We start from the raw sequence: 72,089 nt of genomic DNA, 5'->3' as shown, positions 1-72,089 counted from the left end.
AGTTACCAAAAATACCCATAAAAATTTAACAAGCAATTTGTACCCCCTCTTAAGCAACCATAAAGAAAATGTTTATGATGTGGACGATGAGCCTATTGTAATGTCTGCCATTTCCCATGCTGTGCAAATGAAAGATGCTGCATCACCACAATCACGGGTGGTGTCGCCATCTCCATCGGTAACAGCAAAGGAAGTGTTAACACACTCTGCACCCGTAGAGGAAGTTGTTAATACCATATGTAGCAGCAGCAGATTAAACCCCCAGCCAGGTAACCAGGTCAGAGGTAGCAATGCTACCGGTCTGCATCCCATTCGGAAGATAACTGTTCCGAATGGAAATGCGGATGCAAACAGTGTAGTGCCCACAAGGGAAGTAGTAATGCATTGTCCATGGACAAGAGCAGAACTAAATTCCATCATAAATGATTTACCCGATCCCAAAAAGGAACTAGCCAAATGTCAAAGATTTTTGAGAAATTTGGGTAGTTCTCATGAGCCCACTAATAAAGATTGGTGTGTGGTGTTAAGGGCCTGTCTGCCACGCAATACCGACGTGACAAAATTTATCACGGATTGTGTATTGGATGGCGATGTTCCCTTAACAGACCAAGTAAACCAAGGTAACATTTCCTGCATTGTGACTCAATTGGGTATATATTTTCCAGTAGTAGTTAACTGGAACAAAATTTTCACAATCAAACAAAAGGAGAGTGAAACTGCAGAAGACTATTGCGACCGGGCTCTGCAGGCTATCACCAAGTACACTGGGATAGAAGATATTAAAGATAGCACTCACCACAGGGGAATGATAGTCACGATACTAATGGACGGTCTGAAAGAGAATTTAAAGACTCGGGTTTAGAAAAAGTAATGGCTGTCAGTATACAAGCTCTGGAAGGAAAGACTGTAACATCACAGCCAACAGACACACTCGCACCTGCACACACACTCACACCTGCCCTCACTAACCCCACACAAAAACAATTACAGCTCTACTCCACTAACCAAATACAACCACAGGTCCCATTTTCATATCCCCCACAATACCCTTACCCTCCCTATCCTTACCCATATCCACCACCTTTACCCTCTGCTCAAACTTCACAACAACACATGTTTTCACCTGAATCACGGACATGTTTCAATTGTAAACAAACAGGACACTTAAGTAGAAATTGTACAGTAAAACGAGTAGGAATCCCAAATCAGGGGAGATCTGGATATCCCCATAAGGGGTATGCACAGAGACCAGCAAATGTTCAACAGGCACCAGCTCCAATTGTGGCCGTAAATGCCTTATTGGAGAATGGTAGCCAACGCTAGGGGTCAGGTCATGCCTGTAGTCAACAGATAGTCAGGTTAACGGGAAGTACTGGGGAAGAACCGGTCTTGATGGTTGATGTAGCTGGTACTGAATATCCTTTTCTGGTAGACACAGGGGCGACCAGGTCAGTGATGAAATCTCCCGTTAATTTACAGGTGACCAACGAGACAGTACCAACAATGGGTGTAACAGGTAAAGTGGAACGTTATCCTTTAACAAAGTCCACAGAGGTTACTATTGGGCCGTTGCATACCAGACATTCTTTCCTTCTGGCTGCTGCGACTCCTACTAACCTACTGGGAAGAGACTTGTTATGTAAAATGGGATGTGTTATATATTGCACCCCTGATGGTGTATTTTTAGATATCCCAGAGAGAATGGTATACGAGGTGCGGGATATGTTAAACACTCCTCAAAGGATGATGTATCACTCTACTGTTGTAAAAGAAAATCCATCACAGGTAGATGAAATGTTATCCCAAATTCCAAATTCACTTTGGACTAAGGATGGACAGGACACTGGATTAATGGCAAATGTAAGCCCTGTAATGGTAAACTTAAAAAGTGGTAGGCAAGCTCCAAAAATTCCCCAGTACCCACTAAAACAGGAGGTAGAATTAGGGGTGTTTCCAATAATTGAGCGATTATTGCAACAGGGAATTTTAGTTCGTACAGCTAGTGTAGCCAACAGTCCCATCTTTCCAGTAAAGAAGAGTGGTGGGAGGGGTTATAGGCTGGTACAAGACCTTAGAGGTGTTAATAAGGTAGTAGTGAGCCAATTCCCTGTAGTGCCAAATCCAGCTGTCATCCTGATGCATATCCAACCAAATGCAACCCATTTCACTGTCATTGACCTCTGTTCTGCTTTCTTCTCTGTGCCTCACCACCCTGACTGTCAGTACTTATTCGCATTCACATACAGAGGTGTGCAAAATACATGGACACGATTTCCCCAAGGTTTCATAACCAGCCCCAGTATCTTCTCCCAGGCATTGCACAACTGTTTACAATCTTTTCAACCTGCCTATGGATCTGTTCTAATTCAATATGTGGATGATTTATTGCTATGTTCTGACTCATTTATGTCATGTTTGAATGATACTAAACTTTTGTTACTTCCTCAAAGCCCGATCGTGTCATACACAGAGAGGAATCAGAGCAAGCTTTCCTTAATCTTAAGGATAGCCTGACAAAAGCTCCTGCATTGGGAAAACCCGATTATGAAAAACATTTTGATTTGTATTGTACGGTAGCCGATGGTTGTGCTGCAGGTGTCCTTACACAAAAACATGGTGATGCCAGTAGGCCCGTTGCATACTACAGTGCCCAATTGGACACGGTAGCAAGATCACTCCCCACTTGTTTGAGAAGTGTAGCAGCTACCGCTCTATTGGTGAGTAAAAGTGAGGATGTAGTATTGGGCCATGATATGATTGTCTACACTCCCCATGCTGTATCTGCTCTGTTGAACTCAGCTCCAACCAGACACGTCTCTTCAGCTAGGTTTACCAAATGGGAATTAGCCCTAGTTGCACCTGCAAACATCACTGTTAAACGTTGCAGCACGCTGAATCCAGCAACGTATCAACCATATGTACAACATGATGTACAAAGGGTGGAGGGAGATGAGTTGCTGGCGGGAGGTGAGTTCAGCGGACATAATGATATGCACGATTGTATGACATATCTGAATCAGACCTTTACTGCTAGACCTGACATACATGACACACCTTTAGAGAATGTGGATGTGACTTTTTATACAGATGGGAGTTGTCATAGACAAACAGACACAGGTGAATTATGTACAGGTTATGCTGTTGTAAATGACACAGACATCATGGAAGCTAAACCTCTTGGTCCTCCTCACTCAGCCCGGGTGGCAGAGTTAGTAGCACTAACTAGAGCATGTGAACTGGCAGCAGGCAAATCTGCTAACATTTACACTGACTCGAGGTATGCGTTCGGGGTGGTGCACGATTTTGGGGCTCTATGGCGTCTGAGAAATTTTATGACAGCAGCAGGCACACCAGTTGCACACTACCGACACATAAAACACCTTTTAGAATCAATCCAACTGCCCAAAACAGTGGCAGTAATTAAGTGTAAAGCCCATACATGTGAGGATGACCCGGTGTCATTGGGCAACAACAGGGCTGATATAGCTGCAAAATGGGCAGCAGGGTTGAAAATGTTTTTTCCAACTGAAAAACTTATGTCTTTCCAAACAATTGACATGCTGAAATTAATTGAGATGCAAAATTTGTGTTCAATTCAGGAAAAATCCATGTGGAAGTCCAAGGGATGTGGGCAAGGGTCCTCCAGGCTCTGGAGGGATGGACAAGGTAAACCAGTTGCCCCCAAGGCATATTACCCCAGCCTGGCTGAGGCAGCACATGGTCTGACTCATCTAGGAAAACAAGGTATGTGCAAGTTGGTGACGGCATACTGGTGCGCACCAGGATTTTCTTCACAAGCAGAAAATATAGCATTGTCCTGTCTGACCTGCTTAAGGAAGAACGTAGGGAAAGCGATCCCTACCGAACCGGCCCACATTCCACCGACTGATGGACCTTTCCAGGTGATACAAATTGATTTCATCCAATTACCACCCTGCAGGAACCTTAAGAATGTATTAGTGTGCACTGATGTATTTTCTAACTGGGTTGAGGCCTACCCAGCAGCCACTAATACTGCTGCGTTTACTGCCAAGAAAATAGTCCAGGAATTTGTATGCAGGTACGGTATCCCTAAAATCATCGAGAGTGACAGGGGTACTCATTTCACAGGTGATGTTTTCCAAAATATGTGTAAGCTGATGGGTATTAATAGCCGACTTCATACCCCCTACTGACCGCAAGCCAGTGCCAAGGTAGATAGGATGAACGGGACTATTAAAAATAAATAAAATAAAATTATGGCAGACACTGGACTAGGATGGCCAGAAGCGTTACCTTTGGTCCTACAGAGCATAAGGACCACTCCTAGACCCCCTCTAAATCTGTCCCAATTTCAAATACTGTTCGGTAGACAACCTCATTTGATTATAAGTCCTCAGGAAGACTTGAAGGGCAACAACGAGGTAACTGTAAAGTATCTTATATCAATGAGTAAGCAGTTAAAGCAACAGCAGCAGAAACTGAAATTGTTGTCTAATGATATGCCTGAAACTAACTGTCATGATGTTGAACCAGGAGAATAAGTTACGATCAGAAATTTCTTGCGTTCAGGTTGTTTGACTGATCGGTGGGAAGGTCCATACCAGGTGCTGCTGACGAGTACTACATCTTTGAAGGTGGCCAAGAGAGATACCTGGGTCCATTCCACTCACTGCAAAAAGGTCAACCAACCGGTGGAGAAACAAGTCGGAGACAAGGCTGATAGTGTGGACCTGTCGCTCGCAAGCTTGTTCCGGGAGGATTGAAAAGGTCGTAGTGAGATACCTGAACTGAGAGAAATTTTGCTGCTGTGTTCATTTTCATATTCTCTTTTGGAGTGTTCACCATCCTGTTCAGTTCGGGGATACCCAGTGTCTGTGATGGGGGACCGATTGAGGAAATGGGAGCTGGTGGCAGTGCTGATGGAGTGGAGTCAGGAGGAGTGCAATGCCAATCAGGGGAGTGTCTGACCAATCTTAGTACTGTTATTGTTAAGAGAGCTGTCACTCCGGATACTCGGGGAAGGTGTGGAGGTTTATCGTCTGAAGATTCCTGTATTTGTGAGCTTTGTGGGTCCTTAGTTGATGAAAACTGTATCCAATGGTGCCAACCTAAATATAATCCGTACTGGGGTGGGTATCCTCTAGAGGATTATCATAGCATGGTAGGCAAAGTGTTAAATCAAACTGATTGCTGGGTGTGTTCACATGTGCCACAGGGACAGCATAACGTAGGGTTGGTGCCATTTCCGCTGAATACCACGGAAATTTTAGAATTGCAAAAAGGGAAAACCTTGGATTGAAAATTTCTCTCATCCAAACCACCTCATTTCAAACTCTATCAATTGCAAGTAGATAGATCACTTTTGTGTTTAAACATAACCAACCCCAAAAAACCCGGAGGTTGGGAAGTGACGGGGAATAATCAGACGATGACCTTCTCACAAAGAGCTGATAATGAGTCCATAAACCATGATCTGTTACGCTAAATTAAATCTAGTGGGAAACATTTTAGGTATCGGTATACACTGAGCTCCACCAATGAGATTATTGGTAAGGTGCCAGATAGTTATTGTGCTAAAATAATACAGCCAGAGACTTGCATGAACCAGATGAAAGACCCAGAAATAGGATTGTTTGCAAGAGATATGTGCTTAATGATAATGATGCATACCATCCCTTATGTTCTCCCTGATAATGTATTTTTTGTATGTGGAAGAAAAGCGTATAAATGGCTCTCCCCGAGTTACGAAAATTTGTGTTACCTGGGAAGAGTAGTCCCAGAAGTTATGACCCTCACACGTGTTGAAATGCTTGGTATACATAAAAACACACCATCACCATATCTTCACATGCAATATGAACACAGAGGCAAGAGAAATATGATACCTGGTGATGTGCATAAAGCCGCTCAGTTAATTAGTGAGACAACTGGCATATGCATCCGGTATGTTCCTATTGTGTTGAAGTGTGGAAAATGTAAAAATAGAGTGAAATGAAAGAATGAAATAATGATGGTAGCCAGTATGAATACCAAGGTAAATACAGTACTGCATTACAATCCTGAGCTAGGAAGTACCATCATTTAATGTATTATATTTGGACATGCATAGAATATATTATTGAAATGTTATTTTTAAAACACCTCAGGTAATGTCAAGTCTCAATTCCCCTTCAAGACTGCTTTTATAAGACTGGTGCATCCCCACACCTTTCACATGATCTTCCAAGATCCGCGGTGTGCATATAATAGTAGTTTTATGTCCCCACTCAGAGACACATTATTGATGGAGTAAGAACCACCTTGTGCCATCCCATAATAACACTAAATAATATGTAAATGTAGGCCTAAGTTAAAATTCCAAGAACAGATTGTGATAGCAGGTTGTTTGCTATCAAAGGGTGGACTGTCGAAGCTGGATAATTGGCTGAGACCAGATCAATTTAAAATTAAATCGCAGCGACGCCATCTTGCGAATGGCCGCAAGACTCCATTTTTGGAAATGAGATCGCAAGACGCCATTTTGCGAATGGCCGCCTAAGCTCCATTTTAGATAAACTTACCCTTTAGTACATGTGGCGATATTACTATTAGCAACATGCGATTGCATCTTTCATCATTTCTCATACACACATTAATACGCACAATTGCGCTGTTAACTAGTCGCATGTTAGCGAATGCATAGGACTTTGTATGGAACCGCTGTATTATTAGCTTTATGCGCATGCATCTGCCCCAAGTAAGCTAGCGTCCTTATATCAAACCCCGAAAACTCACAAATTACATATTCACACATAAGGTTTAGTAAGTTTTAAAGTATATGATTTAAGTTGGTTCAGTAAGTTCAAATGCTGTGAAATAAAGATATTTGATAACTTAGGTTCTGTACATGCTAAGAAAGCAGTGTTTGGGTTCATACTGATGCGTACTCTTTCAAAAGAATTCCGGTACTATTGGTGTGGAGATCGCATCATGCATTCGCAACTTATGGACCGCAGAAACTACAAGCAACAAAATGTATATTTTATGAACAACTGTTAGGATGCAGCATTGGGGGTGGGAAGGGAAGACCCCCAGCTGTTAGAGGCAGGGAGAGTCTATTTGAACCAGCCTGTTAAATGCTCTGTAACAGATGCTTCTACCCAGGGAACCAATGACATCAGCAACAAACTTCTCTATTGTCCGTTCTATTCTGGGGGGGTATAAATATGTGTGCTCAAACGCTGGGTTCTTAGTCTTCTTGCTGAATGACGATGGGATTTCTTGCTGATACCTATCACTGGGTCCGGAAGCGCTGCGTATGTATACTGTACTTGGGTCTGTATATTTCCTTTGCATCTAATTGTGTCTGGATCAATAGCGTGTAACTGACTGTACTTTTACTTGAATAATACTTTGTGCTTTGCAACCACATGTTCTAAGTCTGGAGTCTCTATTTACTGTATGATTGCGTACGCAAATAAGCATCATCCATAGAGGTTTATAGGAAGGATTTTAGAAGGTATAGACAGGGGTATATAGAGGTTCTGATCCAGTATCGTTACCAGTGTGTGTCAGCCTCAAAACCCAAAGCCTGTGTGTGTCTCAGCCCTTGTGTCCTGGCTCCAATATGTATCAGCCTCATTTCCCCCAGACCCAGTGTGTGTATAAACCCCATTCCCCCGCCCCAGTGTGTGTCTCAGCACCAATGTGTGTCTGCCTCATTCCCTCCAGCCCCAGTGTGTGTCTCAACCCCATTCCCCAGCCCCAGTGTGTGTCTCAGCCCCAGTGTTTGTGTGAGCCTCATTCCTCCAAGCCCCAGTGTGTCTCTCAACCCCACTCCTCAGCCCCAGTGTGTGTCTCAGCCCCAGTGTGTGTCAGCCTCATTCCTCCCAGCACAGTGTGTGTCTCAGCCCCAGTGTCTGAAAGCCACATGCCTCCCAGTCCCAGTGTGTGTCTCAACCCCATTCCCCAGCCCCAGTATGTGTCAGCCTTATTCCTCCCAGCACAGTGTGTGTCTCAGCCCCAGTGTCTGACAGCCACATTCCTCCCAGTCCTCAGTGTGTGTCAGCCTCATTACCCAAAGCCTGTGTGTGTCTCAGCCCTTGTGTCCTGGCTCCAATATGTGTCAGCATCATTCCCCTCAGCCCCAGTGTGTGCCTCAACCCCATTCCCCATCCCCAGTGTGTGTCAGCCTCATTCCCCAAAGTCTGTGTGTGCCTCATCCCTTGTGTCCAGGCTCCAATGTGTGTCAGCCTAATTCCTCCAGCCGCAGTGTGTGTCTCAGCCCCATTCCCAAGCAACAGTGTGTGTCAGCCTCATTCCCCTCAGCCCCAGTGTGTGTCTCAACCCCATTCCCAGCCCCACTGTGTGTCTCAACCCCATTCCTAAGCAACAGTGTGTGTCAGCCTAATTCCCCTCAGCCCCAGTGTGTGCCTTGTCAAAGCTGGATTATTGGCTGAGACAAGATCAGTTTAAAATTGAATCGCAGCGACACCATTTTGCGACTGGCTGCAAGGCGCCATTTTGCGAATGGACGCCTAAGCGGCATTTTAGATAAACTCACACTTTAGTACATGTGGCGATATTACTATTAGCATCATGCGATTGCATCTGTGAACATCACCTTAAGTTATGGCGATTCAACAAAAGCCCATTTCATGACTTTACGTAGTTTGGGTGCTCTGGATAAAGTGTATATTATTATAATTCCCCTAAAGGATATCTTTTGGATTGCATTAGCTAAACAGAGCAAATGGACACGTGACAACTAGCCTGTGTAGACAAGCTTCCTGGATATAGCGTCTCTCACTCCAGGTGGCCCTGCTCGAATACACACCTTACATTAGCAGGCTTCCTGCAATAAATACCTTCAAAGCCAAGAGTGTTATCTTAGGTTTGGGTCTTGTAGCTGTGCTAATTTGCATTTACACAAGAGCCTGGGAGAACAAAGGACTTTACTTTTGAGCCTGGGAAGGGTGGGGGCTGCTGAGAGAGAGGGGGAGAGTGGAACTATAAGGCTCAGCATTCCACACTGCTAGGTTTTCACTTAGTTGAAGTGAGATTTAAGTGCACCATTTTTCATACACACATTAATACGCACAATTGCGCTGTTAACTAGTCGCATATTAGAGAATGCATAAGACCTTGTATGAAAACGCTGTTTATTAGCTTCATACGCCCGCATTTGTTCAAAGTTAACTAGCGTCTTTACATCACACCCCGCATACTTACACATTACATATTCACCTAAAAGGTTTAATAAGCTTTAAGGTATAAGATTTAAGTTTGTTCATTTAGTATAAATGCTGTGAAATAAAGATTATTTGGTAATTAAGGTTTTATACATGATAAGTGAGCCGTGTTTGGTATTGTACTGATGCGTACTCTTTCAACAGAATTCCAGTATTATCGGTGTGGAGATCGTATCATGCATTCTCAACTTATGGACCGCAGAGACTTCAAGCAACAAAATGTATATTATATGAACAACTGTTAGGATGTTGCATGGGGTGGGAAACCAGAGACCCCCAGTTGTTGGAGGCTGGGTAGTGTCTATTTGAACCAGCCTGTTAAATGCTCTGTAACAGATGCATCCCCCTTGAGGACCTATGGCATCAGCAACAAACTTCTCTATTGTGTTGTCTATTTCTGGGGGGTATAAATATGTGTGCTCCAACAATGGGTCTTAGTCTTCTTGCTGAATGCTGATTGACGAGGGGTCTGGACCCAAAGCGCTGCGTATGTATACTGTACTTGGGTCTGTATAATTCCTTTGCGACAAATTGTGTCTGGATCAATAGCGTGTAACTGACTGTACTTTTACTTGAATAATACTTTGTGCTTTGGAACCACATGTTCTATGTCTGGAGTCTCTATTTATTGTATGACTGCGTACGCAAATTAGCATCATCCTTAGAGGTTTATAGGTAGGATATTATAAGGTATAGACAGGGGTATAAAGAGGTTCAATTTAAGTATCTTTAGCCTCAACCCCATTCCTCCAGCCCCAGTGTGTGTCTCAACCCCATTCCCAGCCCCATTGTGTGTCTCAACCCCATTCCCAAGCAGCAGTGTGTGATAGCCTCATTCCCCTTAGCCCCAGTGTGTGCCTCAACCCCATTCCCCACCCCCAGTGTGTGTCAGCCTCATTCCCCAAAGTCTGTGTGTGTCTCATCCCTTGTATCCAGGCTCCAATGTGTGTCAGCCTAATTCCTCCAGCCCCAGTGTGTGCCTCAGCCCCATTCCCAAGCAACAGTGTGTGTCAGCCTCATTCCCCTCAGCCCCAGAGTGTGTCAACCCCATTCCCAGCCCCACTGTGTGTCTCAACCCCATTCCTAAGCAACAGTGTGTGTCAGCCTAATTCCCCTCAGCCCCAGTGTGTGCCTTGTCGAAGCTGGATTATTGGCTGAGACAAGATCAGTTTAAAATTGAATCGCAGCGACACCATCTTGCGACTGGCTGCAAGATGCCATTTTGCGAATGGCCGCCTAAGCGGCATTTTAGATAAACTCACACTTTAGTACATGTGGCGATATTACTATTAGCATCATGCGATTGCATCTGTAAACATCGCCATAAGTTACGGCGATTCACCAAAAGCCCATTTCATGACTTTACGTAGTTTGGGTGCTCTGGATAAAGTGTATATTATTATAATTCCCCTAAAGGATATCTTTTGGATTGCATTAGCTAAACAGAGCAAATGGCCACATGACAACTAGCCTGTGTAGACAAGCTTCCTGGATATAACGTCTCTCACTCCAGGTGGCCCTGCTCGAATACACACCTTACATTAGCAGGCTTCCTGCAATAAATACCTTCAAAGCCAAGAGTGTTATCTTAGGTTTGGGTCTTGTAGCTGTGCTAATTTGCATTTACACAAGAGCCTTGGAGAACAAAGGACTTTACTTTTGAGCCTGGGAAGGGTGGGGGCTGCTGAGAGAGAGGGGGAGTGTGGAACTATAAGGCTCAGCATTCCACACTGCTAGGTTTTCACTTAGTTTAAGTGAGATTTAAGTGCACCATTTTTCATACACACATTAATATGCACAATTGCGCTGTTAACTAGTCGCATATTAGAGAATGCATAAGATCTTTTATGAAAATGCTGTTTATTAGCTTCATACGCCCGCATTTGTTCCGTGTTAACTAGCGTCTTTACATCACACCCCGCATACTTACACATTACATATTCACATAAAAGGTTTAATAAGCTTTAATGTATAAGATTTAAGTTTGTTCATTTAGTATAAATGCTGTGAAATAAAGCTTATTTGGTAATTAAGGTTTTATACATGATAAGTGAGCCGTGTTTGGTATTGTACTGATGCATACTCTTTCAACAGAATTCCAGTATTATCGGTGTGGAGATCGCATCATGCATTCTCAACTTATGGACCGCAGAGACTTCAAGCAACAAAATGTATATTATATGAACAACTGTTAGGATGTTGCATGGGGCGGGAAACCAGAGACCCTCAGTTGTTGGAGGCTGGGTAGTGTCTTTTTGAACCAGCCTGTTAAATGCTCTGTAACAGATGCATCCCCCTTGAGGACCAATGGCATCAGCAACAAACTTCTCTATTGTGTTGTCTATTTCTGGGGGTATAAATATGTGTGCTCCAACAATGGGTCTTAGTCTTCTTGCTGAATGCTGATTGACGAGGGGTCTGGACCCAAAGCGCTGCGTATGTATACTGTACTTGGGTCTGTATAATTCCTTTGCGCCAAATTGTGTCTGGATCAATAGCGTGTAACTGACTGTACTTTTACTTGAATAATACTTTGTGCTTTGGAACATCATGTTCTAAGTCTGGAGTCTCTATTTATTGTATGACTGCGTACTCAAATTAGCATCATCCTTAGAGGTTTATAGGTAGGATATTATAAGGTATAGACAGGGGTATATAGAGGTTCAATTTCAGTAACATTAGCCTCAACCCCATTCCTCCAGCCCCAGTGTGTGTTTCAACCCCATTCCCAGCCCCATTGTGTGTCTCAGCCCCATTCCCAAGCAACAGTGTGTGTCAACCTCATTCCCCTCAGCCCCAGTGTGTGTCTCAACCCCATTACCAGCCCCATTGTGTGTCTCAACCCCATTCCTAAGCAACATTGTGTGTGTCAGCCTCGCTCCCCTCAGCCCTAGTGTGTGCCTCAACCAAAATCCCCATCCCCAGTGTGTGTCAGCCTCATTCCCCAAAGCCTGTGTGTGTCTCATCCACAGTGTGTATCAGCCTCTTTCCTCCCAGCCCCAGTGTGTGTCTCAGCCCCAGTGTCTATTAGCCTCATTCCTCCTAGTTCCATTGTGTGTCTCAACCCCATTCCGCAGCCCCATTGTGTGTCTCAACCCCATTCCCAAGACGTAGTGTGTGTCAGCCTCATTCTCCTCAGCACCAGTGTGTGCCTCAACCCCATTCCCCATCCCCAGTGAGTGTCAGCCTCATTCCCCCCAGCCCGTGTGTGTCTCAGCCCGTGTGTCCCACCTCCAATGTGTGTCAGCCTAATTCCCCCTTCCCCAGTGTGTGTGTAAGCCCCATTCCCCAGGACCAGTGTGTGTTTCAGCTCCAGTGTGTGTCAGCCTCATTCCTCCCACACCAAGTGTGTGTCTGAGCATCAATGTCTGTCAGCCTCATTACTTCCAGTCCCAGTGTGTGTATCAACCTCATTCCCCAGCCCCAGTGTGTTTTTCAACCCCATTCCCCAACCCCTGTGTGTGTCAGTCTCATTCCTCCCAGCCCAATGTGTGTCTCAGACCCAGTATCTATCTGCCTCATTCCTCCCAGTTCCATTGTGTGTCTCAACACCATTACCCACCCCTAGTGTGTGTCTCAACCCCAATCCCCAGCCTCAGTGCTTGTCTCAGCCCCAGTGTGTGTATCAGCCCAAGTGTCTATTAGCCTCATTGCTCCCAGTCCCAGTGTGTGTCTCAACCCCATTCCCAAGCCCCAGTATGTTTCAGCCTCATGCCCCCCAGCCCCAGTGTGTGTCTCAGCCCCAGTGTATTTCAGACTCTTTCCCCCCAGCCCCAGTGTTTGTCTCAGCCCCAGTGTCTGTTACCTCATTACTCCTAGTCCCAGTGTGTGTCTCAACCCAATTCCCCAGCTCCAGTGTGTGTCTCAACAATATTCCCCAGCCACAGTGTGTGTCAGCCTCACTCACCTCAGCCCCAGTGTGTTTCTTTGCCCCAGTGTCTGTCAGCCTCATTCATCTGAGTCCCAGTGTGTGTATCAAACCCATCCCCCAGTCCCTGTGTGTGTCAGCCTAATTTCCCTCAGCCCCAGTGTGTGTCACAGCCCCAGTGTGTGTCAGCCTCAATCCTCCCACTCCCAATGTGTGTCTCAGCACCAATTTATGTCAGCCTCATTATTCCAAGTTCCAGTGTGTGCATCAACCCCATTCCCCAGCCAAAGTGTGTGTCTCAACGACATTCCCCAGCCCCAGTGTGTGTCTCAGGCCCAGTATATGTCAGCCTCATTCCTCCTAGTCCCATTGTGTGTCTCAACCCCATTCCCCAGCCCCATTGTGTGTCTCAACCCAATTCCCAAGACCTAGTGTGTGTCAGCCTCATTCCCCTCAGCCCCAGTGTGTGCCTCAACCCCATTCCCCATCCCCAGTGTGTGTCAGCCTCATTCCCCAAAGCTTGTTTGTGTCTCAGCCCATGTGTCCCAGCTCCAATGTGTGCCAGCAAATTTACTCCAGCACCAGTGTGTGCCAGCCTCATTCCCCCCATATCCAGTGTGTGTCTCAACCCCAGTGTGTTTCAGACTCTTTCCCCCCAGCCCCAGTGTGTGTCTCATCCCATTCCTCAGCCCCAGTGTATGCATCAACCCCATTCCCCATTACCCAGCCGCAGTGTGTGTCAGCCTTATTCCCACCTAGCCCGTGTGTGTCTCAGCCCATGAGCCCCACCTCCAATGTGTGTCAGCTTATTTCCCCATTCCCCAGTGTGTGTCTAAGCCCCATTCCCCAACCTCAGTGTGTGTCTCAGCAACAGTGTGTGTTAGCCTCATTCCTCCCAGTCCCAGTGTGTGTATCAACCCCATTCCCCAGCCCCTGTGTGTGTTATTTCATTCTCCCCAGCCCAGTGTGTGTCTCAACACCATTACACACCCCTAGTGTGTGTCTCAACCCCAATCCCCAGCCTCAGTGCTTGTCTCAACCCCAATGTGCGTCTCAGCCACAGTGTCTATTAGCCTATTAGCAGTGTCAAAATGGCCCAAAATATCGTGTGAATGTAGCTCTGAAAAAGCTCTTTCCAGCCATACTGGTCCAATAATTGTAGACCACATGGATCGATAACTGCAAGTTTTTAAAGCAAATAAAAATCTCCATTGACTTAAAGTGGACCGAAGGAGCCTTGGAAACCATTCCTTGACATGCTGTTTCTCCACCACCTTCTGATCAAAATGGCCCGAGATTTTGTGTGAATGTAGCTCAGAACATGTTCTTTCCAGCCATACTGGTCCAATAATTGTAGACCACATGGATCGATAACTGCAAACATTTAAAGCAAATAAAAATCTCCATTGACTTAAAGTGGACCGAAGGAGCCTAGGAATCCTTTCCTTGACCTGCTGTTTCTCCACCACCTTCTGATCAAAATGGCCCGAAATTTCGTGTGAATGTAGCTTAGAACAAGCTCTTTCCAGCCATACTGGTCCAATAATTGTAGACCACATGGATCGATAACTGCAAGCATTTAAAGCAAATAAAAATCTCCATTGACTTAAAGTGGACCGAAGGAGCCTAGGAACCCTTTCTTTGACCTGCTGTTTCTACACCACCTTACTGTCAAAATGGCCCGAAATATCGTGTGAATGTAGCTCTGAACAAGCTCTTTCCAGTCATACTGGTCCAATAATTGTAGACCACATGGATTGATAAATGCAAGCATTTAAAGCAAATAAAAATCTCCATTGACTTATAGTGGACCGAAGGAGCCTAGGAACCCTTTCTTTGACCTGCTGTTTCTACACCACCTTACTGTCAAAATGGCCCGAAATATTGTGTGAATGTAGCTCTGAATAAGCTCTTTCAAGCCATACTGGTCCAATAATTGTAGACCACATGGATCGATAACTGCAAGCATTAAAAGCAAATAAAAATCTCCATTGGCTTAAAGTGGACCGAAGGAGCCTAGGAAACCTTTCCTTGACCTGCTGTTTCTCCACCACCATCTGATCAAAATGGCCCGACATATTGTGTGAATGTAGCTCTGAACAAGCTCTTTCCAGCAATGATGGTCCCATAATTGTAGACCACATGGATCGATAACTGCAAGCATTTAAAGCAAATAAAAATCTCCATAGACTTAAAGTGGACCGAAGGAGCATAGGAATAATTTCTATTACCTGCTGTTTCTCCACCACCTTTTGATCAAAATAGCCTGATATTTAGTGTGAATATAGCTCTGAATAAGCTCTTTCCAACCATACTGGTCCAATAATTGTAGACCACATGGATCGATAACTGCAAGCATTTAAAGCAAATAAAACTCTCCATTGGCTTAAAGTGGACCGAAGGAGCCTAGGAAACCTTTCTTTGACCTGCTGTTTCTACACCACCTTCTGATCAAAATGGCCCGAAATTTCGTGTGAATGTAGCTCAGAACAAGCTCTTTCCAGCCATACTGGTCCAATAATTGTAGACCACATGGATCAATAACTGCAAGCATTTAAAGCAAATAAAAATCTCCATTGACTTAAAGTGGACCAAAGGAGCCTAGGAACCCTTTCTTTGACTTGCTGTTTCTACACCACCTTACTGTCAAAATGGCCCGAAATATCGTGTGAATGTAGCTCTGGACAAGCTCTTTCCAGCCATACTGGTCCAATAAATGTAGACCACATGGATCGATAACTGCAAGCATTTAAAAGCAAATAAAAATCTCCCTTGACTTAAAGTGGACCGAAGGAGCCTAGGAAACCTTTCCTTGACCTGTTGTTTCTCCACCACCTTCTGATCAAAATGGCCCGAAATTTTGTGTGAATGTAGCTGAGAACAAGCTCTTTCCAGCCATACTGGTCCAAAAATTGTAGACCACATGGATCGATAACTGCAAGCATTTAAAGCAAATAAAAATCTCCATTGACTTAAAGTGGACCGAAGGAGCCTAGGAACCCTTTCTTTGACCTGCTGTTTCTACACCACCTTACTGTCAAAATGGCCCGAAATATCATGTGAATGTTGCTCTGAACAAGCTCTTTCCAGCCATACTGGTCCAATAATTGTAAACCACATGGATTGATAATTGTAAGCATTTAAAGCAAACAAAAATCTCCATTGTCTTAAAGTGGACCGAAGGAGCCTAGGAAACCTTTCCTTGACCTGCTGTTTCTCCACCACCTTCTGATCAAAATGGCCCGAAATTTCGTGTGAATGTAGCTCAGAACAAGCTCTTTCCAGCCATACTGGTCCAATAATTGTAGACCACATGGATCGATAACTGCAAGCATTTAAAGCAAATAAAAATCTCCATTGACTTAAAGTGGACCAAAGGAGCCTAGGAACCCTGTCTTTGACTTGCTGTTTCTACACCACCTTACTGTCAAAATGGCCCGAAATATCGTGTGAATGTAGCTCTGGACATGCTCTTTCCAGCCATACTGGTCCAATAATTGTAGACCACATGGATCAATAACTGCAAGCATTTAAAAGCAAATAAAAATCTCACTTGACTTAAAGTGGACCGAAGGAGCCTAGGAAACCTTTCCTTGACCTGTTGTTTCTCCACCACCTTCTGATCAAAATGGCCCGAAATTTCGTGTGAATGTAGCTCAGAACAAGGTCTTTCCAGCCATACTGGTCCAAAAATTGTAGACCACATGGATCGATAACTGCAAGCATTTAAAGCAAATAAAAATCTCCATTGACTTAAAGTGGACCGAAGGAGCCTAGGAACCCTTTCTTTGACCTGCTGTTTCTACACCACCTTACTGTCAAAATGGCCCGAAATATCATGTGAATGTTGCTCTGAACAAGCTCTTTCCAGCCATACTGGTCCAATAATTGTAAACCACATGGATTGATAATTGTAAGCATTTAAAGCAAACAAAAATCTCCAATGACTTAAAGTGGACCGAAGGAGCCTAGGAAACCTTTCCTTGACCTGCTGTTTCTCCAACACCTTCTGATCAAAATGGCCGGAAATTTCGTGTGAATGTAGCTCTGAACAAGCTCTTTCCAGCCATACTGGTCCAATAATTGTAGACCACATGGATCGATAACTGCAAGCATTTAAAGCAAATAAAATTCTCCATTGACTTAAAGTGGACCAAAGGAGCCTAGGAACCCTTTCTTTGACTTGCTGTTTCTACACCACCTTACTGTCAAAATGGCCCGAAATATCGTGTGAATGTAGCTCTGGACAAGCTCTTTCCAGGAATACTGGTCCAATAATTGTAGACCACATGGATCGATAACTGCAAGCATTTAAAAGCAAATAAAAATCTCACTTGACTTAAAGTGGACCGAAGGAGCCTAGGAAACCTTTCCTTGACCTGTTGTTTCTCCACCACCTTCTGATCAAAATGGCCCGAAATTTCGTGTGAATGTAGCTCAGAACAAGCTCTTTCCAGCCATACTGGTCCAAAAATTGTAGACCACATGGATCGATAACTGCAAGCATTTAAAGCAAATAAAAATCTCCATTGACTTAAAGTGGACCGAAGGAGCCTAGGAACCCTTTCTTTGACCTGCTGTTTCTACACCTCCTTACTGTCAAAATGGCCTGAAATATTGTGTGAATGTAGCTCTGAACAAGCTCTTTCCAGCCATACTGGTCCAATAATTGTAGACCACATGGATTGATAATTGCAAGCATTTAATGCAAATAAAAATCTCCATTGACTTAAAGTGGACCGAAGGAGCCTAGGAACCCTTTCTTTGACCTGCTGTTTCTACACCACCTTACTGTCAAAATGGCCCGAAATATCGTGTGAATGTAGCTCTGAATAAGCTCTTTCCAGCCATACTGGTCCAATAATTGTAGACCACATGGATCGATAACTGCAAGCATTTAAAGCAAATAAAAATCTCCATTGGCTTAAAGTGGACCGAAGGAGCCTAGGAAACCTTTCCTTGACCTGCTGTTTCTCCACCACCTTCTGATCAAAATGGCCCGACATATTGGGTGAATGTAGCTCTGAACAAGCTCTTTCCAGCCATGCTGGTCCCATAATTGTAGACCACATCGATCGATAACTGCAAGCATTTAAAGCAAATAAAAATCTCCATAGACTTAAAGTGGACCGAAGGAGCATAGGAATACTTTCTATTACCTGCTGTTTCTCCACCACCTTCTGATCAAAATAGCCTGATATTTGGTGTGAATATAGCTCTGAACAAGCTCTTTCTAGCCATACTGGTCCAATAATTGATAATTGTAGACCACAAGGATCGATAACTGCAAACATTTAAAGCAAATAAAAATCTCCATTGACTTAAAGTGGACCGAAGGAGCCTAGGAAACCTTTCCTTGACCTGCTGTTTCTCCACCACCTTCTGATCAAAATGGCCCAAAATTTTGTGTGAATGTAGCTCAGAACAAGCTCTTTCCTGCCATACTGGTCCAATAATTGTAGACCACATGGATCGATAACTGCAAGCATTTAAAAGCAAATAAAAATCTCCATTGATTTAAAGTGGACCGAAGGAGTCTAGGAAACCTTTCCTTGACCTGTTGTTTCTCCACCTCCTTCTGATCAAAATGGCCCGAAATTTCGTGTTAATGTAGCTCAGAACAAGCTCTTTCCAGCCATACTGGTCCAATAATTGTAGACCACATGGATCGATAACTGCAAGCATTTAAAGCAAATAAAAATCTCCATTGACTTAAAGTGGACCGAAGGAGCCTAGGAACCCTTTCTTTGACCTGCTGTTTCTACACCACCTTACTGTCAAAATGGCCCAAAATATCGTGTGAATGTAGCTCTGAATAAGCTCTTTCCAGCCATACTGGTCCAATAATTGTAGACCACATGGCTCGATAACTGCAAGCATTTAAAGCAATTAAAAATCTCCATTGACTTAAAGTGGACCGAAGGAGCCTAGGAAACTTTTCCTTGACCTGCTGTTTATCCACCACCTTCTGATCAAAATGGCCCGAAATATCGTGTGAATGTAGCTCTGAACAAGCTCATTCCAGCCATGCTGGTCCCATAATTGTAGACCACATGGATCGATAACTGCAAGCATTTAAAGCAAATAAAAATCTCCATAGACTTAAAGTGGACCGAAGGAGCCTAGGAATACTTTCTATTACCTGCTGTTTCTCCACCACCTTCTGATCAAAATGGCCTGAAATTTGGTGTGAATGTAGCTCTGAACAAGCTCTTTCTAGCAATACTGGTCCAATAATTGTAGACCACATGGATCGATAACTGCAAACATTTAAAGCAAATAAAAATCTCCATTGACTTAAAGTGGACCGAAGGAGCCTAGGAACCCTTTCTTTGACCTGCTGTTTCTACACCACCTTACTGTCAAAATGGCCCGAAATATTATGTGAATGTAGCTCTGAACAAGCTCTTTCCAGCCATACTGGTCCAATAATTGTAGACCACATGGATCGATAACTGCAAGCATTTAAAAGCAAATAAAAATCTCCATTGACTTAAAGTGGACCGAAGGAGTCTAGGAAACCTTTACTTGACCTGCTGTTTCTCCACCACCTTCTGATCAAAATGGCCCGAAATTTCGTGTGAATGTAGCTCAGAACAAGCTCTTTCCAGCCATACTGGTCCAATAATTGTAGACCACATGGATTGATAATTGCAAGCATTTAATGCAAATAAAAATCTCCATTGACTTAAAGTGGACCGAAGGAGCCTAGGAACCCTTTCTTTGACCTGCTGTTTCTACACCACCTTACTGTCAAAATGGCCCGAAATATCGTGTGAATGTAGCTCTGAATAAGCTCTTTCCAGCCATACTGGTCCAATAATTGTAGACCACATGGATCGATAACTGCAAGAATTTAAAGCAAATAAAAATCTCCATTGGCTTAAAGTGGACCGAAGGAGCCTAGGAAACCTTTCCTTGACCTGCTGTTTCTCCACCACCTTCTGATCAAAATGGCCCGACATATTGTGTGAATGTAGCTCTGAACAAGCTCTTTCCAGCCATGCTGGTACCATAATTGTAGAAAACATGGATCGATAACTGCAAGCATTTAAAGCAAATAAAAATCTCCATAGACTTAAAGTGGACCGAAGGAGCATAGGAATACTTTCTATTACCTGCTGTTTCTCCACCACCTTCTGATCAAAATAGCCTGATATTTGGTGTGAATATAGCTCTGAACAAGCTCTTTCTAGCCATACTGGTCCAATAATTGATAATTGTAGACCACAAGGATCGATAACTGCAAACATTTAAAGCAAATAAAAATCTCCATTGACTTAAAGTGGACCGAAGGAGCCTAGGAAACCTTTCCTTGACCTGCTGTTTCTCCACCACCTTCTGATCAAAATGGCCCAAAATTTTGTGTGAATGTAGCTCAGAACAAGCTCTTTCCTGCCATACTGGTCCAATAATTGTAGACCACATGGATCGATAACTGCAAGCATTTAAAAGCAAATAAAAATCTCCATTGATTTAAAGTGGACCGAAGGAGTCTAGGAAACCTTTCCTTGACCTGTTGTTTCTCCACCTCCTTCTGATCAAAATGGCCCAAAATTTCGTGTGAATGTAGCTCAGAACAAGCTCTTTCCAGCCATACTGGTCCAATAATTGTAGACCACATGGATCGATAACTGCAAGCATTTAAAGCAAATAAAAATCTCCATTGACTTAAAGTGGACCGAAGGAGCCTAGGAACCCTTTCTTTGACCTGCTGTTTCTACACCACCTTACTGTCAAAATGGCCCAAAATATCGTGTGAATGTAGCTCTGAACAAGCTCTTTCCAGCCATACTGGTCCAATAATTGTAGACCACATGGATTGATAATTGCAAGCATTTAATGCAAATAAAAATCTCCATTGACTTAAAGTGGACCGAAGGAGCCTAGGAACCCTTTCTTTGACCTGCTGTTTCTACACCACCTTACTGTCAAAATGGCCCGAAATATCGTGTGAATGTAGCTCTGAATAAGCTCTTTCCAGCCATACTGGTCCAATAATTGTAGACCACATGGATCGATAACTGCAAGCATTTAAAGCAAATAAAAATCTCCATAGACTTAAAGTGGACCAGAGCATAGGAATACTTTCTATTACCTGCTGTTTCTCCACCACCTTCTGATCAAAATAGCCTGATATTTGGTGTGAATATAGCTCTGAACAAGCTCTTTCTAGCCATACTGGTCCAATAATTGATAATTGTAGACCACAAGGATCGATAACTGCAAACATTTAAAGCAAATAAAAATCTCCATTGACTTAAAGTGGACCGAAGGAGCCTAGGAAACCTTTCCTTGACCTGCTGTTTCTCCACCACCTTCTGATCAAAATGGCCCAAAATTTTGTGTGAATGTAGCTCAGAACAAGCTCTTTCCTGCCATACTGGTCCAATAATTGTAGACCACATGGATCGATAACTGCAAGCATTTAAAGCAAATAAAAATCTCCATTGACTTAAAGTGGACTGAAGGAGCCTAGGAACCCTTTCTTTGACCTGCTGTTTCTACACCACCTTACTGTCAAAATGGCCCAAAATATCGTGTGAATGTAGCTCTGAATAAGCTCTTTCCAGCCATACTGGTCCAATAATTGTAGACCACATGGCTCGATAACTGCAAGCATTTAAAGCAATTAAAAATCTCCATTGACTTAAAGTGGACCGAAGGAGCCTAGGAAACTTTTCCTTGACCTGCTGTTTATCCACCACCTTCTGATCAAAATGGCCCGAAATATCGTGTGAATGTAGCTCTGAACAAGCTCATTCCAGCCATGCTGGTCCCATAATTGTAGACCACATGGATCGATAACTGCAAGCATTTAAAGCAAATAAAAATCTCCATAGACTTAAAGTGGACCGAAGGAGCCTAGGAATACTTTCTATTACCTGCTGTTTCTCCACCACCTTCTGATCAAAATGGCCTGAAATTTGGTGTGAATGCAGCTCTGAACAAGCTCTTTCTAGCAATACTGGTCCAATAATTGTAGACCACATGGATCGATAACTGCAAACATTTAAAGCAAATAAAAATCTCCATTGACTTAAAGTGGACCGAAGGAGCCTAGGAACCCTTTCTTTGACCTGCTGTTTCTACACCACCTTACTGTCAAAATGGCCCGAAATATTATGTGAATGTAGCTCTGAACAAGCTCTTTCCAGCCATACTGGTCCAATAATTGTAGACCACATGGATCGATAACTGCAAGCATTTAAAAGCAAATAAAAATCTCCATTGACTTAAAGTGGACCGAAGGAGTCTAGGAAACCTTTCCTTGACCTGCTTTTCTCCACCACCTTCTGATCAAAATGGCCCGAAATTTCGTGTGAATGTAGCTCAGAACAAGCTCTTTCCTGCCATACTGGTCCAATAATTGTAGACCACATGGATCGATAACTGCAAGCATTTAAAAGCAAATAAAAATCTCCATTGATTTAAAGTGGACCGAAGGAGTCTAGGAAACCTTTCCTTGACCTGTTGTTTCTCCACCTCCTTCTGATCAAAATGGCCCGAAATTTCGTGTGAATGTAGCTCAGAACAAGCTCTTTCCAGCCATACTGGTCCAATAATTGTAGACCACATGGATCGATAACTGCAAGCATTTAAAGCAAATAAAAATCTCCATTGACTTAAAGTGGACCGAAGGAGCCTAGGAACCCTTTCTTTGACCTGCTGTTTCTACACCACCTTACTGTCAAAATGGCCCAAAATATCGTGTGAATGTAGCTCTGAATAAGCTCTTTCCAGCCATACTGGTCCAATAATTGTAGACCACATGGCTCGATAACTGCAAGCATTTAAAGCAATTAAAAATCTCCATTGACTTAAAGTGGACCGAAGGAGCCTAGGAAACTTTTCCTTGACCTGCTGTTTATCCACCACCTTCTGATCAAAATGGCTCGAAATATCGTGTGAATGTAGCTCTGAACAAGCTCATTCCAGCCATGCTGGTCCCATAATTGTAGACCACATGGATCGATAACTGCAAGCATTTAAAGCAAATAAAAATCTCCATAGACTTAAAGTGGACCGAAGGAGCCTAGGAATACTTTCTATTACCTGCTGTTTCTCCACCACCTTCTGATCAAAATGGCCTGAAATTTGGTGTGAATGTAGCTCTGAACAAGCTCTTTCTAGCAATACTGGTCCAATAATTGTAGACCACATGGATCGATAACTGCAAACATTTAAAGCAAATAAAAATCTCCATTGACTTAAAGTGGACCGAAGGAGCCTAGGAACCCTTTCTTTGACCTGCTGTTTCTACACCACCTTACTGTCAAAATGGCCCGAAATATTATGTGAATGTAGCTCTGAACAAGCTCTTTCCAGCCATACTGGTCCAATAATTGTAGACCACATGGATCGATAACTGCAAGCATTTAAAAGCAAATAAAAATCTCCATTGACTTAAAGTGGACCGAAGGAGTCTAGGAAACCTTTACTTGACCTGCTGTTTCTCCACCACCTTCTGATCAAAATGGCCCGAAATTTCGTGTGAATGTAGCTCAGAACAAGCTCTTTCCAGCCATACTGGTCCAATAATTGTAGACCACATGGATTGATAATTGCAAGCATTTAATGCAAATAAAAATCTCCATTGACTTAAAGTGGACCGAAGGAGCCTAGGAACCCTTTCTTTGACCTGCTGTTTCTACACCACCTTACTGTCAAAATGGCCCGAAATATCGTGTGAATGTAGCTCTGAATAAGCTCTTTCCAGCCATACTGGTCCAATAATTGTAGACCACATGGATCGATAACTGCAAGAATTTAAAGCAAATAAAAATCTCCATTGGCTTAAAGTGGACCGAAGGAGCCTAGGAAACCTTTCCTTGACCTGCTGTTTCTCCACCACCTTCTGATCAAAATGGCCCGACATATTGTGTGAATGTAGCTCTGAACAAGCTCTTTCCAGCCATGCTGGTCCCATAATTGTAGAAAACATGGATCGATAACTGCAAGCATTTAAAGCAAATAAAAATCTCCATAGACTTAAAGTGGACCGAAGGAGCATAGGAATACTTTCTATTACCTGCTGTTTCTCCACCACCTTCTGATCAAAATAGCCTGATATTTGGTGTGAATATAGCTCTGAACAAGCTCTTTCTAGCCATACTGGTCCAATAATTGATAATTGTAGACCACAAGGATCGATAACTGCAAACATTTAAAGCAAATAAAAATCTCCATTGACTTAAAGTGGACCGAAGGAGCCTAGGAAACCTTTCCTTGACCTGCTGTTTCTCCACCACCTTCTGATCAAAATGGCCCAAAATTTTGTGTGAATGTAGCTCAGAACAAGCTCTTTCCTGCCATACTGGTCCAATAATTGTAGACCACATGGATCGATAACTGCAAGCATTTAAAAGCAAATAAAAATCTCCATTGATTTAAAGTGGACCGAAGGAGTCTAGGAAACCTTTCCTTGACCTGTTGTTTCTCCACCTCCTTCTGATCAAAATGGCCCGAAATTTCGTGTGAATGTAGCTCAGAACAAGCTCTTTCCAGCCATACTGGTCCAATAATTGTAGACCACATGGATCGATAACTGCAAGCATTTAAAGCAAATAAAAATCTCCATTGACTTAAAGTGGACCGAAGGAGCCTAGGAACCCTTTCTTTGACCTGCTGTTTCTACACCACCTTACTGTCAAAATGGCCCAAAATATCGTGTGAATGTAGCTCTGAACAAGCTCTTTCCAGCCATACTGGTCCAATAATTGTAGACCACATGGATTGATAATTGCAAGCATTTAATGCAAATAAAAATCTCCATTGACTTAAAGTGGACCGAAGGAGCCTAGGAACCCTTTCTTTGACCTGCTGTTTCTACACCACCTTACTGTCAAAATGGCCCGAAATATCGTGTGAATGTAGCTCTGAATAAGCTCTTTCCAGCCATACTGGTCCAATAATTGTAGACCACATGGATCGATAACTGCAAGCATTTAAAGCAAATAAAAATCTCCATTGGCTTAAAGTGGACCGAAGGAGCCTAGGAAACCTTTCCTTGACCTGCTGTTTCTCCACCACCTTCTGATCAAAATGGCCCAACATATTGTGTGAATGTAGCTCTGAACAAGCTCTTTCCAGCCATGCTGGTCCCATAATTGTAGACCACATGGATCGATAACTGCAAGCATTTAAAGCTAATAAAAATCTCCATAGACTTAAAGTGGACCGGAGCATAGGAATACTTTCTTTTACCTGCTGTTTCTCCACCACCTTCTGATCAAAATAGCCTGATATTTGGTGTGAATATAGCTCTGAACAAGCTCTTTCTAGCCATACTGGTCCAATAATTGATAATTGTAGACCACAAGGATCGATAACTGCAAACATTTAAAGCAAATAAAAATCTCCATTGACTTAAAGTGGACCGAAGGAGCCTAGGAAACCTTTCCTTGACCTGCTGTTTCTCCACCACCTTCTGATCAAAATGGCCCAAAATTTTGTGTGAATGTAGCTCAGAACAAGCTCTTTCCTGCCATACTGGTCCAATAATTGTAGACCACATGGATCGATAACTGCAAGCATTTAAAAGCAAATAAAAATCTCCATTGATTTAAAGTGGACCGAAGGAGTCTAGGAAACCTTTCCTTGACCTGTTGTTTCTCCACCTCCTTCTGATCAACATGGCCCGAAATTTCGTGTGAATGTAGCTCAGAACAAGCTCTTTCCAGCCATACTGGTCCAATAATTGTAGACCACATGGATCGATAACTGCAAGCATTTAAAGCAAATAAAAATCTCCATTGACTTAAAGTGGACCGAAGGAGCCTAGGAACCCTTTCTTTGACCTGCTGTTTCTACACCACCTTACTGTCAAAATGGCCCAAAATATCGTGTGAATGTAGCTCTGAATAAGCTCTTTCCAGCCATACTGGTCCAATAATTGTAGACCACATGGCTCGATAACTGCAAGCATTTAAAGCAATTAAAAATCTCCATTGACTTAAAGTGGACCGAAGGAGCCTAGGAAACTTTTCCTTGACCTGCTGTTTATCCACCACCTTCTGATCAAAATGGCCCGAAATATCGTGTGAATGTAGCTCTGAACAAGCTCATTCCAGCCATGCTGGTCCCATAATTGTAGACCACATGGATCGATAACTGCAAGCATTTAAAGCAAATAAAAATCTCCATAGACTTAAAGTGGACCGAAGGAGCCTAGGAATACTTTCTATTACCTGCTGTTTCTCCACCACCTTCTGATCAAAATGGCCTGAAATTTGGTGTGAATGTAGCTCTGAACAAGCTCTTTCTAGCAATACTGGTCCAATAATTGTAGACCACATGGATCGATAACTGCAAACATTTAAAGCAAATAAAAATCTCCATTGACTTAAAGTGGACCGAAGGAGCCTAGGAACCCTTTCTTTGACCTGCTGTTTCTACACCACCTTACTGTCAAAATGGCCCGAAATATTATGTGAATGTAGCTCTGAACAAGCTCTTTCCAGCCATACTGGTCCAATAATTGTAGACCACATGGATCGATAACTGCAAGCATTTAAAAGCAAATAAAAATCTCCATTGGCTTAAAGTGGACCGAAGGAGCCTAGGAAACCTTTCCTTGACCTTCTGTTTCTCCACCACCTTCTGATCAAAATGGCCCGACATATTGTGTGAATGTAGCTCTGAACAAGCTCTTTCCAGCCATGCTGGTCCCATAATTGTAGACCACATGGATCGATAACTGCAAGCATTTAAAGCAAATAAAAATCTCCATAGACTTAAAGTGGACCGGAGCATAGGAATACTTTCTATTACCTGCTGTTTCTCCACCACCTTCTGATCAAAATAGCCTGATATTTGGTGTGAATATAGCTCTGAACAAGCTCTTTCTAGCCATACTGGTCCAATAATTGATAATTGTAGACCACAAGGATCGATAACTGCAAACATTTAAAGCAAATAAAAATCTCCATTGACTTAAAGTGGACCGAAGGAGCCTAGGAAACCTTTCCTTGACCTGCTGTTTCTCCACCACCTTCTGATCAAAATGGCCCAAAATTTTGTGTGAATGTAGCTCAAAACAAGCTCTTTCCTGCCATACTGGTCCAATAATTGTAGACCACATGGATCGATAACTGCAAGCATTTAAAAGCAAATAAAAATCTCCATTGATTTAAAGTGGACCGAAGGAGTCTAGGAAACCTTTCCTTGACCTGTTGTTTCTCCACCTCCTTCTGATCAACATGGCCCGAAATTTCGTGTGAATGTAGCTCAGAACAAGCTCTTTCCAGCCATACTGGTCCAATAATTGTAGACCACATGGATCGATAACTGCAAGCATTTAAAGCAAATAAAAATCTCCATTGACTTAAAGTGGACCGAAGGAGCCTAGGAACCCTTTCTTTGACCTGCTGTTTCTACACCACCTTACTGTCAAAATGGCCCAAAATATCGTGTGAATGTAGCTCTGAATAAGCTCTTTCCAGCCATACTGGTCCAATAATTGTAGACCACATGGCTCGATAACTGCAAGCATTTAAAGATCTCCATTGACTTAAAGTGGACCGAAGGAGCCTAGGAAACTTTTCCTTGACCTGCTGTTTATCCACCACCTTCTGATCAAAATGGCCCGAAATATCGTGTGAATGTAGCTCTGAACAAGCTCATTCCAGCCATGCTGGTCCCATAATTGTAGACCACATGGATCGATAACTGCAAGCATTTAAAGCAAATAAAAATCTCCATAGACTTAAAGTGGACCGAAGGAGCCTAGGAATACTTTCTATTACCTGCTGTTTCTCCACCACCTTCTGATCAAAATGGCCTGAAATTTGGTGTGAATGTAGCTCTGAACAAGCTCTTTCTAGCAATACTGGTCCAATAATTGTAGACCACATGGATCGATAACTGCAAACATTTAAAGCAAATAAAAATCTCCATTGACTTAAAGTGGACCGAAGGAGCCTAGGAACCCTTTCTTTGACCTGCTGTTTCTACACCACCTTACTGTCAAAATGGCCCGAAATATCGTGTGAATGTAGCTCTGAATAAGCTCTTTCCAGCCATACTGGTCCAATAATTGTAGACCACATGGATCGATAACTGCAAGCATTTAAAGCAAATAAAAATCTCCATTGGCTTAAAGTGGACCGAAGGAGCCTAGGAAACCTTTCCTTGACCTGCTGTTTCTCCACCACCTTCTGATCAAAATGGCCCGACATATTGGGTGAATGTAGCTCTGAACAAGCTCTTTCCAGCCATGCTGGTCCCATAATTGTAGACCACATGGATCGATAACTGCAAGCATTTAAAGCAAATAAAAATCTCCATAGACTTAAAGTGGACCGAAGGAGCATAGGAATACTTTCTATTACCTGCTGTTTCTCCACCACCTTCTGATCAAAATAGCCTGATATTTGGTGTGAATATAGCTCTGAACAAGCTCTTTCTAGCCATACTGGTCCAATAATTGATAATTGTAGACCACAAGGATCGATAACTGCAAACATTTAAAGCAAATAAAAATCTCCATTGACTTAAAGTGGACCGAAGGAGCCTAGGAAACCTTTCCTTGACCTGCTGTTTCTCCACCACCTTCTGATCAAAATGGCCCAAAATTTTGTGTGAATGTAGCTCAGAACAAGCTCTTTCCTGCCATACTGGTCCAATAATTGTAGACCACATGGATCGATAACTGCAAGCATTTAAAAGCAAATAAAAATCTCCATTGATTTAAAGTGGACCGAAGGAGTCTAGGAAACCTTTCCTTGACCTGTTGTTTCTCCACCTCCTTCTGATCAAAATGGCCAGAAATTTCGTGTGAATGTAGCTCAGAACAAGCTCTTTCCAGCCATACTGGTCCAATAATTGTAGACCACATGGATCGATAACTGCAAGCATTTAAAGCAAATAAAAATCTCCATTGACTTAAAGTGGACCGAAGGAGCCTAGGAACCCTTTCTTTGACCTGCTGTTTCTACACCACCTTACTGTCAAAATGGCCCAAAATATCGTGTGAATGTAGCTCTGAACAAGCTCTTTCCAGCCATACTGGTCCAATAATTGTAGACCACATGGATTGATAATTGCAAGCATTTAATGCAAATAAAAATCTCCATTGACTTAAAGTGGACCGAAGGAGCCTAGGAACCCTTTCTTTGACCTGCTGTTTCTACACCACCTTACTGTCAAAATGGCCCGAAATATCGTGTGAATGTAGCTCTGAATAAGCTCTTTCCAGCCATACTGGTCCAATAATTGTAGACCACATGGATCGATAACTGCAAGCATTTAAAGCAAATAAAAATCTCCATTGGCTTAAAGTGGACCGAAGGAGCCTAGGAAACCTTTCCTTGACCTGCTGTTTCTCCACCACCTTCTGATCAAAATGGCCTGACATATTGTGTGAATGTAGCTCTGAACAAGCTCTTTCCAGCCATGCTGGTCCCATAATTGTAGACCACATGGATCGATAACTGCAAGCATTTAAAGCAAATAAAAATCTCCATAGACTTAAAGTGGACCGGAGCATAGGAATACTTTCTATTACCTGCTGTTTCTCCACCACCTTCTGATCAAAATAGCCTGATATTTGGTGTGAATATAGCTCTGAACAAGCTCTTTCTAGCCATACTGGTCCAATAATTGATAATTGTAGACCACAAGGATCGATAACTGCAAACATTTAAAGCAAATAAAAATCTCCATTGACTTATAGTGGACCGAAGGAGCCTAGGAAACCTTTCCTTGACCTGCTGTTTCTCCACCACCTTCTGATCAAAATGGCCCAAAATTTTGTGTGAATGTAGCTCAGAACAAGCTCTTTCCTGCCATACTGGTCCAATAATTGTAGACCACATGGATCGATAACTGCAAGCATTTAAAAGCAAATAAAAATCTCCATTGATTTAAAGTGGACCGAAGGAGTCTAGGAAACCTTTCCTTGACCTGTTGTTTCTCCACCTCCTTCTGATCAAAATGGCCCGAAATTTCGTGTGAATGTAGCTCAGAACAAGCTCTTTCCAGCCATACTGGTCCAATAATTGTAGACCACATGGATCGATAACTGCAAGCATTTAAAGCAAATAAAAATCTCCATTGACTTAAAGTGGACCGAAGGAGCCTAGGAACCCTTTCTTTGACCTGCTGTTTCTACACCACCTTACTGTCAAAATGGCCCAAAATATCGTGTGAATGTAGCTCTGAATAAGCTCTTTCCAGCCATACTGGTCCAATAATTGTAGACCACATGGCTCGATAACTGCAAGCATTTAAAAGCAAATAAAAATCTCACTTGACTTAAAGTGGACCGAAGGAGCCTAGGAAACCTTTCCTTGACCTGTTGTTTCTCCACCACCTTCTGATCAAAATGGCCCGAAATTTCGTGTGAATGTAGCTCAGAACAAGCTCTTTCCAGCCATACTGGTCCAAAAATTGTAGACCACATGGATCGATAACTGCAAGCATTTAAAGCAAATAAAAATCTCCATTGACTTAAAGTGGACCGAAGGAGCCTAGGAACCCTTTCTTTGACCTGCTGTTTCTACACCTCCTTACTGTCAAAATGGCCTGAAATATTGTGTGAATGTAGCTCTGAACAAGCTCTTTCCAGCCATACTGGTCCAATAATTGTAGACCACATGGATTGATAATTGCAAGCATTTAATGCAAATAAAAATCTCCATTGACTTAAAGTGGACCGAAGGAGCCTAGGAACCCTTTCTTTGACCTGCTGTTTCTACACCACCTTACTGTCAAAATGGCCCGAAATATCGTGTGAATGTAGCTCTGAATAAGCTCTTTCCAGCCATACTGGTCCAATAATTGTAGACCACATGGATCGATAACTGCAAGCATTTAAAGCAAATAAAAATCTCCATTGGCTTAAAGTGGACCGAAGGAGCCTAGGAAACCTTTCCTTGACCTGCTGTTTCTCCACCACCTTCTGATCAAAATGGCCCGTCATATTGTGTGAATGTAGCTCTGAACAAGCTCTTTCCAGCCATGCTGGTCCCATAATTGTAGACCACATGGATCGATAACTGCAAGCATTTAAAGCAAATAAAAATCTCCATAGACTTAAAGTGGACCGAAGGAGCATAGGAATACTTTCTATTACCTGCTGTTTCTCCACCACCTTCTGATCAAAATAGCCTGATATTTGGTGTGAATATAGCTATGAACAAGCTCTTTCTAGCCATACTGGTCCAATAATTGATAATTGTAGACCACAAGGATCGATAACTGCAAACATTTAAAGCAAATAAAAATCTCCATTGACTTAAAGTGGACCGAAGGAGCCTAGGAAACCTTTCCTTGACCTGCTGTTTCTCCACCACCTTCTGATCAAAATGGCCCAAAATTTTGTGTGAATGTAGCTCAGAACAAGCTCTTTCCTGCCATACTGGTCCAATAATTGTAGACCACATGGATCGATAACTGCAAGCATTTAAAAGCAAATAAAAATCTCCATTGATTTAAAGTGGACCGAAGGAGTCTAGGAAACCTTTCCTTGACCTGTTGTTTCTCCACCTCCTTCTGATCAAAATGGCCCGAAATTTCGTGTGAATGTAGCTCAGAACAAGCTCTTTCCAGCCATACTGGTCCAATAATTGTAGACCACATGGATCAATAACTGCAAGCATTTAAAGCAAATAAAAATCTCCATTGACTTAAAGTGGACCGAAGGAGCCTAGGAACCCTTTCTTTGACCTGCTGTTTCTACACCACCTTACTGTCAAAATGGCCCAAAATATCGTGTGAATGTAGCTCTGAACAAGCTCTTTCCAGCCATACTGGTCCAATAATTGTAGACCACATGGATTGATAATTGCAAGCATTTAATGCAAATAAAAATCTCCATTGACTTAAAGTGGACCGAAGGAGCCTAGGAACCCTTTCTTTGACCTGCTGTTTCTACACCACCTTACTGTCAAAATGGCCCGAAATATCGTGTGAATGTAGCTCTGAATAAGCTCTTTCCAGCCATACTGGTCCAATAATTGTAGACCACATGGATCGATAACTGCAAGCATTTAAAGCAAATAAAAATCTCCATTGGCTTAAAGTGGACCGAAGGAGCCTAGGAAACCTTTCCTTGACCTGCTGTTTCTCCACCACCTTCTGATCAAAATGGCCCGACATATTGTGTGAATGTAGCTCTGAACAAGCTCTTTCCAGCCATGCTGGTCCCATAATTGTAGACCACATGGATCGATAACTGCAAGCATTTAAAGCAAATAAAAATCTCCATAGACTTAAAGTGGACCGGAGCATAGGAATACTTTCTATTACCTGCTGTTTCTCCACCACCTTCTGATCAAAATAGCCTGATATTTGGTGTGAATATAGCTCTGAACAAGCTCTTTCTAGCCATACTGGTCCAATAATTGATAATTGTAGACCACAAGGATCGATAACTGCAAACATTTAAAGCAAATAAAAATCTCCATTGACTTAAAGTGGACCGAAGGAGCCTAGGAAACCTTTCCTTGACCTGCTGTTTCTCCACCACCTTCTGATCAAAATGGCCCAAAATTTTGTGTGAATGTAGCTCAGAACAAGCTCTTTCCTGCCATACTGGTCCAATAATTGTAGACCACATGGATCGATAACTGCAAGCATTTAAAAGCAAATAAAAATCTCCATTGATTTAAAGTGGACCGAAGGAGTCTAGGAAACCTTTCCTTGACCTGTTGTTTCTCCACCTCCTTCTGATCAAAATGGCCCGAAATTTCGTGTGAATGTAGCTCAGAACAAGCTCTTTCCAGCCATACTGGTCCAATAATTGTAGACCACATGGATCGATAACTGCAAGCATTTAAAGCAAATAAAAATCTCCATTGATTTAAAGTGGACCGAAGGAGTCTAGGAAACCTTTCCTTGACCTGTTGTTTCTCCACCTCCTTCTGATCAAAATGGCCCGAAATTTCGTGTGAATGTAGCTCAGAACAAGCTCTTTCCAGCCATACTGGTCCAATAATTGTAGACCACATGGATCAATAACTGCAAGCATTTAAAGCAAATAAAAATCTCCATTGACTTAAAGTGGACCGAAGGAGCCTAGGAACCCTTTCTTTGACCTGCTGTTTCTACACCACCTTACTGTCAAAATGGCCCAAAATATCGTGTGAATGTAGCTCTGAACAAGCTCTTTCCAGCCATACTGGTCCAATAATTGTAGACCACATGGATTGATAATTGCAAGCATTTAATGCAAATAAAAATCTCCATTGACTTAAAGTGGACCGAAGGAGCCTAGGAACCCTTTCTTTGACCTGCTGTTTCTACACCACCTTACTGTCAAAATGGCCCGAAATATCGTGTGAATGTAGCTCTGAATAAGCTCTTTCCAGCCATACTGGTCCAATAATTGTAGACCACATGGATCGATAACTGCAAGCATTTAAAGCAAATAAAAATCTCCATTGGCTTAAAGTGGACCGAAGGAGCCTAGGAAACCTTTCCTTGACCTGCTGTTTCTCCACCACCTTCTGATCAAAATGGCCCGACATATTGTGTGAATGTAGCTCTGAACAAGCTCTTTCCAGCCATGCTGGTCCCATAATTGTAGACCACATGGATCGATAACTGCAAGCATTTAAAGCAAATAAAAATCTCCATAGACTTAAAGTGGACCGGAGCATAGGAATACTTTCTATTACCTGCTGTTTCTCCACCACCTTCTGATCAAAATAGCCTGATATTTGGTGTGAATATAGCTCTGAACAAGCTCTTTCTAGCCATACTGGTCCAATAATTGATAATTGTAGACCACAAGGATCGATAACTGCAAACATTTAAAGCAAATAAAAATCTCCATTGACTTAAAGTGGACCGAAGGAGCCTAGGAAACCTTTCCTTGACCTGCTGTTTCTCCACCACCTTCTGATCAAAATGGCCCAAAATTTTGTGTGAATGTAGCTCAGAACAAGCTCTTTCCTGCCATACTGGTCCAATAATTGTAGACCACATGGATCGATAACTGCAAGCATTTAAAAGCAAATAAAAATCTCCATTGATTTAAAGTGGACCGAAGGAGTCTAGGAAACCTTTCCTTGACCTGTTGTTTCTCCACCTCCTTCTGATCAAAATGGCCCGAAATTTCGTGTGAATGTAGCTCAGAACAAGCTCTTTCCAGCCATACTGGTCCAATAATTGTAGACCACATGGATCGATAACTGCAAGCATTTAAAGCAAATAAAAATCTCCATTGACTTAAAGTGGACCGAAGGAGCCTAGGAACCCTTTCTTTGACCTGCTGTTTCTACACCACCTTACTGTCAAAATGGCCCAAAATATCGTGTGAATGGAGCTCTGAATAAGCTCTTTCCAGCCATACTGGTCCAATAATTGTAGACCACATGGCTCGATAACTGCAAGCATTTAAAAGCAAATAAAAATCTCACTTGACTTAAAGTGGACCGAAGGAGCCTAGGAAACCATTCCTTGACCTGTTGTTTCTCCACCACCTTCTGATCAAAATGGCCCGAAATTTCGTGTGAATGTAGCTCAGAACAAGCTCTTTCCAGCCATACTGGTCCAAAAATTGTAGACCACATGGATCGATAACTGCAAGCATTTAAAGCAAATAAAAATCTCCATTGACTTAAAGTGGACCGAAGGAGCCTAGGAACCCTTTCTTTGACCTGCTGTTTCTACACCTCCTTACTGTCAAAATGGCCTGAAATATTGTGTGAATGTAGCTCTGAACAAGCTCTTTCCAGCCATACTGGTCCAATAATTGTAGACCACATGGATTGATAATTGCAAGCATTTAATGCAAATAAAAATCTCCATTGACTTAAAGTGGACCGAAGGAGCCTAGGAACCCTTTCTTTGACCTGCTGTTTCTACACCACCTTACTGTCAAAATGGCCCGAAATATCGTGTGAATGTAGCTCTGAATAAGCTCTTTCCAGCCATACTGGTCCAATAATTGTAGACCACATGGATCGATAACTGCAAGCATTTAAAGCAAATAAAAATCTCCATTGGCTTAAAGTGGACCGAAGGAGTCTAGGAAACCTTTCCTTGACCTGCTGTTTCTCCACCACCTTCTGATCAAAATGGCCCGAAATTTCGTGTGAATGTAGCTCAGAACAAGCTCTTTCCAGCCATACTGGTCCAATAATTGTAGACCACATGGATTGATAATTGCAAGCATTTAATGCAAATAAAAATCTCCATTGACTTAAAGTGGACCGATGGAGCCTAGGAACCCTTTCTTTGACCTGCTGTTTCTACACCACCTTACTGTCAAAATGGCCCGAAATATCGTGTGAATGTAGCTCTGAATAAGCTCTTTCCAGCCATACTGGTCCAATAATTGTAGACCACATGGATCGATAACTGCAAGCATTTAAAGCAAATAAAAATCTCCATTGGCTTAAAGTGGACCGAAGGAGCCTAGGAAACCTTTCCTTGACCTGCTGTTTCTCCACCACCTTCTGATCAAAATGGCCCGACATATTGGGTGAATGTAGCTCTGAACAAGCTCTTTCCAGCCATGCTGGTCCCATAATTGTAGACCACATGGATCGATAACTGCAAGCATTTAAAGCAAATAAAAATCTCCATAGACTTAAAGTGGACCGAAGGAGCATAGGAATACTTTCTATTACCTGCTGTTTCTCCACCACCTTCTGATCAAAATAGCCTGATATTTGGTGTGAATATAGCTCTGAACAAGCTCTTTCTAGCCATACTGGTCCAATAATTGATAATTGTAGACCACAAGGATCGATAACTGCAAACATTTAAAGCAAATAAAAATCTCCATTGACTTAAAGTGGACCGAAGGAGCCTAGGAAACCTTTCCTTGACCTGCTGTTTCTCCACCACCTTCTGATCAAAATGGCCCAAAATTTTGTGTGAATGTAGCTCAGAACAAGCTCTTTCCTGCCATACTGGTCCAATAATTGTAGACCACATGGATCGATAACTGCAAGCATTTAAAAGCAAATAAAAATCTCCATTGATTTAAAGTGGACCGAAGGAGTCTAGGAAACCTTTCCTTGACCTGTTGTTTCTCCACCTCCTTCTGATCAAAATGGCCCGAAATTTCGTGTGAATGTAGCTCAGAACAAGCTCTTTCCAGCCATACTGGTCCAATAATTGTAGACCACATGGATCGATAACTGCAAGCATTTAAAGCAAATAAAAATCTCCATTGACTTAAAGTGGACCGAAGGAGCCTAGGAACCCTTTCTTTGACCTGCTGTTTCTACACCACCTTACTGTCAAAATGGCCCAAAATATCGTGTGAATGTAGCTCTGAACAAGCTCTTTCCAGCCATACTGGTCCAATAATTGTAGACCACATGGATTGATAATTGCAAGCATTTAATGCAAATAAAAATCTCCATTGACTTAAAGTGGACCGTAGGAGCCTAGGAACCCTTTCTTTGACCTGCTGTTTCTACACCACCTTACTGTCAAAATGGCCCGAAATATCGTGTGAATGTAGCTCTGAATAAGCTCTTTCCAGCCATACTGGTCCAATAATTGTAGACCACATGGATCGATAACTGCAAGCATTTAAAGCAAATAAAAATCTCCATTGGCTTAAAGTGGACCGAAGGAGTCTAGGAAACCTTTCCTTGACCTGCTGTTTCTCCACCACCTTCTGATCAAAATGGCCCGAAATTTCGTGTGAATGTAGCTCAGAACAAGCTCTTTCCAGCCATACTGGTCCAATAATTGTAGACCACATGGATTGATAATTGCAAGCATTTAATGCAAATAAAAATCTCCATTGACTTAAAGTGGACCGATGGAGCCTAGGAACCCTTTCTTTGACCTGCTGTTTCTACACCACCTTACTGTCAAAATGGCCCGAAATATCGTGTGAATGTAGCTCTGAATAAGCTCTTTCCAGCCATACTGGTCCAATAATTGTAGACCACATGGATCGATAACTGCAAGCATTTAAAGCAAATAAAAATCTCCATTGGCTTAAAGTGGACCGAAGGAGCCTAGGAAACCTTTCCTTGACCTGCTGTTTCTCCACCACCTTCTGATCAAAATGGCCCGACATATTGGGTGAATGTAGCTCTGAACAAGCTCTTTCCAGCCATGCTGGTCCCATAATTGTAGACCACATGGATCGATAACTGCAAGCATTTAAAGCAAATAAAAATCTCCATAGACTTAAAGTGGACCGAAGGAGCATAGGAATACTTTCTATTACCTGCTGTTTCTCCACCACCTTCTGATCAAAATAGCCTGATATTTGGTGTGAATATAGCTCTGAACAAGCTCTTTCTAGCCATACTGGTCCAATAATTGATAATTGTAGACCACAAGGATCGATAACTGCAAACATTTAAAGCAAATAAAAATCTCCATTGACTTAAAGTGGACCGAAGGAGCCTAGGAAACCTTTCCTTGACCTGCTGTTTCTCCACCACCTTCTGATCAAAATGGCCCAAAATTTTGTGTGAATGTAGCTCAGAACAAGCTCTTTCCTGCCATACTGGTCCAATAATTGTAGACCACATGGATCGATAACTGCAAGCATTTAAAAGCAAATAAAAATCTCCATTGATTTAAAGTGGACCGAAGGAGTCTAGGAAACCTTTCCTTGACCTGTTGTTTCTCCACCTCCTTCTGATCAAAATGGCCCGAAATTTCGTGTGAATGTAGCTCAGAACAAGCTCTTTCCAGCCATACTGGTCCAATAATTGTAGACCACATGGATCGATAACTGCAAGCATTTAAAGCAAATAAAAATCTCCATTGACTTAAAGTGGACCGAAGGAGCCTAGGAACCCTTTCTTTGACCTGCTGTTTCTACACCACCTTACTGTCAAAATGGCCCAAAATATCGTGTGAATGTAGCTCTGAACAAGCTCTTTCCAGCCATACTGGTCCAATAATTGTAGACCACATGGATTGATAATTGCAAGCATTTAATGCAAATAAAAATCTCCATTGACTTAAAGTGGACCGTAGGAGCCTAGGAACCCTTTCTTTGACCTGCTGTTTCTACACCACCTTACTGTCAAAATGGCCCGAAATATCGTGTGAATGTAGCTCTGAATAAGCTCTTTCCAGCCATACTGGTCCAATAATTGTAGACCACATGGATCGATAACTGCAAGCATTTAAAGCAAATAAAAATCTCCATTGGCTTAAAGTGGACCGAAGGAGCCTAGGAAACCTTTCCTTGACCTGCTGTTTCTCCACCACCTTCTGATCAAAATGGCCTGACATATTGTGTGAATGTAGCTCTGAACAAGCTCTTTCCAGCCATGCTGGTCCCATAATTGTAGACCACATGGATCGATAACTGCAAGCATTTAAAGCAAATAAAAATCTCCATAGACTTAAAGTGGACCGGAGCATAGGAATACTTTCTATTACCTGCTGTTTCTCCACCACCTTCTGATCAAAATAGCCTGATATTTGGTGTGAATATAGCTCTGAACAAGCTCTTTCTAGCCATACTGGTCCAATAATTGATAATTGTAGACCACAAGGATCGATAACTGCAAACATTTAAAGCAAATAAAAATCTCCATTGACTTAAAGTGGACCGAAGGAGCCTAGGAAACCTTTCCTTGACCTGCTGTTTCTCCACCACCTTCTGATCAAAATGGCCCAAAATTTTGTGTGAATGTAGCTCAGAACAAGCTCTTTCCTGCCATACTGGTCCAATAATTGTAGACCACATGGATCGATAACTGCAAGCATTTAAAAGCAAATAAAAATCTCCATTGATTTAAAGTGGACCGAAGGAGTCTAGGAAACCTTTCCTTGACCTGTTGTTTCTCCACCTCCTTCTGATCAAAATGGCCCGAAATTTCGTGTGAATGTAGCTCAGAACAAGCTCTTTCCAGCCATACTGGTCCAATAATTGTAGACCACATGGATCGATAACTGCAAGCATTTAAAGCAAATAAAAATCTCCATTGACTTAAAGTGGACCGAAGGAGCCTAGGAACCCTTTCTTTGACCTGCTGTTTCTACACCACCTTACTGTCAAAATGGCCCAAAATATCGTGTGAATGTAGCTCTGAATAAGCTCTTTCCAGCCATACTGGTCCAATAATTGTAGACCACATGGCTCGATAACTGCAAGCATTTAAAAGCAAATAAAAATCTCACTTGACTTAAAGTGGACCGAAGGAGCCTAGGAAACCTTTCCTTGACCTGTTGTTTCTCCACCACCTTCTGATCAAAATGGCCCGAAATTTCGTGTGAATGTAGCTCAGAACAAGCTCTTTCCAGCCATACTGGTCCAAAAATTGTAGACCACATGGATCGATAACTGCAAGCATTTAAAGCAAATAAAAATCTCCATTGACTTAAAGTGGACCGAAGGAGCCTAGGAACCCTTTCTTTGACCTGCTGTTTCTACACCTCCTTACTGTCAAAATGGCCTGAAATATTGTGTGAATGTAGCTCTGAACAAGCTCTTTCCAGCCATACTGGTCCAATAATTGTAGACCACATGGATTGATAATTGCAAGCATTTAATGCAAATAAAAATCTCCATTGACTTAAAGTGGACCGAAGGAGCCTAGGAACCCTTTCTTTGACCTGCTGTTTCTACACCACCTTACTGTCAAAATGGCCCGAAATATCGTGTGAATGTAGCTCTGAATAAGCTCTTTCCAGCCATACTGGTCCAATAATTGTAGACCACATGGATCGATAACTGCAAGCATTTAAAGCAAATAAAAATCTCCATTGGCTTAAAGTGGACCGAAGGAGCCTAGGAAACCTTTCCTTGACCTGCTGTTTCTCCACCACCTTCTGATCAAAATGGCCCGACATATTGTGTGAATGTAGCTCTGAACAAGCTCTTTCCAGCCATGCTGGTCCCATAATTGTAGACCACATGGATCGATAACTGCAAGCATTTAAAGCAAATAAAAATCTCCATAGACTTAAAGTGGACCGAAGGAGCATAGGAATACTTTCTATTACCTGCTGTTTCTCCACCACCTTCTGATCAAAATAGCCTGATATTTGGTGTGAATATAGCTCTGAACAAGCTCTTTCTAGCCATACTGGTCCAATAATTGATAATTGTAGACCACAAGGATCGATAACTGCAAACATTTAAAGCAAATAAAAATCTCCATTGACTTAAAGTGGACCGAAGGAGCCTAGGAAACCTTTCCTTGACCTGCTGTTTCTCCACCACCTTCTGATCAAAATGGCCCAAAATTTTGTGTGAATGTAGCTCAGAACAAGCTCTTTCCTGCCATACTGGTCCAATAATTGTAGACCACATGGATCGATAACTGCAAGCATTTAAAAGCAAATAAAAATCTCCATTGATTTAAAGTGGACCGAAGGAGTCTAGGAAACCTTTCCTTGACCTGTTGTTTCTCCACCTCCTTCTGATCAAAATGGCCCGAAATTTCGTGTGAATGTAGCTCAGAACAAGCTCTTTCCAGCCATACTGGTCCAATAATTGTAGACCACATGGATCAATAACTGCAAGCATTTAAAGCAAATAAAAATCTCCATTGACTTAAAGTGGACCGAAGGAGCCTAGGAACCCTTTCTTTGACCTGCTGTTTCTACACCACCTTACTGTCAAAATGGCCCAAAATATCGTGTGAATGTAGCTCTGAACAAGCTCTTTCCAGCCATACTGGTCCAATAATTGTAGACCACATGGATTGATAATTGCAAGCATTTAATGCAAATAAAAATCTCCATTGACTTAAAGTGGACCGAAGGAGCCTAGGAACCCTTTCTTTGACCTGCTGTTTCTACACCACCTTACTGTCAAAATGGCCCGAAATATCGTGTGAATGTAGCTCTGAATAAGCTCTTTCCAGCCATACTGGTCCAATAATTGTAGACCACATGGATCGATAACTGCAAGCATTTAAAGCAAATAAAAATCTCCATTGGCTTAAAGTGGACCGAAGGAGCCTAGGAAACCTTTCCTTGACCTGCTGTTTCTCCACCACCTTCTGATCAAAATGGCCCGACATATTGTGTGAATGTAGCTCTGAACAAGCTCTTTTCAGCCATGCTGGTCCCATAATTGTAGACCACATGGATCGATAACTGCAAGCATTTAAAGCAAATAAAAATCTCCATAGACTTAAAGTGGACCGGAGCATAGGAATACTTTCTATTACCTGCTGTTTCTCCACCACCTTCTGATCAAAATAGCCTGATATTTGGTGTGAATATAGCTCTGAACAAGCTCTTTCTAGCCATACTGGTCCAATAATTGATAATTGTAGACCACAAGGATCGATAACTGCAAACATTTAAAGCAAATAAAAATCTCCATTGACTTAAAGTGGACCGAAGGAGCCTAGGAAACCTTTCCTTGACCTGCTGTTTCTCCACCACCTTCTGATCAAAATGGCCCAAAATTTTGTGTGAATGTAGCTCAGAACAAGCTCTTTCCTGCCATACTGGTCCAATAATTGTAGACCACATGGATCGATAACTGCAAGCATTTAAAAGCAAATAAAAATCTCCATTGATTTAAAGTGGACCGAAGGAGTCTAGGAAACCTTTCCTTGACCTGTTGTTTCTCCACCTCCTTCTGATCAAAATGGCCCGAAATTTCGTGTGAATGTAGCTCAGAACAAGCTCTTTCCAGCCATACTGGTCCAATAATTGTAGACCACATGGATCGATAACTGCAAGCATTTAAAGCAAATAAAAATCTCCATTGACTTAAAGTGGACCGAAGGAGCCTAGGAACCCTTTCTTTGACCTGCTGTTTCTACACCACCTTACTGTCAAAATGGCCCAAAATATCGTGTGAATGGAGCTCTGAATAAGCTCTTTCCAGCCATACTGGTCCAATAATTGTAGACCACATGGCTCGATAACTGCAAGCATTTAAAAGCAAATAAAAATCTCACTTGACTTAAAGTGGACCGAAGGAGCCTAGGAAACCTTTCCTTGACCTGTTGTTTCTCCACCACCTTCTGATCAAAATGGCCCGAAATTTCGTGTGAATGTAGCTCAGAACAAGCTCTTTCCAGCCATACTGGTCCAAAAATTGTAGACCACATGGATCGATAACTGCAAGCATTTAAAGCAAATAAAAATCTCCATTGACTTAAAGTGGACCGAAGGAGCCTAGGAACCCTTTCTTTGACCTGCTGTTTCTACACCTCCTTACTGTCAAAATGGCCTGAAATATTGTGTGAATGTAGCTCTGAACAAGCTCTTTCCAGCCATACTGGTCCAATAATTGTAGACCACATGGATTGATAATTGCAAGCATTTAATGCAAATAAAAATCTCCATTGACTTAAAGTGGACCGAAGGAGCCTAGGAACCCTTTCTTTGACCTGCTGTTTCTACACCACCTTACTGTCAAAATGGCCCGAAATATCGTGTGAATGTAGCTCTGAATAAGCTCTTTCCAGCCATACTGGTCCAATAATTGTAGACCACATGGATCGATAACTGCAAGCATTTAAAGCAAATAAAAATCTCCATTGGCTTAAAGTGGACCGAAGGAGCCTAGGAAACCTTTCCTTGACCTGCTGTTTCTCCACCACCTTCTGATCAAAATGGCCCGACATATTGTGTGAATGTAGCTCTGAACAAGCTCTTTCCAGCCATGCTGGTCCCATAATTGTAGACCACATGGATCGATAACTGCAAGCATTTAAAGCAAATAAAAATCTCCATAGACTTAAAGTGGACCGAAGGAGCATAGGAATACTTTCTATTACCTGCTGTTTCTCCACCACCTTCTGATCAAAATAGCCTGATATTTGGTGTGAATATAGCTCTGAACAAGCTCTTTCTAGCCATACTGGTCCAATAATTGATAATTGTAGACCACAAGGATCGATAACTGCAAACATTTAAAGCAAATAAAAATCTCCATTGACTTAAAGTGGACCGAAGGAGCCTAGGAAACCTTTCCTTGACCTGCTGTTTCTCCACCACCTTCTGATCAAAATGGCCCAAAATTTTGTGTGAATGTAGCTCAGAACAAGCTCTTTCCTGCCATACTGGTCCAATAATTGTAGACCACATGGATCGATAACTGCAAGCATTTAAAAGCAAATAAAAATCTCCATTGATTTAAAGTGGACCGAAGGAGTCTAGGAAACCTTTCCTTGACCTGTTGTTTCTCCACCTCCTTCTGATCAAAATGGCTCGAAATTTCGTGTGAATGTAGCTCAGAACAAGCTCTTTCCAGCCATACTGGTCCAATAATTGTAGACCACATGGGTCGATAACTGCAAGCATTTAAAGCAAATAAAAATCTCCATTGACTTAAAGTGGACCGAAGGAGCCTAGGAACCCTTTCTTTGACCTGCTGTTTCTACACCACCTTACTGTCAAAATGGCCCAAAATATCGTGTGAATGTAGCTCTGAATAAGCTCTTTCCAGCCATACTGGTCCAATAATTGTAGACCACATGGCTCGATAACTGCAAGCATTTAAAGCAATTAAAAATCTCCATTGACTTAAAGTGGACCGAAGGAGCCTAGGAAACTTTTCCTTGACCTGCTGTTTATCCACCACCTTCTGATCAAAATGGCCCGAAATATCGTGTGAATGTAGCTCTGAACAAGCTCATTCCAGCCATGCTGGTCCCATAATTGTAGACCACATGGATCGATAACTGCAAGCATTTAAAGCAAATAAAAATCTCCATAGACTTAAAGTGGACCGAAGGAGCCTAGGAATACTTTCTATTACCTGCTGTTTCTCCACCACCTTCTGATCAAAATGGCCTGAAATTTGGTGTGAATGTAGCTCTGAACAAGCTCTTTCTAGCAATACTGGTCCAATAATTGTAGACCACATGGATCGATAACTGCAAACATTTAAAGCAAATAAAATTCTCCATTGACTTAAAGTGGACCGAAGGAGCCTAGGAACCCTTTCTTTGACCTGCTGTTTCTACACCACCTTACTGTCAAAATGGCCCGAAATATTATGTGAATGTAGCTCTGAACAAGCTCTTTCCAGCCATACTGGTCCAATAATTGTAGACCACATGGATCGATAACTGCAAGCATTTAAAAGCAAATAAAAATCTCCATTGACTTAAAGTGGACCGAAGGAGTCTAGGAAACCTTTCCTTGACCTGCTGTTTCTCCACCACCTTCTGATCAAAATGGCCCGAAATTTCGTGTGAATGTAGCTCAGAACAAGCTCTTTCCAGCCATACTGGTCCAATAATTGTAGACCACATGGATTGATAATTGCAAGCATTTAATGCAAATAAAAATCTCCATTGACTTAAAGTGGACCGAAGGAGCCTAGGAACCCTTTCTTTGACCTGCTGTTTCTACACCACCTTACTGTCAAAATGGCCCGAAATATCGTGTGAATGTAGCTCTGAATAAGCTCTTTCCAGCCATACTGGTCCAATAATTGTAGACCACATGGATCGATAACTGCAAGAATTTAAAGCAAATAAAAATCTCCATTGGCTTAAAGTGGACCGAAGGAGCCTAGGAAACCTTTCCTTGACCTGCTGTTTCTCCACCACCTTCTGATCAAAATGGCCCGACATATTGTGTGAATGTAGCTCTGAACAAGCTCTTTCCAGCCATGCTGGTCCCATAATTGTAGAAAACATGGATCGATAACTGCAAGCATTTAAAGCAAATAAAAATCTCCATAGACTTAAAGTAGACCGAAGGAGCATAGGAATACTTTCTATTACCTGCTGTTTCTCCACCACCTTCTGATCAAAATAGCCTGATATTTGGTGTGAATATAGCTCTGAACAAGCTCTTTCTAGCCATACTGGTCCAATAATTGATAATTGTAGACCACAAGGATCGATAACTGCAAACATTTAAAGCAAATAAAAATCTCCATTGACTTAAAGTGGACCGAAGGAGTCTAGGAAACCTTTCCTTGACCTGTTGTTTCTCCACCTCCTTCTGATCAAAATGGCCCGAAATTTCGTGTGAATGTAGCTCAGAACAAGCTCTTTCCAGCCATACTGGTCCAATAATTGTAGACCACATGGATCGATAACTGCAAGCATTTAAAGCAAATAAAAATCTCCACTGACTTAAAGTGGACCGAAGGAGCCTAGGAACCCTTTCTTTGACCTGCTGTTTCTACACCACCTTACTGTCAAAATGGCCCAAAATATTGTGTGAATGTAGCTCTGAACAAGCTCTTTCCAGCCATACTGGTCCAATAATTGTAGACCACATGGATTGATAATTGCAAGCATTTAATGCAAATAAAAATCTCCATTGACTTAAAGTGGACCGAAGGAGCCTAGGAACCCTTTCTTTACCTGCTGTTTCTACACCACCTTACTGTCAAAATGGCCCGAAATATCGTGTGAATGTAGCTCTGAATAAGCTCTTTCCAGCCATACTGGTCCAATAATTGTAGACCACATGGATCGATAACTGCAAGCATTTAAAGCAAATAAAAATCTCCATTGGCTTAAAGTGGACCGAAGGAGCCTAGGAAACCTTTCCTTGACCTGCTGTTTCTCCACCACCTTCTGATCAAAATGGCCCAAAATTTTGTGTGAATGTAGCTCAGAACAAGCTCTTTCCTGCCATACTGGTCCAATAATTGTAGACCACATGGATCGATAACTGCAAGCATTTAAAAGCAAATAAAAATCTCCATTGATTTAAAGTGGACCGAAGGAGTCTAGGAAACCTTTCCTTGACCTGTTGTTTCTCCACCTCCTTCTGATCAAAATGGCCCGAAATTTCGTGTGAATGTAGCTCAGAACAAGCTCTTTCCAGCCATACTGGTCCAATAATTGTAGACCACATGGATTGATAATTGCAAGCATTTAATGCAAATAAAAATCTCCATTGACTTAAAGTGGACCGAAGGAGCCTAGGAACCCTTTCATTGACCTGCTGTTTCTACACCACCTTACTGTCAAAATGGCCTGAAATTTCGTGTGAATGTAGCTATGAACAAGCTCTTTCCAGCCATACTGGTCCAATAATTGTAGACCACATGGATCGATAACTGCAAGCATTTAAAGCAAATAAAAATCTCCATTGACTTAAAGTGGACCGAAGGAGCCTAGGAACCCTTTCTTTGACCTGCTGTTTCTACACCACCTTACTGTCAAAATGGCCCAAAATATCGTGTGAATGTAGCTCTGAACAAGCTCTTTCCAGCCATACTGGTCCAATAATTGTAGACCACATGGATTGATAATTGCAAGCATTTAATGCAAATAAAAATCTCCATTGACTTAAAGTGGACCGAAGGAGCCTAGGAACCCTTTCTTTGACCTGCTGTTTCTACACCACCTTACTGTCAAAATGGCCCGAAATATCGTGTGAATGTAGCTCTGAATAAGCTCTTTCCAGCCATACTGGTCCAATAATTGTAGACCACATGGATCGATAACTGCAAGCATTTAAAGCAAATAAAAATCTCCATTGGCTTAAAGTGGACCGAAGGAGCCTAGGAAACCTTTCCTTGACCTGCTGTTTCTCCACCACCTTCTGATCAAAATGGCCCGACATATTGTGTGAATGTAGCTCTGAACAAGCTCTTTCCAGCCATGCTGGTCCCATAATTGTAGACCACATGGATCGATAACTGCAAGCATTTAAAGCAAATAAAAATCTCCATAGACTTAAAGTGGACCGGAGCATAGGAATACTTTCTATTACCTGCTGTTTCTCCACCACCTTCTGATCAAAATAGCCTGATATTTGGTGTGAATATAGCTCTGAACAAGCTCTTTCTAGCCATACTGGTCCAATAATTGATAATTGTAGACCACAAGGATCGATAACTGCAAACATTTAAAGCAAATAAAAATCTACATTGACTTAAAGTGGACCGAAGGAGCCTAGGAAACCTTTCCTTGACCTGCTGTTTCTCCACCACCTTCTGATCAAAATGGCCCAAAATTTTGTGTGAATGTAGCTCAGAACAAGCTCTTTCCTGCCATACTGGTACAATAATTGTAGACCACATGGATCGATAACTGCAAGCATTTAAAAGCAAATAAAAATCTCCATTGATTTAAAGTGGACCGAAGGAGTCTAGGAAACCTTTCCTTGACCTGTTGTTTCTCCACCTCCTTCTGATCAAAATGGCCCGAAATTTCGTGTGAATGTAGCTCAGAACAAGCTCTTTCCAGCCATACTGGTCCAATAATTGTAGACCACATGGATCGATAACTGCAAGCATTTAAAGCAAATAAAAATCTCCATTGACTTAAAGTGGACCGAAGGAGCCTAGGAACCCTTTCTTTGACCTGCTGTTTCTACACCACCTTACTGTCAAAATGGCCCAAAATATCGTGTGAATGTAGCTCTGAATAAGCTCTTTCCAGCCATACTGGTCCAATAATTGTAGACCACATGGCTCGATAACTGCAAGCATTTAAAGCAATTAAAAATCTCCATTGACTTAAAGTGGACCGAAGGAGCCTAGGAAACTTTTCCTTGACCTGCTGTTTATCCACCACCTTCTGATCAAAATGGCCCGAAATATCGTGTGAATGTAGCTCTGAACAAGCTCATTCCAGCCATGCTGGTCCCATAATTGTAGACCACATGGATCGATAACTGCAAGCATTTAAAGCAAATAAAAATCTCCATAGACTTAAAGTGGACCGAAGGAGCCTAGGAATACTTTCTATTACCTGCTGTTTCTCCACCACCTTCTGATCAAAATGGTCTGAAATTTGGTGTGAATGTAGCTCTGAACAAGCTCTTTCTAGCAATACTGGTCCAATAATTGTAGACCACATGGATCGATAACTGCAAACATTTAAAGCAAATAAAAATCTCCATTGACTTAAAGTGGACCGAAGGAGCCTAGGAACCCTTTCTTTGACCTGCTGTTTCTACACCACCTTACTGTCAAAATGGCCCGAAATATTATGTGAATGTAGCTCTGAACAACCTCTTTCCAGCCATACTGGTCCAATAATTGTAGACCACATGGATCGATAACTGCAAGCATTTAAAAGCAAATAAAAATCTCCATTGACTTAAAGTGGACCGAAGGAGTCTAGGAAACCTTTCCTTGACCTGCTGTTTCTCCACCACCTTCTGATCAAAATGGCCCGATATTTCGTGTGAATGTAGCTCAGAACAAGCTCTTTCCAGCCATACTGGTCCAATAATTGTAGACCACATGGATTGATAATTGCAAGCATTTAATGCAAATAAAAATCTCCATTGACTTAAAGTGGACCGAAGGAGCCTAGGAACCCTTTCTTTGACCTGCTGTTTCTACACCACCTTACTGTCAAAATTGCCCGAAATATCGTGTGAATGTAGCTCTGAATAAGCTCTTTCCAGCCATACTGGTCCAATAATTGTAGACCACATGGATCGATAACTGCAAGCATTTAAAGCAAATAAAAATCTCCATTGGCTTAAAGTGGACCGAAGGAGCCTAGGAAACCTTTCCTTGACCTGCTGTTTCTCCACCACCTTCTGATCAAAATGGCCCGACATATTGGGTGAATGTAGCTCTGAACAAGCTCTTTCCAGCCATGCTGGTCCCATAATTGTAGACCACATGGATCGATAACTGCAAGCATTTAAAGCAAATAAAAATCTCCATAGACTTAAAGTGGACCGAAGGAGCATAGGAATACTTTCTATTACCTGCTGTTTCTCCACCACCTTCTGATCAAAATAGCCTGATATTTGGTGTGAATATAGCTCTGAACAAGCTCTTTCTAGCCATACTGGTCCAATAATTGATAATTGTAGACCACAAGGATCGATAACTGCAAACATTTAAAGCAAATAAAAATCTCCATTGACTTAAAGTGGACCGAAGGAGCCTAGGAAACCTTTCCTTGACCTGCTGTTTCTCCACCACCTTCTGATCAAAATGGCCCAAAATTTTGTGTGAATGTAGCTCAGAACAAGCTCTTTCCTGCCATACTGGTCCAATAATTGTAGACCACATGGATCGATAACTGCAAGCATTTAAAAGCAAATAAAAATCTCCATTGATTTAAAGTGGACCGAAGGAGTCTAGGAAACCTTTCCTTGACCTGTTGTTTCTCCACCTCCTTCTGATCAAAATGGCCCGAAATTTCGTGAGAATGTAGCTCAGAACAAGCTCTTTCCAGCCATACTGGTCCAATAATTGTAGACCACATGGATCGATAACTGCAAGCATTTAAAGCAATTAAAAATCTCCATTGACTTAAAGTGGACCGAAGGAGCCTAGGAAACTTTTCCTTGACCTGCTGTTTATCCACCACCTTCTGATCAAAATGGCCCGAAATATCGTGTGAATGTAGCTCTGAACAAGCTCATTCCAGCCATGCTGGTCCCATAATTGTAGACCACATGGATCGATAACTGCAAGCATTTAAAGCAAATAAAAATCTCCATAGACTTAAAGTGGACCGAAGGAGCCTAGGAATACTTTCTCTTACCTGCTGTTTCTCCACCACCTTCTGATCAAAATGGCCTGAAATTTGGTGTGAATGTAGCTCTGAACAAGCTCTTTCTAGCAATACTGGTCCAATAATTGTAGACCACATGGATCGATAACTGCAAACATTTAAAGCAAATAAAAATCTCCATTGACTTAAAGTGGACCGAAGGAGCCTAGGAACCCTTTCTTTGACCTGCTGTTTCTACACCACCTTACTGTCAAAATGGCCCAAAATATCGTGTGAATGTAGCTCTGAATAAGCTCTTTCCAGCCATACTGGTCCAATAATTGTAGACCACATGGCTCGATAACTGCAAGCATTTAAAGCAATTAAAAATCTCCATTGACTTAAAGTGGACCGAAGGAGCCTAGGAAACTTTTCCTTGACCTGCTGTTTATCCACCACCTTCTGATCAAAATGGCCCGAAATATCGTGTGAATGTAGCTCTGAACAAGCTCATTCCACCCATGCTGGTCCCATAATTGTAGACCACATGGATCGATAACTGCAAGCATTTAAAGCAAATAAAAATCTCCATAGACTTAAAGTGGACCGAAGGAGCCTAGGAATACTTTCTATTACCTGCTGTTTCTCCACCACCTTCTGATCAAAATGGCCCGAAATTTCGTGTGAATGTAGCTCAGAACAAGCTCTTTCCAGCCATACTGGTCCAATAATTGTAGACCACATGGATCGATAACTGCAAGCATTTAAAGCAAATAAAAATCTCCATTGACTTAAAGTGGACCAAAGGAGCCTAGGAACCCTTTCTTTGACTTGCTGTTTCTACACCACCTTACTGTCAAAATGGCCCGAAATATCGTGTGAATGTAGCTCTGGACAAGCTCTTTCCAGCCATACTGGTCCAATAATTGTAGACCACATGGATCGATAACTGCAAGCATTTAAAAGCAAATAAAAATCTCCCTTGACTTAAAGTGGACCGAAGGAGCCTAGGAAACCTTTCCTTGACCTGTTGTTTCTCCACCACCTTCTGATCAAAATGGCCCGAAATTTCGTGTGAATGTAGCTGAGAACAAGCTCTTTCCAGCCATACTGGTCCAATAATTTTAGACCACATGGATCGATAACTGCAAGCATTTAAAGCAAAGAAAAATCTCCATTGACTTAAAGTGGACCGAAGGAGCCTAGGAACCCTTTCTTTGACCTGCTTTTTCTACACCACCTTACTGTCAAAATGGCCCAAAATATTATGTGAATGGAGCTCTGAACAAGCTCTTTCCAGCCATACTGGTCCAATAATTGTAGACCACATGGATTGATAATTGCAAGCATTTAATGCAAATAAAAATCTCCTTTGACTTATAGTTGACCGAAGGTGCCTAGGAACCCTTTCTTTGACCTGCTGTTTCTACACCACCTTACTGTCAAAAAGGCCCGAAATATCGTGTGAATGTAGCTCTGAATAAGCTCTTTCCAGCCATGCTGGTCCAATAATTGTAGACCACATGGATCGATAACTGCAAGCATTAAAAGCAAATAAAAATCTCCATTGACTTAAAGTTGACCGAAGGAGTCTAGGAAACCTTTCCTTGATCTGCTGTTTCTCCAACCACCTTCTGATGAAAATGGCCCGAAATTTTGTGTGAATGTAGCTCCGAACAAGCTCTTTCCAACCATACTGGTCCAATAATTGTAGACCACATGGATCGATAACTGCAAGCATTTAAAGCAAATAAAAATCTCCATTGACTTAAAGTGGACCGAAGGAGCCTAGGAACCCTTTCTTTGACCTGCTGTTTCTACACCACCTTACTGTCAAAATGACCCGAAATATCGTGTGAATGTAGCTCTGAACAAGCTCTTTCCAGCCATAATGGTCCAATAATTGTAGACCACATGGATTGATAATTGCAAGCATTTAAAGCAAATAAAAATCTCCATTGACTTAAAGTGGACCGAAGGAGCCTAGGAAACCTTTCCTTGACCAGCTGTTTCTCCACCACCTTCTGATCAAAATGGCCCGAAATTTCGTGTGAATGTAGCTCTGAACAAGCTCTTTCCAGCCATGCTGCTCCAATAATTGTAGACCACATGGATCGATAACTGCAAGCATTTAAAGCAAATAAAAATCTCCATTGACTTAAAGTGGACTGAAGGAGCCTAGGAACCCTTTCTTTGACCTGCTGTTTCTACACCACCTTTCTGTCAAAATGGCCCGAAATTTCGTGTGAATGTAGCTCTGAACAAGCTCTTTCCAGCCATACTGGTCCAATAATTGTAGACCACATGGATCGATAACTGCAAGCATTTAAAGCAAATAAAAATCTCCATTGACTTAAAGTGGACCGAAGGAGCCTAGGAACCCTTTCTTGACCTGCTGTTTCTACACCACCTTACTGTCAAAATGGCCTGAAATTTCGTGTGAATGTAGCTATGAACAAGCTCTTTCCAGCCATACTGGTCCAATAATTGTAGACCACAAGGATCGATAACTGCAAGCATTTAAAGCAAATAAAAATCTCCATTGACTTAAAGTGGACCGAAGGAGCCTAGTAACCCTTTCTTTGACCTGCTGTTTCTACACCACCTTACTGTCAAAATGGCCTGAAATTTCGTGTGAATGTGCCTCTGAACAAGCTCTTTACAGTCATACTGGTCCAATAATTGTAGACCACATGGATCGATAACTGCAAGCATTTAAAGCATATAAAAATCTCCATTGACTTAAAGTGGACCGAAGTAGCCTAGGATCCCTTTCTTTGACCTGCTGTTTCTACACCACCTTACTGTCAAAAAGGCCTGAAATTTCGTGTGAATGTAGCTCTGAACAAGCTCTTTCCAGCTATACTGGTCCAATAATTGTAGACCACATGGATCGATAACTGCAAGCATTTAAAGCAAATAAAAATCTCCATTGACTTAAAGTGGACCGAAGGAGCCTAGGAACCCTTTCTTTGATCTGCTGTTTCTACACCACCTTACTGTCAAAACGGCATGAAATTTCGTGTGAATGTACCTCTGAACAAGCTCTTTCCAGCCATACTGGTCCAATAATTGTAGACCACATGGATCGATAACTGCAAGCATTTAAAGCAAATAAAAATCTCCATTGACTTAAAGTGGACCGAAGTAGCCGAGAAATACTTTCTTTGACCTGGTGTTTCTACACCACCTTACTGTCAAAATGGCACGAAATTTCGTGTGAATGTAGCTATGAACAAGCTCTTTCCAGCCATGCTGGTCCAATAATTGTAGACCACATGGATCGATAACTGCAAGCATTTAAAGCAAGTAAAAATCTCCATTGACTTAAAGTGGACCGAAGGAGCCTAGGAACCCTTTCTTTGACCTGCTGTTTCTACACCACCTTACTGTCAAAATGGCCCGAAATTTCGTGTGAATGTAGCTCTGAACAAGCTCTTTCCAGCCATACTGGTCCAATAATTGTAGACCACATGGATCGATAACTGCAAGCATTTAAAGCAAATAAAAATCTCCATTGACTTAAAGTGGACCGAAGGAGCCTAGGAACCCTTTCTTGACCTGCTGTTTCTACACCACCTTACTGTCAAAATGGCCTGAAATTTCGTGTGAATGTAGCTATGAACAAGCTCTTTCCAGCCATACTGGTCCAATAATTGTAGACCACAAGGATCGATAACTGCAAGCATTTAAAGCAAATAAAAATCTCCATTGACTTAAAGTGGACCGAAGGAGCCTAGTAACCCTTTCTTTGACCTGCTGTTTCTACACCACCTTACTGTCAAAATGGCCTGAAATTTCGTGTGAATGTACCTCTGAACAAGCTCTTTACAGCCATACTGGTCCAATAATTGTAGACCACATGGATCGATAACTGCAAGCATTTAAAGCAAATAAAAATCTCCATTGACTTAAAGTGGACCGAAGGAGCCTAGTAACCCTTTCTTTGACCTGCTGTTTCTACACCACCTTACTGTCAAAATGGCCTGAAATTTCGTGTGAATGTACCTCTGAACAAGCTCTTTACAGCCATACTGGTCCAATAATTGTAGACCACATGGATCGATAACTGCAAGCATTTAAAGCATATAAAAATCTCCATTGACTTAAAGTGGACCGAAGTAGCCTAGGATCCCTTTCTTTGACCTGCTGTTTCTACACCACCTTACTGTCAAAAAGGCCTGAAATTTCGTGTGAATGTAGCTCTGAACAAGCTCTTTCCAGCTATACTGGTCCAATAATTGTAGACCACATGGATCGATAACTGCAAGCATTTAAAGCAAATAAAAATCTCCATTGACTTAAAGTGGACCGAAGGAGCCTAGGAACCCTTTCTTTGATCTGCTGTTTCTACACCACCTTACTGTCAAAACGGCATGAAATTTCGTGTGAATGTACCTCTGAACAAGCTCTTTCCAGCCATACTGGTCCAATAATTGTAGACCACATGGATCGATAACTGCAAGCATTTAAAGCAAATAAAAATCTCCATTGACTTAAAGTGGACCGAAGTAGCCGAGAAATACTTTCTTTGACCTGCTGTTTCTACACCACCTTACTGTCAAAATGGCACGAAATTTCGTGTGATTGTAGCTATGAACAAGCTCTTTCCAGCCATGCTGGTCCAATAATTGTAGACCACATGGATCGATAACTGCAAGCATTTAAAGCAAATAAAAATCTCCATTGACTTAAAGTGGACCGAAGGAGCCTAGGAACCCTTTCTTTGACCTGCTGTTTCTACACCACCTTACTGTCAAAATGGCCCGAAATTTCGTGTGAATGTAGCTCTGAACAAGCTCTTTCCAGCCATACTGGTCCAATAATTGTAGACCACATGGATCGATAACTGCAAGCATTTAAAGCAAATAAAAATCTCCATTGACTTAAAGTGGACCGAAGGAGCCTAGGAACCCTTTCTTGACCTGCTGTTTCTACACCACCTTACTGTCAAAATGGCCTGAAATTTCGTGTGAATGTAGCTATGAACAAGCTCTTTCCAGCCATACTGGTCCAATAATTGTAGACCACAAGGATCGATAACTGCAAGCATTTAAAGCAAATAAAAATCTCCATTGACTTAAAGTGGACCGAAGGAGCCTAGTAACCCTTTCTTTGACCTGCTGTTTCTACACCACCTTACTGTCAAAATGGCCTGAAATTTCGTGTGAATGTACCTCTGAACAAGCTCTTTACAGCCATACTGGTCCAATAATTGTAGACCACATGGATCGATAACTGCAAGCATTTAAAGCAAATAAAAATCTCCATTGACTTAAAGTGGACCGAAGGAGCCGAGGAATACTTTCTTTGACCTGCTGTTTCTACACCACCTTACTGTCAAAATGGCCCGAAATTTCGTGTGAATGTAGCTATGAACAAGCTCTTTCCAGCCATACTGGTCCAATAATTGTAGACCACATGGATCGATAACTGCAAGCATTTAAAGCATATAAAAATCTCCATTGACTTAAAGTGGACCGAAGTAGCCTAGGATCCCTTTCTTTGACCTGCTGTTTCTACACCACCTTACTGTCAAAAAGGCCTGAAATTTCGTGTGAATGTAGCTCTGAACAAGCTCTTTCCAGCTATACTGGTCCAATAATTGTAGACCACATGGATCGATAACTGCAAGCATTTAAAGCAAATAAAAATCTCCATTGACTTAAAGTGGACCGAAGGAGCCTAGGAACCCTTTCTTTGATCTGCTGTTTCTACACCACCTTACTGTCAAAACGGCCTGAAATTTCGTGTGAATGTACCTCTGAACAAGCTCTTTCCAGCCATACTGGTCCAATAATTGTAGACCACATGGATCGATAACTGCAAGCATTTAAAGCAAATAAAAATCTCCATTGACTTAAAGTGGACCGAAGGAGCCTAGGAACCCTTTCATTGACCTGCTGTTTCTACACCACCTTACTGACAAAATGGCCTGAAATTTCGTGTGAATGTACCTCTGAACAAGCTCTTTCCAGCCATACTGGTCCAATAATTGTAGACCACATGGATCGATAACTGCAAGCATTTAAAGCAAATAAAAATCTCCATTGACTTAAAGTGGACCGAAGGAGCCTAGGAACCCTTTCATTGACCTGCTGTTTCTACACCACCTTACTGTCAAAATGGCCTGAAATTTCGTATGAATGTAGCTATAAACAAGCTCTTTCCAGCTATACTGGTCCAATAATTGTAGACCACATGGATCGATAACTGCAAGCATTTAAAGCAAATAAAAATCTCCATTGACTTAAAGTGGACCGAAGGAGCCTAGGAACCCTTTCTTTGACCTGCTGTTTCTACACCACCTTACTGTCAAAATGGCCTGAAATTTCGTGTGAATGTACCTCTGAACAAGCTCTTTCCAGCCATACTGGTCCAATAATTGTAGACCACATGGATCGATAACTGCAAGCATTTAAAGCAAATAAAAATCTCCATTGACTTAAAGTGGACCGAAGGAGCCTAGGAACCCTTTCTTGACCTGCTGTTTCTACACCACCTTACTGTCAAAATGGCCTGAAATTTCGTGTGAATGTAGCTATGAACAAGCTCTTTCCAGCCATACTGGTCCAATAATTGTAGACCACAAGGATCGATAACTGCAAGCATTTAAAGCAAATAAAAATCTCCATTGACTTAAAGTGGACCGAAGGAGCCTAGTAACCCTTTCTTTGACCTGCTGTTTCTACACCACCTTACTGTCAAAATGGCCTGAAATTTCGTGTGAATGTACCTCTGAACAAGCTCTTTCCAGCCATAATGGTCCAATAATTGTAGACCACATGGATCGATAACTGCAAGCATTTAAAGCAAATAAAAATCTCCATTGACTTAAAGTGGACCGAAGGAGCCGAGGAATACTTTCTTTGACCTGCTGTTTCTACACCACCTTACTGTCAAAATGGCCCGAAATTTCGTGTGAATGTAGCTATGAACAAGCTCTTTCCAGCCATACTGGTCCAATAATTGTAGACCACATGGATCGATAACTGCAAGCATTTAAAGCATATAAAAATCTCCATTGACTTAAAGTGGACCGAAGTAGCCTAGGATCCCTTTCTTTGATCTGCTGTTTCTACACCACCTTACTGTCAAAAAGGCCTGAAATTTCGTGTGAATGTAGCTCTGAGCAAGCTCTTTCCAGCTATACTGGTCCAATAATTGTAGACCACATGGATCGATAACTGCAAGCATTTAAAGCAAATAAAAATCTCCATTGACTTAAAGTGGACCGAAGGAGCCTAGGAACCCTTTCTTTGATCTGCTGTTTCTACACCACCTTACTGTCAAAACGGCCTGAAATTTCGTGTGAATGTACCTCTGAACAAGCTCTTTCCAGCCATACTGGTCCAATAATTGTAGACCACATGGATCGATAACTGCAAGCATTTAAAGCAAATAAAAATCTCCATTGACTTAAAGTGGACCGAAGGAGCCGAGGAATACTTTCTTTGACCTGCTGTTTCTACACCACCTTACTGTCAAAATGGCACGAAATTTCGTGTGAATGTAGCTATGAACAAGCTCTTTCCAGCCATGCTGGTCCAATAATTGTAGACCACATGGATCGATAACTGCAAGCATTTAAAGCAAATAAAAATCTCCATTGACTTAAAGTGGACCGAAGGAGCCTAGGAACCCTTTCTTTGACCTGCTGTTTCTACACCACCTTACTGTCAAAATGGCCTGAAATTTCGTGTGAATGTAGCTCTGAACAAGCTCTTTCCAGCTATACTGGTCCAATAATTGTAGACCACATGGATCGATAACTGCAAGCATTTAAAGCAAATAAAAATCTCCATTGACTTAAAGTGGACCGAAGGAGCCTAGGAACCCTTTCTTTGATCTGCTGTTTCTACACCACCTTACTGTCAAAACGGCCTGAAATTTCGTGTGAATGTACCTCTGAACAAGCTCTTTCCAGCCATACTGGTCCAATAATTGTAGACCACATGGATCGATAACTGCAAGCATTTAAAGCAAATAAAAATCTCCATTGACTTAAAGTGGACCGAAGGAGCCTAGGAACCCTTTCATTGACCTGCTGTTTCTACACCACCTTACTGACAAAATGGCCTGAAATTTCGTGTGAATGTACCTCTGAACAAGCTCTTTCCAGCCATACTGGTCCAATAATTGTAGACCACATGGATCGATAACTGCAAGCATTTAAAGCAAATAAAAATCTCCATTGACTTAAAGTGGACCGAAGGAGCCTAGGAACCCTTTCATTGACCTGCTGTTTCTACACCACCTTACTGTCAAAATGGCCTGAAATTTCGTATGAATGTAGCTATAAACAAGCTCTTTCCAGCTATACTGGTCCAATAATTGTAGACCACATGGATCGATAACTGCAAGCATTTAAAGCAAATAAAAATCTCCATTGACTTAAAGTGGACCGAAGGAGCCTAGGAACCCTTTCTTTGACCTGCTGTTTCTACACCACCTTACTGTCAAAATGGCCTGAAATTTCGTGTGAATGTACCTCTGAACAAGCTCTTTCCAGCCATACTGGTCCAATAATTGTAGACCACATGGATCGATAACTGCAAGCATTTAAAGCAAATAAAAATCTCCATTGACTTAAAGTGGACCGAAGGAGCCTAGGAACCCTTTCTTGACCTGCTGTTTCTACACCACCTTACTGTCAAAATGGCCTGAAATTTCGTGTGAATGTAGCTATGAACAAGCTCTTTCCAGCCATACTGGTCCAATAATTGTAGACCACAAGGATCGATAACTGCAAGCATTTAAAGCAAATAAAAATCTCCATTGACTTAAAGTGGACCGAAGGAGCCTAGTAACCCTTTCTTTGACCTGCTGTTTCTACACCACCTTACTGTCAAAATGGCCTGAAATTTCGTGTGAATGTACCTCTGAACAAGCTCTTTCCAGCCATAATGGTCCAATAATTGTAGACCACATGGATCGATAACTGCAAGCATTTAAAGCAAATAAAAATCTCCATTGACTTAAAGTGGACCGAAGGAGCCGAGGAATACTTTCTTTGACCTGCTGTTTCTACACCACCTTACTGTCAAAATGGCCCGAAATTTCGTGTGAATGTAGCTATGAACAAGCTCTTTCCAGCCATACTGGTCCAATAATTGTAGACCACATGGATCGATAACTGCAAGCATTTAAAGCAAATAAAAATCTCCATTGACTTAAAGTGGACCGAAGGAGCCGAGGAATACTTTCTTTGACCTGCTGTTTCTACACCACCTTACTGTCAAAATGGCACGAAATTTCGTGTGAATGTAGCTATGAACAAGCTCTTTCCAGCCATGCTGGTCCAATAATTGTAGACCACATGGATCGATAACTGCAAGCATTTAAAGCAAATAAAAATCTCCATTGACTTAAAGTGGACCGAAGGAGCCTAGGAACCCTTTCTTTGACCTGCTGTTTCTACACCACCTTACTGTCAAAATGGCCCGAAATTTCGTGTGAATGTAGCTCTGAACAAGCTCTTTCCAGCCATACTGGTCCAATAATTGTAGACCACATGGATCGATAACTGCAAGCATTTAAAGCAAATAAAAATCTCCATTGACTTAAAGTGGACCGAAGGAGCCTAGGAACCCTTTCTTGACCTGCTGTTTCTACACCACCTTACTGTCAAAATGGCCTGAAATTTCGTGTGAATGTAGCTATGAACAAGCTCTTTCCAGCCGTACTGGTCCAATAATTGTAGACCACAAGGATCGATAACTGCAAGCATTTAAAGCAAATAAAAATCTCCATTGACTTAAAGTGGACCGAAGGAGCCTAGTAACCCTTTCTTTGACCTGCTGTTTCTACACCACCTTACTGTCAAAAGGGCCTGAAATTTCGTGTGAATGTACCTCTGAACAAGCTCTTTACAGCCATACTGGTCCAATAATTGTAGACCACATGGATCGATAACTGCAAGCATTTAAAGCAAATAAAAATCTCCATTGACTTAAAGTGGACCGAAGGAGCCGAGGAATACTTTCTTTGACCTGCTGTTTCTACACCACCTTACTGTCAAAATGGCCCGAAATTTCGTGTGAATGTAGCTATGAACAAGCTCTTTCCAGCCATACTGGTCCAATAATTGTAGACCACATGGATCGATAACTGCAAGCATTTAAAGCATATAAAAATCTCCATTGACTTAAAGTGGACCGAAGTAGCCTAGGATCCCTTTCTTTGACCTGCTGTTTCTACACCACCTTACTGTCAAAAAGGCCTGAAATTTCGTGTGAATGTAGCTCTGAACAAGCTCTTTCCAGCTATACTGGTCCAATAATTGTAGACCACATGGATCGATAACTGCAAGCATTTAAAGCAAATAAAAATCTCCATTGACTTAAAGTGGACCGAAGGAGCCTAGGAACCCTTTCTTTGATCTGCTGTTTCTACACCACCTTACTGTCAAAACGGCCTGAAATTTCGTGTGAATGTACCTCTGAACAAGCTCTTTCCAGCCATACTGGTCCAATAATTGTAGACCACATGGATCGATAACTGCAAGCATTTAAAGCAAATAAAAATCTCCATTGACTTAAAGTGGACCGAAGGAGCCTAGGAACCCTTTCATTGACCTGCTGTTTCTACACCACCTAACTGACAAAATGGCCTGAAATTTCGTGTGAATGTACCTCTGAACAAGCTCTTTCCAGCCATACTGGTCCAATAATTGTAGACCACATGGATCGATAACTGCAAGCATTTAAAGCAAATAAAAATCTCCATTGACTTAAAGTGGACCGAAGGAGCCTAGGAACCCTTTCTTTGACCTGCTGTTTCTACACCACCTTACTGTCAAAATGGCCTGAAATTTCGTGTGAATGTACCTCTGAACAAGCTCTTTCCAGCCATACTGGTCCAATAATTGTGGACCACATGGATCGATAACTGCAAGCATTTAAAGCAAATAAAAATCTCCATTGACTTAAAGTGGACCGAAGGAGCCTAGGAACCCTTTCTTGACCTGCTGTTTCTACACCACCTTACTGTCAAAATGGCCTGAAATTTCGTGTGAATGTAGCTATGAACAAGCTCTTTCCAGCCATACTGGTCCAATAATTGTAGACCACAAGGATCGATAACTGCAAGCATTTAAAGCAAATAAAAATCTCCATTGACTTAAAGTGGACCGAAGGAGCCTAGTAACCCTTTCTTTGACCTGCTGTTTCTACACCACCTTACTGTCAAAATGGCCTGAAATTTCGTGTGAATGTACCTCTGAACAAGCTCTTTCCAGCCATAATGGTCCAATAATTGTAGACCACATGGATCGATAACTGCAAGCATTTAAAGCAAATAAAAATCTCCATTGACTTTAAGTGGACCGAAGGAGCCGAGGAATACTTTCTTTGACCTGCTGTTTCTACACCACCTTACTGTCAAAATGGCCCGAAATTTAGTGTGAATGTAGCTAAGAACAAGCTCTTTCCAGCCATACTGGTCCAATAATTGTAGACCACATGGATCGATAACTGCAAGCATTTAAAGCATATAAAAATCTCCATTGACTTAAAGTGGACCGAAGTAGCCTAGGATCCCTTTCTTTGACCTGCTGTTTCTACACCACCTTACTGTCAAAATGTCCCGAAATTTCGTGTGAATGTAGCTATGAACAAGCTCTTTCCAGCCATACTGGTCCAATAATTGTAGACCACATGGATCGATAACTGCAAGCATTTAAAGCATATAAAAATCTCCATTGACTTAAAGTGGACCAAAGTAGCCTAGGATCCCTTTCTTTGACCTGCTGTTTCTACACCACCTTACTGTCAAAAAGGCCTGAAATTTCGTGTGAATGTAGCTCTGAACAAGCTCTTTCCAGCTATACTGGTCCAATAATTGTAGACCACATGGATCGATAACTGCAAGCATTTAAAGCAAATAAAAATCTCCATTGACTTAAAGTGGACCGAAGGAGCCTAGGTACCCTTTCTTTGATCTGCTGTTTCTACACCACCTTACTGTCAAAACGGCATGAAATTTCGTGTGAATGTACCTCTGAACAAGCTCTTTCCAGCCATAATGGTCCAATAATTGTAGACCACATGGATCGATAACTGCAAGCATTTAAAGCAAATAAAAATCTCCATTGACTTAAAGTGGACCGAAGGAGCCGAGGAATACTTTCTTTGACCTGCTGTTTCTACACCACCTTACTGTCAAAATGGCACGAAATTTCGTGTGAATGTAGCTATGAACAAGCTCTTTCCAGCCATGCTGGTCCAATAATTGTAGACCACATGGATCGATAACTGCAAGCATTTAAAGCAAATAAAAATCTCCATTGACTTAAAGTGAACCGAAGGAGCCTAGGAACCCTTTCTTTGACCTGCTGTTTCTACACCACCTTACTGTCAAAATGGCCCGAAATTTCGTGTGAATGTAGCTCTGAACAAGCTCTTTCCAGCCATACTGGTCCAATAATTGTAGACCACATGGATCGATAACTGCAAGCATTTAAAGCAAATAAAAATCTCCATTGACTTAAAGTGGACCGAAGGAGCCTAGGAACCCTTTCTTGACCTGCTGTTTCTACACCACCTTACTGTCAAAATGGCCTGAAATTTCGTGTGAATGTAGCTATGAACAAGCTCTTTCCAGCCATACTGGTCCAATAATTGTAGACCACAAGGATCGATAACTGCAAGCATTTAAAGCAAATAAAAATCTCCATTGACTTAAAGTGGACCGAAGGAGCTAGTAACCCTTTCTTTGACCTGCTGTTTCTACACCACCTTACTGTCAAAATGGCCTGAAATTTCGTGTGAATGTAGCTATGAACAAGCTCTTTCCAGCCATACTGGTCCAATAATTGTAGACCACATGGATCGATAACTGCAAGCATTTAAAGCATATAAAAATCTCCATTGACTTAAAGTGGACCGAAGTAGCCTAGGATCCCTTTCTTTGACCTGCTGTTTCTACACCACCTTACTGTCAAAATGGCCCGAAATTTCGTGTGAATGTAGCTATGAACAAGCTCTTTCCAGCCATACTGGTCCAATAATTGTAGACCACATGGATCGATAACTGCAAGCATTTAAAGCATATAAAAATCTCCATTGACTTAAAGTGGACCGAAGTAGCCTAGGATCCCTTTCTTTGACCTGCTGTTTCTACACCACCTTACTGTCAAAAAGGCCTGAAATTTCGTGTGAATGTAGCTCTGAACAAGCTCTTTCCAGCTATACTGGTCCAATAATTGTAGACCACATGGATCGATAACTGCAAGCATTTAAAGCAAATAAAAATCTCCATTGACTTAAAGTGGACCGAAGGAGCCTAGGAACCCTTTCTTTGATCTGCTGTTTCTACACCACCTTACTGTCAAAACGGCATGAAATTTCGTGTGAATGTAGCTCTGAACAAGCTCTTTCCAGCTATATTGGTCCAATAATTGTAGACCACATGGATCGATAACTGCAAGCATTTAAAGCAAATAAAAATCTCCATTGACTTAAAGTGGACCGAAGGAGCCGAGGAATACTTTCTTTGACCTGCTGTTTCTACACCACCTTACTGTCAAAATGGCCCGAAATTTCGTGTGAATGTAGCTCTGAACAAGCTCTTTCCAGCCATACTGGTCCAATAATTGTAGACCACATGGATCGATAACTGCAAGCATTTAAAGCAAATAAAAATCTCCATTGACTTAAAGTGGACCGAAGGAGCCTAGGAACCCTTTCTTGACCTGCTGTTTCTACACCACCTTACTGTCAAAATGGCCTGAAATTTCGTGTGAATGTAGCTATGAACAAGCTCTTTCCAGCCATACTGGTCCAATAATTGTAGACCACAAGGATCGATAACTGCAAGCATTTAAAGCAAATAAAAATCTCCATTGACTTAAAGTGGACCGAAGGAGCCTAGTAACCCTTTCTTTGACCTGCTGTATCTACACCACCTTATTGTCAAAATGGCCTGAAATTTCGTGTGAATGTACCTCTGAACAAGCTCTTTACAGCCATACTGGTCCAATAATTGTAGACCACATGGATCGATAACTGCAAGCATTTAAAGCAAATAAAAATCTCCATTGACTTAAAGTGGACCGAAGGAGCCGAGGAATACTTTCTTTGACCTGCTGTTTCTACACCACCTTACTGTCAAAATGGCCCGAAATTTCGTGTGAATGTAGCTATGAACAAGCTCTTTCCAGCCATACTGGTCCAATAATTGTAGACCACATGGATCGATAACTGCAAGCATTTAAAGCATATAAAAATCTCCATTGACTTAAAGTGGACCGAAGTAGCCTAGGATCCCTTTCTTTGACCTGCTGTTTCTACACCACCTTACTGTCAAAAAGGCCTGAAATTTCTCGTGAATGTAGCTCTGAACAAGCTCTTTCCAGCTATACTGGTCCAATAATTGTAGACCACATGGATCGATAACTGCAAGCATTTAAAGCAAATAAAAATCTCCATTGACTTAAAGTGGACCGAAGGAGCCTAGGAACCCTTTCTTTGATCTGCTGTTTCTACACCACCTTACTGTCAAAACGGCCTGAAATTTCGTGTGAATGTACCTCTGAACAAGCTCTTTCCAGCCATACTGGTCCAATAATTGTAGACCACATGGATCGATAACTGCAAGCATTTAAAGCAAATAAAAATCTCCATTGACTTAAAGTGGACCGAAGGAGCCTAGGAACCCTTTCATTGACCTGCTGTTTCTACACCACCTTACTGACAAAATGGCCTGAAATTTCGTGTGAATGTACCTCTGAACAAGCTCTTTCCAGCCATACTGGTCCAATAATTGTAGACCACATGGATCGATAACTGCAAGCATTTAAAGCAAATAAAAATCTCCATTGACTTAAAGTGGACCGAAGGAGCCTAGGAACCCTTTCATTGACCTGCTGTTTCTACACCACCTTACTGTCAAAATGGCCTGAAATTTCGTATGAATGTAGCTATAAACAAGCTCTTTCCAGCCATACTGGTCCAATAATTGTAGACCACATGGATCGATAACTGCAAGCATTTAAAGCAAATAAAAATCTCCATTGACTTAAAGTGGACCGAAGGAGCCTAGGAACCCTTTCTTTGACCTGCTGTTTCTACACCACCTTACTGTCAAAATGGCCTGAAATTTCGTGTGAATGTACCTCTGAACAAGCTCTTTCCAGCCATACTGGTCCAATAATTGTAGACCACATGGATCGATAACTGCAAGCATTTAAAGCAAATAAAAATCTCCATTGACTTAAAGTGGACCGAAGGAGCCTAGGAACCCTTTCTTGACCTGCTGTTTCTACACCACCTTACTGTCAAAATGGCCTGAAATTTCGTGTGAATGTAGCTATGAACAAGCTCTTTCCAGCCATACTGGTCCAATAATTGTAGACCACAAGGATCGATAACTGCAAGCATTTAAAGCAAATAAAAATCTCCATTGACTTAAAGTGGACCGAAGGAGCCTAGTAACCCTTTCTTTGACCTGCTGTTTCTACACCACCTTACTGTCAAAATGGCCTGAAATTTCGTGTGAATGTACCTCTGAACAAGCTCTTTCCAGCCATAATGGTCCAATAATTGTAGACCACATGGATCGATAACTGCAAGCATTTAAAGCAAATAAAAATCTCCATTGACTTAAAGTGGACCGAAGGAGCCGAGGAATACTTTCTTTGACCTGCTGTTTCTACACCACCTTACTGTCAAAATGGCACGAAATTTCGTGTGAATGTAGCTATGAACAAGCTCTTTCCAGCCATGCTGGTCCAATAATTGTAGACCACATGGATCGATAACTGCAAGCATTTAAAGCAAATAAAAATCTCCATTGACTTAAAGTGGACAGAAGGAGCCTAGGAACCCTTTCTTTGACCTGCTGTTTCTACACCACCTTACTGTCAAAATGGCCCGAAATTTCGTGTGAATGTAGCTCTGAACAAGCTCTTTCCAGCCATACTGGTCCAATAATTGTAGACCACATGGATCGATAACTGCAAGCATTTAAAGCAAATAAAAATCTCCATTGACTTAAAGTGGACCGAAGGAGCCTAGGAACCCTTTCTTGACCTGCTGTTTCTACACCACCTTACTGTCAAAATGGCCTGAAATTTCGTGTGAATGTAGCTATGAACAAGCTCTTTCCAGCCATACTGGTCCAATAATTGTAGACCACATGGATCGATAACTGCAAGCATTTAAAGCAAATAAAAATCTCCATTGACTTAAAGTGGACCGAAGGAGCCTAGGAACCCTTTCTTTGACCTGCTGTTTCTACACCACCTTCCTGTAAAAATAGCCTGAAATTTCGTGTGAATGGACCTCTGAACAAGCTCTTTCCAGCCATACTGGTCCAATAATTGTAGACCACATGGATAGATAACTGCAAGCATTTAAAGCAAATAAAAATCTCCATTGACTTAAAGTGGACCGAAGGAGCCTAGGAACCCTTTCTTGACCTGCTGTTTCTACACCACCTTACTGTCAAAATGGCCTGAAATTTCGTGTGAATGTAGCTATGAACAAGCTCTTTCCAGCCATACTGGTCCAATAATTGTAGACCACAAGGATCGATAACTGCAAGCATTTAAAGCAAATAAAAATCTCCATTGACTTAAAGTGGACCGAAGGAGCCTAGTAACCCTTTCTTTGACCTGCTGTTTCTACACCACCTTACTGTCAAAATGGCCTGAAATTTCGTGTGAATGTACCTCTGAACAAGCTCTTTCCAGCCATAATGGTCCAATAATTGTAGACCACATGGATCGATAACTGCAAGCATTTAAAGCATATAAAAATCTCCATTGACTTAAAGTGGACCGAAGTAGCCTAGGATCCCTTTCTTTGACCTGCTGTTTCTACACCACCTTACTGTCAAAAAGGCCTGAAATTTCGTGTGAATGTAGCTCTGAACAAGCTCTTTCCAGCTATACTGGTCCAATAATTGTAGACCACATGGATCGATAACTGCAAGCATTTAAAGCAAATAAAAATCTCCATTGACTTAAAGTGGACCGAAGGAGCCTAGGAACCCTTTCTTTGATCTGCTGTTTCTACACCACCTTACTGTCAAAACGGCATGAAATTTCGTGTGAATGTACCTCTGAACAAGCTCTTTCCAGCCATACTGGTCCAATAATTGTAGACCACATGGATCGATAACTGCAAGCATTTAAAGCAAATAAAAATCTCCATTGACTTAAAGTGGACCGAAGGAGCCTAGGAACCCTTTCATTGACCTGCTGTTTCTACACCACCTTACTGTCAAAATGGCCTGAAATTTCGTGTGAATGTACCTCTGAACAAGCTCTTTCCAGCCATACTGGTCCAATAATTGTAGACCACATGGATCGATAACTGCAAGCATTTAAAGCAAATAAAAATCTCCATTGACTTAAAGTGGACCGAAGGAGCCTAGGAACCCTTTCATTGACCTGCTGTTTCTACACCACCTTACTGTCAAAATGGCCTGAAATTTCGTGTGAATGTAGCTATGAACAAGCTCTTTCCAGCCATACTGGTCCAATAATTGTAGACCACATGGATCGATAACTGCAAGCATTTAAAGCAAATACAAATCTCCATTGTCTTAAAGTGGACCGAAGGAGCCTAGGAACCCTTTCTTTGACCTGCTGTTTCTACACCACCTTACTGTCAAAATGGCCTGAAATTTCGTGTGAATGTACCTCTGAACAAGCTCTTTCCAGCCATACTGGTCCAATAATTGTAGACTACATGGATCGATAACTGCAAGCATTTAAAGCAAATAAAAATCTCCATTGACTTAAAGTGGACCGAAGGAGCCTAGGAACCCTTTCTTTGACCTGCTGTTTCTACACCACCTTACTGTCAAAATGGCCTGAAATTTCGTGTGAATGTACCTCTGAACAAGCTCTTTCCAGCAATACTGGTCCAATAATTGTAGACCACATGGATCGATAACTGCAAGCATTTAAAGCAAATAAAAATCTCCATTGACTTAAAGTGGACCGAAGGAGCCTAGGAACCCTTTCTTGACCTGCTGTTTCTACACCACCTTACTGTCAAAATGGCCTGAAATTTCGTGTGAATGTAGCTATGAACAAGCTCTTTCCAGCCATACTGGTCCAATAATTGTAGACCACAAGGATCGATAACTGCAAGCATTTAAAGCAAATAAAAATCTCCATTGACTTAAAGTGGACCGAAGGAGCCTAGGAACCCTTTCTTTGACCTGCTGTTTCTACACCACCTTACTGTCAAAATGGCCTGAAATTTCGTGTGAATGTACCTCTGAACAAGCTCTTTCCAGCCATACTGGTCCAATAATTGTAGACCACATGGATCGATAACTGCAAGCATTTAAAACAAATAAAAATCTCCATTGACTTAAAGTGGACCGAAAGAGCCTAGTAACCCTTTCTTTGACCTGCTGTTTCTACACCACCTTACTGTCAAAATGGCCCAAAATTTCGTGTGAATGTAGCTCTGAACAAGCTCTTTCCAGCCATACTGGTCCAATAATTGTAGACCACAAGGATCGATAACTGCAAGCATTTAAAGCAAATAAAAATCTCCATTGACTTAAAGTGGACCGAAGGAGCTTAGTAACCCTTTCTTTGACCAGCTGTTTCTACACCACCTTACTGTCAAAATGGCCTGAAATTTCGTGTGAATGTACCTCTGAACAAGCTCTTTCCAGCTATACTGGTCCAATAATTGTAGACCACATGGATCGTTAACTGCAAGCATTTAAAGCAAATAAAAATCTCCATTGACTTAAAGTGGACCGAAGGAGCCTAGGAACCCTTTCTTTGATCTGCTGTTTCTACACCACCTTACTGTCAAAACGGCCTGAAATTTCGTGTGAATGTACCTCTGAACAAGCTCTTTCCAGCCATACTGGTCCAATAATTGTAGAACACATGGATCGATAACTGCAAGCATTAAAAGCAAATAAAAATCTCCATTGACTTAAAGTGGACCGAAGGAGCCTAGGAACCCTTTCATTGACCTGCTGTTTCTACACCACCTTACTGTCAAAATGGCCTGAAATTTCGTGTGAATGTACCTCTGAACAAGCTCTTTCCAGCCATACTGGTCCAATAATTGTAGACCACATGGATCGATAACTGCAAGCATTTAAAGCAAATAAAAATCTCCATTGACTTAAAGTGGACCGAAGGAGCCTAGGAACCCTTTCATTGACCTGCTGTTTCTACACCACCTTACTGTCAAATTGGCCTGAAATTTCGTGTGAATGTAGCTATGAACAAGCTCTTTCCAGCCATACTGGTCCAATAATTGTAGACCACATGGATCGATAACTGCAAGCATTTAAAGCAAATAAAAATCTCCATTGACTTTAAGTGGACCGAAGGAGCCTAGGAACCCTTTCTTTGACCTGCTGTTTCTACACCACCTTACTGTCAAAATGGCCTGAAATTTCGTGTGAATGTACCTCTGAACAAGCTCTTTCCAGCCATACTGGTCCAATAATTGTAGACCACATGGATCGATAACTGCAAGCATTTAAAGCAAATAAAAATCTCCATTGACTTAAAGTGGACCGAAGGAGCCTAGGAACCCTTTCTTTGACCTGCTGTTTCTACACCACCTTACAGTCAAAATGGCCTGAAATTTCGTGTGAATGTACCTTTGAACAAGCTCTTTCCAGCCATACTGGTCCAATAATTGTAGACCACAAGGATCGATAACTGCAAGCATTTAAAGCAAATAAAAATCTCCATTGACTTAAAGTGGACCGAAGGAGCCGAGGAAATTTTTCTTTGACCTGCTGTTTCTACACCACCTTACTGTCAAAATGGCCCGAAATTTCGTGTGAATGTAGCTATGAACAAGCTCTTTCCAGCCATACTGGTCCAATAATTGTAGACCACATGGATCGATAACTGCAAGCATTTAAAGCATATAAAAATCTCCATTGACTTAAAGTGGACCGAAGGAGCCTAGGATCCCTTTCTTTGACCTGCTGTTTCTACACCACCTTACTGTCAAAAAGGCCTGAAATTTCGTGTGAATGTAGCTCTGAACAACCTCTTTCCAGCTATACTGGTCCAATAATTGTAGACCACATGGATCGATAACTGCAAGTATTTAAAGCAAATAAAAATCTCCATTGACTTAAAGTGGACCGAAGGAGCCTAGGAACCCTTTCTTTGATCTGCTGTTTCTACACCACCTTACTGTCAAAACGGCCTGAAATTTCGTGTGAATGTACCTCTGAACAAGCTCTTTCCAGCCATACTGGTCCAATAATTGTAGACCACATGGATCGATAACTGCAAGCATTTAAAGCAAATAAAAATTTCCATTGACTTAAAGTGGACCGAAGGAGCCTAGGAACCCTTTCATTGACCTGCTGTTTCTACACCACCTTACTGTCAAAATGGCCTGAAATTTCGTGTGAATGTAGCTATGAACAAGCTCTTTCCAGCAATACTGGTCCAATAATTGTAGACCACATGGATCGATAACTGCAAGCATTTAAAGCAAATAAAAATCTCCATTGACTTTAAGTGGACCGAAGGAGCCTAGGAACCCTTTCTTTGACCTGCTGTTTCTACACCACCTTACTGTCAAAATGGCCTGAAATTTCGTGTGAATGTACCTCTGAACAAGCTCTTTCCAGCCATACTGGTCCAATAATTGTAGACCACATGGATCGATAACTGCAAGCATTTAAAGCAAATAAAAATCTCCATTGACTTAAAGTGGACCGAAGGAGCCTAGGAACCCTTTCTTTGACCTGCTGTTTCTACACCACCTTACAGTCAAAATGGCCTGAAATTTCGTGTGAATGTACCTCTGAACAAGCTCTTTCCAGCCATACTGGTCCAATAATTGTAGACCACAAGGATCGATAACTGCAAGCATTTAAAGCAAATAAAAATCTCCATTGACTTAAAGTGGACCGAAGGAGCCGAGGAATACTTTCTTTGACCTGCTGTTTCTACACCACCTTACTGTCAAAATGGCCCGAAATTTCGTGTGAATGTAGCTATGAACAAGCTCTTTCCAGCCATACTGGTCCAATAATTGTAGACCACATGGATCGATAACTGCAAGCATTTAAAGCATATAAAAATCTCCATTGACTTAAAGTGGACCGAAGGAGCCTAGGATCCCTTTCTTTGACCTGCTGTTTCTACACCACCTTACTGTCAAAAAGGCCTGAAATTTCGTGTGAATGTAGCTCTGAACAAGCTCTTTCCAGCTATACTGGTCCAATAATTGTAGACCACATGGATCGATAACTGCAACCATTTAAAGCAAATAAAAATCTCCATTGACTTAAAGTGGACCGAAGGAGCCTAGGAACCCTTTCTTTGATCTGCTGTTTCTACACCACCTTACTGTCAAAACGGCGTGAAATTTCGTGTGAATGTACCTCTGAACAAGCTCTTTCCAGCCATACTGGTCCAATAATTGTAGACCACATGGATCGATAACTGCAAGCATTTAAAGCAAATAAAAATTTCCATTGACTTAAAGTGGACCGAAGGAGCCGAGGAAATTTTTCTTTGACCTGCTGTTTCTACACCACCTTACTGTCAAAATGGCCCGAAATTTCGTGTGAATGTAGCTATGAACAAGCTCTTTCCAGCCATACTGGTCCAATAATTGTAGACCACATGGATCGATAACTGCAAGCATTTAAAGCATATAAAAATCTCCATTGACTTAAAGTGGACCGAAGGAGCCTAGGATCCCTTTCTTTGACCTGCTGTTTCTACACCACCTTACTGTCAAAAAGGCCTGAAATTTCGTGTGAATGTAGCTCTGAACAAGCTCTTTCCAGCTATACTGGTCCAATAATTGTAGACCACATGGATCGATAACTGCAAGTATTTAAAGCAAATAAAAATCTCCATTGACTTAAAGTGGACCGAAGGAGCCTAGGAACCCTTTCTTTGATCTGCTGTTTCTACACCACCTTACTGTCAAAACGGCCTGAAATTTCGTGTGAATGTACCTCTGAACAAGCTCTTTCCAGCCATACTGGTCCAATAATTGTAGACCACATGGATCGATAACTGCAAGCATTTAAAGCAAATAAAAATTTCCATTGACTTAAAGTGGACCGAAGGAGCCTAGGAACCCTTTCATTGACCTGCTGTTTCTACACCACCTTACTGTCAAAATGGCCTGAAATTTCGTGTGAATGTAGCTATGAACAAGCTCTTTCCAGCAATACTGGTCCAATAATTGTAGACCACATGGATCGATAACTGCAAGCATTTAAAGCAAATAAAAATCTCCATTGACTTTAAGTGGACCGAAGGAGCCTAGGAACCCTTTCTTTGACCTGCTGTTTCTACACCACCTTACTGTCAAAATGGCCTGAAATTTCGTGTGAATGTACCTCTGAACAAGCTCTTTCCAGCCATACTGGTCCAATAATTGTAGACCACATGGATCGATAACTGCAAGCATTTAAAGCAAATAAAAATCTCCATTGACTTAAAGTGGACCGAAGGAGCCTAGGAACCCTTTCTTTGACCTGCTGTTTCTACACCACCTTACAGTCAAAATGGCCTGAAATTTCGTGTGAATGTACCTCTGAACAAGCTCTTTCCAGCCATACTGGTCCAATAATTGTAGACCACAAGGATCGATAACTGCAAGCATTTAAAGCAAATAAAAATCTCCATTGACTTAAAGTGGACCGAAGGAGCCGAGGAATACTTTCTTTGACCTGCTGTTTCTACACCACCTTACTGTCAAAATGGCCCGAAATTTCGTGTGAATGTAGCTATGAACAAGCTCTTTCCAGCCATACTGGTCCAATAATTGTAGACCA

This window comes from Taudactylus pleione, unplaced genomic scaffold, assembly GCF_031769625.1.
Source record: "Taudactylus pleione unplaced genomic scaffold, aTauple2 ptg000401l, whole genome shotgun sequence".
NCBI classification, from domain to species: domain Eukaryota; kingdom Metazoa; phylum Chordata; class Amphibia; order Anura; family Myobatrachidae; genus Taudactylus; species Taudactylus pleione.
The sequence above is the reverse complement of the archived record's forward strand: the minus strand, read 5'-3'. Positions refer to the sequence as shown.